Source organism: Procambarus clarkii, chromosome 80 (genome assembly GCF_040958095.1).
Source record: "Procambarus clarkii isolate CNS0578487 chromosome 80, FALCON_Pclarkii_2.0, whole genome shotgun sequence".
Lineage (NCBI taxonomy): Eukaryota > Metazoa > Arthropoda > Malacostraca > Decapoda > Cambaridae > Procambarus > Procambarus clarkii.
In genome coordinates this window covers 16114976-16171570 of record NC_091229.1, presented here as the reverse complement: position 1 = coordinate 16171570, position 56595 = coordinate 16114976, and the positions used below count along the sequence as shown (strand labels likewise).

At 39.6% G+C, this 56595-nt stretch overlaps 1 protein-coding gene across 1 annotated transcript; it reads right to left on the bottom strand.

Moving 5' to 3' along the window:
• Positions 1 to 3184: 3184 nt before the first annotated feature.
• LOC123746401 (rac GTPase-activating protein 1) lies at positions 3185 to 47424 on the bottom strand. The gene is made up of 14 exons (XM_045727915.2): positions 47296 to 47424; positions 43024 to 43127; positions 37419 to 37621; positions 34839 to 35019; positions 30315 to 30469; positions 29076 to 29190; positions 26762 to 26898; positions 21127 to 21266; positions 16852 to 16978; positions 15840 to 15986; positions 11322 to 11572; positions 10421 to 10553; positions 5354 to 5535; positions 3185 to 4170 (listed from the first exon to the last, which is right to left on the bottom strand). The coding sequence occupies exons 2-14, from the start codon at positions 43094 to 43096 to the stop codon at positions 4134 to 4136; spliced, it is 1881 nt and encodes a 626-aa protein (XP_045583871.2). The 5' UTR covers positions 43097 to 43127; positions 47296 to 47424; the 3' UTR covers positions 3185 to 4133.
• Positions 47425 to 56595: the final 9171 nt, after the last annotated feature.

Below are 56595 nucleotides of genomic sequence, written 5' to 3'. Positions count from 1 at the left end.
TAGAGGAGTGGCCCTGCTGATAAGGAAGGAAGGGAGTTATGATGAGATGCAAGTTCCGGACTGTGACAGATTCAGAGATTACATAACAGGAACTATAACAATTCATGGACCTAAGATAATAGTGGCAGTCATTTACAACCCTCCCCTAAATGACAGAAGACCTAAACAGGAATTTGATAGGAACAACATGGCAACCATTAATATGAGAGAGCAGCAGCTTCAGTTGACTGCAAGAATGGCTCAAGACTCTTAATCATGGGCAATTTCAACCCTGGAAAGAGACTGGGAGAATGGGGACCCACATGGTGGTTCAGATACATGGAGAGCTAAACTCTTAGAAGTGGCAACAAGGAACTTTAAGCCAGCGTGTCAAGGAACCCACAAGAGTGAGACAATGATGAACCAGCTAGACTCGACTTGATATTCACCTTGAATGAGTCAGATATAAGGGAAGTCAAAGTTGAAGCCCCCATAGGAATGAGTGACCACAGTGTACCGACTTTTGAGTACTTGGTGGAGGTAGGGATAACCTCTCCAAGGATGGGATCGGAAGGAAAAAAAGACTAAATTACCAAGGAGGAAAATATGATGAGATGAGGAACTTCCTCAGGGGAATACCATGGGAAACAGAACTTAGACAAGAATGTGAAGCACATGATGGATTTTGTCACCCAGAAGTTCCAGGAAGCTGCAGGTAAGTTTATCCCCGTCCAAAAGGAGAAAAACGAAAAACACAAAAACCCATGGTTCAACTAGGAATGCAAGGTAGCGAAGCAACTGAGTAAAAGAACATGGAGAAACTACAGAAATAACAGAACACCGGAGAGCAGGGAGAGATACCAGAGGGCCAGAAATGAGTACCTCAGAGTGAGGAGGGAAGCAGAGAGTGAGTTTGAAAATGACATAGCGAGTAAAGCCAAGATCCAACCAAAGCTGCTCCACAGCCACATCAGGAGGAAAACAGCAGTGAAGGCACAAGTGATGAGACTGAGATAAGGGGAGAACAGATACACAGAATGACAAGGTGTGTGAAGAACTCAAGAGATTCCAGATCTTCACAATAGAACAAGAAGCCCTTGCACTAAATGAGGAGGCGGCAAACCAAGCAACCTTGGAGGAATTTGACCTCACCAGTGATTTTGAGTGACCTCAAAAGGTGTCTGCTGGAGCTGGATGTGACAAAGGCTGTTTGGCCTGACAATCTTAACATGGATACTAAAGGAAGGTGCAGAAGCACTAAGTGTGCCACTCTATGGTGTACAACAGGTCACTGGAAACAGGAGACTTACCAGAAAGTTGAAAGACAGCTAACGTAGTCACAATATACAAGAAGGGTGACAGGCAAGAGGCACTGAACTACAGGCCAGTTTCCCTAACTTGTATACCATGCAAGGTGATGGAGAAGATCGTGAGGAAAAGGCTCGTAGAGCATCTGGAAGGAAATAACTTTGTAATGCACCACCAACATGGGTTCAGGGATGGTAAATCGTGCCTCACAGGTTTAATAGAATTCTATGACCATGTAACAAAAATTAGGCAGGAAAGAGAAGGGTGGGCCAACTGCATTTTCCTGGACTGCCAGAAAGCCTTTGACACAGTACCCCATAAAAGGCTGTTAAAAAAGTTGGAGCAACAGGCAGGAGTAAAAGGGAAGGTGCTCTAGTGGATAAGGAAGTACTTAAGCAACAGGAAACAGCGAGTAACAGTGAGGGGAAAGAGAGTGGCGAGATGTCACCAGCGGAGTCCCACAGGATTCAGTACTTGGACCCATCCTGTTTCTAATATATGTAAACGATCTTCCGGAGGGTATAGACTCGTTCCTCTCAATGTTTGCTGATGCAAAAATTATGAGAAGAATCAAGACAGATGAAGATAGACTACAGGATAACCTGGACAAACTGGAGGAATGGTCTAGAAAATGGCTGCTAAAGTTCAACTCAGAAAAGTGCAAGGTAATGAAATTAGGCAAAGGAAGCAGGAGGCTAAACACAAGGTATCATCTGGGAGGTGAAATCCTGCAAGTCAAATAGAGAGAAAGATCTGGGGGTTGATATCACACCGAACCTGTCCCCAGAGGCCCACATCAAAAGAATATCATCATGTGCTAGACTGGCCAACATAAGAACTGCCTTTAGAAACTTCTGTAAGGAATCGTTCAGGACCTTTTATACCACTTATGTAAGACCAATCCTGGAGTATGTAGCTCAAGCCTGGAGTCCATACCTAGTTAAACACAAGACAAAGTTAGAGAAGATTCAGCGGTATGCCACCAGGCTCGTCCCGGAACTGAGAGGAATGAGCTACGTGGAAAGGCTAAAGGAGCTGAACCTCACATCCCTGGAAAACAGGAGAGTAAGGGGAGACATGATAACCACCTACAAAATTCTCAGGGGAATTGACAGTGGACAAAAACTCTCCAGCACAGGTGGGACAAAAACAAGGGGACACAGGTAGAAACTTAGTACCCAGATGAGCCACAGAGACGTTAGAAAGAATTTTTTCAGTGTCGGTAGTTAATAAATGGAATGCACTAGGAAGTGATGTGGTGGAGGCTGACTCCATACACAGTTTCAAATGTAGATATGATAGAGCCCAGTAGGCTCAGGAATCTGTACACCAGTTGATTGACAGTTGAGAGGCGGGACCAAAAAGTCGCTCAATCCCCACAAAGCACAATTAGGCAAGTACAGACAACTTGTATGGTCAGCATTCAACCCATGATGGTCTAAGTGGTTGGGAAATACTATGCCATAATTCTCTACCCTTTTTTTTTTGAAGTGCTATAATAATAGTGTTCGGAATTTGTGTCATCTTGCCTTCCCTGTGCCTCCATAGAGCCAAAACCATCTTGACTCCAGGATACTCTCTCCTTCCAGATGAAGGGAAATGAGGAATGTACAAATATTCATGCCAAGCAAACATCGGTGAGGAAGCCATTAATGTGATCTATCGCACATTAGGCATAGGGCTTCACTAGCCCCTCTTACCTATATTTTAGATCACAGAAATACACATTTCCCCACCAAAACACCAACCATGAAGGAGGGGGGGGGGGGTAGGGCAAGACAGCCAAGAACACTGTCGTTGTAATGGTCAATATTTGTTTATTCTTCAGATGGTTTTAATTTATTATTATTATTATTATTATTATTTAATCTAAGCAAAAGGAAATACATCAACAAAGTAAACAGATTGTGTTATATTTGATATACAAAATTAAAAATATACACAAGTACAATTTTACAAAATATTTAAGGTAAACAAAAATGTTCCAATATTTTGAATTACAAGCACACAGTCAGGATATACATACAGTATATACACACACTGTAACAGTTCAAACGAGCACAATGTAACATCTGGTGTAATGCTTACTGAATCTTTTCTACAATGTATTATCAAAATGCTAAAGGCATCTTGCTAAATAATTCACAATCCTGACTTCACTTGTTAGAAACGCTTAATACTAAATTATGCACATAATAAAACAATACATGCACATTTTACAACATGCATGCATTCTCTCTCTCACGCTTGCTTGCTGACCTCACAAGCATGCAGTGCACACTTGCTCTCGCATGTATGAATCCACATTTGCTTGCCAACTTACTCCCATGTATGCATGTACATCTGCTTGTTGATTTGCTCTCACATGCACACTTGTTTGTTGACTTTTCTTATACATTCATACACAAGCATACTCGCTTTCTGATCTATTCCAACATGCATGCATGCACGCACACTTCCTTGCAGACTTGACTGACTGACTGACTTGAACATACACAATGTTTGCTTGGTTGCTCTCACAAGTATATATGTATATTTGCTTGTTCACTTACTCTCACATGCACGCAGACAGAACACGCTACATTTGTCAAAATTTGAATAAGTGAGCATGCTACAACAATAATCTATAAGAGGAGAAAAGACATGATATTTGTGAAACAAGTTTTACTCCGTCAACTCTAACCCCATAAGGGTAATGAAGTAATAATTATGCATGTTATGGACCAATCAACCATTAGCCAGTATACTGGATTGATACAAGGCAGATTGCATACAACATCTAAATTTCCCTCACTACTCGGCATATCCTTCAATACGGGAAAAGGGCTGGCCTCCAACCACTATTCTCACTTCCGGAATGGGTTGCGGGCCCTTGGGGTGTCCCTGAAAGATATTCGATACTATAAATGATTTTCAATAATTATTTTTGTAAAGGGTACGTTCACATAGTGGTGAAAAATTTAGTAAGATTATTATCAAGCAAGTATTCACAAGTTTTTACACGTAACCTATGAGCCACTAACATACTTATTCATTACTATACAAAGCCCCCAGTATAAACATTAAGCTTTGGAAGTTTATAAACATTTTAGCTTCAGCTCTAGGACCCCACCTTCCCAGGGCAGATTCCTTTTATCTTTTCAAATTACTTGCCAATATTTGGCAAGTAATATTTTAAAATGGATCAGTACGTAAATTAAAACACAGTATTTGGTACCACTACAGTACTTGCAATTCATCACACGAGTAAGCATCTCCCATCCTACTTCTCGTTAACTGGTTGGCTGAACAAATGTGTTTGTCACTGGGGACGTGTTGAGCCACTACCAACAAACATTGTCATTTTCCCAGAGATACCATTCTCACCTGTTATTTCTCACGATAAACATGTAAAATAGTTCATAGAATGGAGTATTTAACCCATTCTGTTAGTCTAAAATGGGCATGAGAATACTGCCAACTTTGACAGCAGGTCAACCACATGGCACCCTTGGCCATGAGGACATTTCTATAGCAACCAACACAGCTATAAAACCAATACTTGGTGTTATGGTATTACATAGATGACTGAGTTTATATAGAAAACCCAGATGTCAAAGTGAGGACTTCATGCCATTTGTACATCAGTGACACCCTGGACTATGCCTCAACAGTATCTATCTTCCATCAGTGCCATCTTTTTCTATTTGTAATCACGCAACATTTCCTCTTTCCACCCCCCCCCCCCCCACCCCGTCAAATTTCTCCAAGAGCATCATGTCTCTTCCATCACCGCTCTAAAATCTCTTGGACCATTGCTTAATTGTATTGGTTTCAAATAGAAGATTCAAGATTTATGTCCCACATGCTAATTACACTAGTTCTGGAAATTGCAACAAAAATGTATTTAAATTTACTTTAAACACAGTGGCTAACATGCTAAACACATTTTTTAAACATTGCATACAAGGCTCCAGTAATTTTACAGATAAAATGTTAATATCAACAAGCAGTTGATACAATGACATTCCCAATTTTCACTTATATAATAGCAATAATGTAACTAGTATTAATTAATAGTGCTCACCTTGCCTGCAGAGGAGTGCGTGAGAGGAGGGAGCGTCGCCGAGTGTTTGCAGAAGGTAAGCCACCTAGGAGACTACCACCATTATCAGGCGTTGGCTGCATTCCAGAATATATATTCTCATCGGTTACATTGATGAAAGTGTTCCAGTAATCAGAAGAAATTTCCAACAGCTTCTCCATGACCTGAAAGATTTAACTTAGATTTGCTTCGATCTCACGACAGCAATTGATAATGGTATCCCAAAGCTGCCACATCTCTCGACAAAAACAGGGCGGTACATGGGAAAACACAACTATACAACTAAAGGCTGTTTTCATCAGAGACAGTTATATGCTAGGAAATGAGAAGAACAACATCTCGTCTACACAGTTCTATCGTCTAGTCTACACTATTCTGTACCAAGTTCTATCTTTATAGAGAACACAATAGCACAATGATTAGCCGCTACACTCCTGATTACATTACCAGTGGCAAATTTGTGAAACGATGGGCATAGAAATTGACAAATCAGCCTGCTTTGCTAATTAATGAAAGTGTTCCGACTACAATTACTGCAACTACCAGACGTCACACTTCAACTGGACAAGACAACCAACAACCATTACAACTTTGAACTTTACAATATTTTGAGCACACAGTATTAATGCCTGGTCAGAGACCGGACTGCTTGGACATTGTTCCTCAATCACAAGGTAACAACACCACACAAAATTACACATGTATAATTGTGCATGTTTACATACTCTAATACAAAAATATATACAGTACTACAATTTTACGAGTATCAAAATAAGAAATGTGTAATGTAACTTTAAATTTATACTTAATCTTTCAGATCACATGTATACTTCTAAACTGCTTCATCAAATGTGTTGAAGTTTGAGCCACTGAGCATTTTCCAGTCATTTTCTTTGACACCAGAACTCCTCTGTGGTAATGAAGCTATCAAATTTAACCTTCAACCTTCTCCCTTAACCATGATCAGTTTTCAACTTTATAATAAATCCCCATATGAAGACACCACTTCTTTCTTTCATCCTGTTTAGCATGACTTACAGATACATCTCTTCTATGCACAAATGACTAAAAATACAATATATTCTTATATAATGCAGTATGACTACAATATTGCATAAAATTCTGACAATGCCCAGAAATGTCCATCCACCACCACACTCCACTGGCAACCTCCCAACTCTCCTCGATCATTTTTCAACGGGAATAATTTGGCCTTTTTGTAATAACATGCATATTCCTCCTTGGACTTGGTCTAGCCAGAATACTCTTGGTGGCGACACCTTCTCCACTTATCAGTATCAAAGGAAAAATTATAAGAATGTCCTCGAGTAACAAGAGGTCAAGTGCACCAGCGCAAGACAACCTGTTCTCGCACTTGCTTAGTCAATATTGGCTTATTAAATAAGTGCATATGTGACATACTAATTGATTGTGAATATTATAGTTTACCTTAAAAAGCTTCATAGAAAACACCGACCTCACCTAACCTTCTTAGTATGTTAAGATAAGCATCTTATTGCTTCTTATTTACAATTATTACTTAGCCTATCAACGGTATAGGTCAAGTAATAATTGTAATTAACACTTTCACACTTTAGTTTAGAGATAACTCGTCGCCGTTTTCTCTTACGATTCCGCATAACAGCCTACTTATCTCGTCCATCGAAAAAATATTTCTATAAATTCCATTTTTTAACCGAAATGGATGGGGATACTTTTGTTTTGTAGAGAATTTATTTGCGAATGTTTTGGTACCAGAATGAATATTATATCACAAACTTCTATGAGTAAAAAAAAAAATACACAAAGTATGTTTGGGGGTGTGGCGAGCGTGTGGCAGTGGGTTCCCTTTAGCCGTTGATATATCCAACACGTGGGAAATATTTGTGTGTGTTATGTATATGTCTGTGTAGGGAATTTTACTGCGATCACTGTCACAAATTATAAAATGTTTCAACAAGTATAAACATGACAAACATCAAACGAACGAAAACAATGCGTTCGTTTCTGCCGCGAACGCATACTGAGCGATGTGGTTCTATATTTGGCGCTTCTCTTACACATGCTTTGTACAAATGTTATACAGTTCATCTTATAGAAAATTTTATTGCGAACACATTGGTATAAAAAAGAAATACGTACATAGAAAAGTAGGGTCAGGAAACGTATAAACTTTCCAAGCATGATTTCCCCCCTGTGTTTTCGCCAGTGCGCTCGCGGCTAACTACTCTCTACTTCACACACTCTTGCGGGTGGGCAATTACCTATATTAAACATTCATATGCATATGTCCGTGTAGAGAATTTTATTGCGATTCCAATGATACCAAAATTAGCGATGTAGGACAACTGTAGGCTTCGCAACCATTAAGAGAGTGGAAACATTTTGTTGCCGTTTGGCGCTCTCGGCAAGTGATCTGCATAGTTTTTTATTTGGTGTTGATACTCCTTATGCTTGGGCGGCATTTTATAGGTATGCTCTTATAGACAATTTCATTGTGAACACAGTGATACCAAATTTAAATACGTGCGCCTTCAATTATTGTCAGGACAGTCAAAAGAGTGTACACTTTTCGGTCTTACCACGTAGGCGCGCGAAGTGCCGAAAGCATCTGGGGTATTGTTTTTTTTTGAGCGCCGAGAGCGCGAAAGTGTTAAGTAGCAATAAGATGCTTATCTTAACATACTAAGGTGGTTAGGTGAGGTCGGTGTTTTCTATGAAGCTTTTCAAGGTAAACTATAATATTCACAATCAATTAGTATGTCACATATGCACTTATTTAATAAGCCAATATTGACTAAGCAAGTGCGAGAACGGGTTGCGCAGGAAAATGCACACGACTTGGACAAACTCTCACTGTGTGACAGAACTGGTTTAACCACAACAAATGACATACTAGCTATTATATAATTTGTACCAAAGCTTAAGTACAGTAAACCATTTATAAAAAAAAATGTCTACGAGTAATCTTTACTACTACAACAACAACAAAAAAGTATTCAAGTATATAACAATAATTACATTGACAACAATAGAGTTTGCACCTATGTCATCATGAGGTGATTTATTTAGGCATTTTAGGCCTCTGAACAAAACCTCCCTTTTCAAACATACGTATTATAGCTACTTCCCACAAGATTCATATCATTGCTGCTTGTTGAACTTACCCATATCCCAAATAGTATATTTTACTGTATTTTTTGTGAACAAGGCAATTTTATACATGTCGATAGGAGATCTTCACTACAGTAATATTTAACTTATACTAGCTTGTACAATAGAAGAAAACATCCTCTAGTATTAGTCTAGACGAGTCATCTTTGATACCTGACTAATGCCCCAATACCATCAACAGGAACAATACCATCAATAGGTCCTGTCACGCGAGGCAAGCTGTCCTAATTAGAAATAATAATTAATAAGAGATCAAAACAGTGGGTAGGCTCATTGGAGGTAGTTGAAGTGAAAAGTTATTTGAAGGGAAATTCTGGCTTTATGGTCATAACCCTTAATAGCTCATGACCTGCCACACCATTGCCACGTTAAGGAGTGGCCAGCATTTCTACCTCTTGCCTATTGGAAGGGGTCCACAGTAATTCCCCGATTCTGATTGGTGCTCGGGAATAACCGGTAAGAAAACCATATAGACAAGTTTCTAAGAACTGAGGTGCCCATTTAGGCTTTTACCTCGTACTGAAGTTGGCTGCCAAACTGAATACAGTACATGTTTTTAAGTTTCAACGGCCTAGAAGCTAGTGGTGACGACTATGGTTGTTTCAAGTTAAACAACCACAAACCAGTTATGTGACTACTTGCAGATCAACTTGTCATACTACTAATTTGCTATCTAGAGTGCAGCAATGAGAGGTGGGCAAACTCCTGAAGAGGCAACCTTGTCATCCTGTAGAGGTGACCACATGGACCCTGAAGTAGACTGCAGTGTCATTGCTGGAGGAAAGCATCCATGCTACGTATATCACTGCTGCCTGTACGTGTGGAGTAACCATCTGCCACCTCCAGGCATGAGCAGCCAGTTGCCTCATGGGCCAACACATTGGCCTCTAATACCACCTCCACCCAGCCTGCACTCCCTACCCTTGCCTGTTCCCAGGTCACCTGTAACAACCACAACCCCACTGCAAAAGGTACTTTGAAAATTAAACCACATACCAGAAGATGAAGAGACGACATTTCAATCAACTTAATAATGGTCCAAGACGGACCAAAATGACGTCGTCGTCTCATCTTCTGGTGTGGTTTACTTCTCATATCTTCAAGCCACGTCATTGTGACTCATCATCTGCTACTTTGAAGAACAGTATGTCATTAATGTGAGCAAATGTGTGCACAAAAACATTAAGTACTGGAATAATCTTGAGCTTCAGTCCCCAGTGTTGATTAATCTTGTTCTTGAACATATATTGTTCACCCAGCCTATATTCTGTCCCTCACTGCTACAGTGACCAGCTGAGTAGTTCTAATGAGGATTCTAGACCAAGCACCTCACTAGAGAGTGACTCGAGACATTCAAAGGAGACATCTTAACCTTTGCACTACTCCATTCCCAATGTTTTTCCACAGTTCAAGTTGCCAGTAAGTCATGGTAGATGTTTAGTTACACGTCTCATTCCTACATGGCACTGCCAGTCAGTTTCCATATTAGAAGAAAACAAATCTTGAGTGCAGTTTTCTTTCTGGGGTCTACAATAAGCTGACTGGGGCAGAGTTGGTCAGCCATATAGTATCGTTGATAAGACCAGGTGTTGGTTAGTGGGGACTCCTGAAGCGAGATCATTTCCTGACATGAGGACATGTGTATGTAAACATTTTAGCACCATTTGTCTTATTTGAGAAATCACTTTACATCTCACATCACTCCAATGAGCTAACAAAATACAAAACATCACAAAGACTACATGAACCAACAACCATAGAGACTTTTCCTTGCACTACCATACCCAAGTGTTGAAAGTTTCAAGTCAATGCATGAAGGTGTTCTCCAGATATAGCATGGAGACAGAGCAGAAGAAACAGAGGGTAATACTTTACCAATTGTTGCTGACGTGTCTCCAGGACCATCGTGGAGGGGTCTGGCTCAGGAACAGAATATCCGACTAGTGTTGGCCCGAACACTTTTGCCAGGTTGGAGATGGGCATTTTGCATTCAGGGCATTCAGCAACTCTGAAGAATATGTACAATACAAATAGTGAACACACTCCAACATAACAATCTTCAAATCAAAGTTTTAATGATACATCCTTCATTTGAAACTCATGGCAACCTAATTACTAATATTGATTCCACTATTCATTCCACTATTGTTTAAAGTGGTGCAACTTTGTAATTATTGACCAAATAACTTTTTATGCATTGTATACACATGGCAGTGAAAACCAAATTTCCTGCTGCCTCATAGTGTAACATGTATCATGCATACCTCTTCCCAAATGAAGCAATGTATATTGTTAATAACATTGATCTTCACTGCATTCAATTTTGATTTATCTCAAAAACAGTAGTTTTAATCGAGTGTTGGCATCTGTAAACACACTACACTTTGCATACACTGTCTTAATAAACATCAGCCTATGGTTATCAAATTAATCCAGCCACTTTCTACCTAATTAACATTAAACTGTGGCTACCCCGAATTCTATCACCTTGTTTGGTATTGCATTTACTTTCCACATCTTTCACAAACGTGCCAACCTAAAAGTTCTCACAATTGTACTCAAATTATAATTACTTGTACTCATTCTTAAATTGTAATGGTTTCATATCTTAAATTATAACCAAGTCATGGCCGAGTTAAAAATTACTTTAACATGCTCTTATCTCATAATGCCTCAAAGAAAATATACATTAGCCAGGTTGACATTGTACACAATCGAACAAAATGTTTACGTCAAATCATCATTCAGAATGCAAATACAGTCTTAAAACACAAACCTTTGCAGATGCGTGATGATCCAAGACAATGTATCCCGATTTGGCTGAGGCAGTTCTGAAATAGCCTGATACAAAGCAGCTGCAGAATCCTGGGTCTCAGACTTCTCAGCAGCACCAGTGAAGTCCTTCCACAAAAGGTGTGTGACAAGGGGTTCTTTCAATGACCTCATGAAATCCTTCAGAGTTCCACAGATGACATGAACGTCCACTTGTGAAAGATTTGGGAGCCCCTTTCCCCTCAGGAATCGTTCCTAATAAACAAAATGGAGAATACAAAAATTACTTGAAAAGACTGAAAACAAAAAAAGAAGTGCATGGCTGGTCATCTACAAATAAAAAACTGAATCATTTTACTTAGCAAAACTCTTACTGCAATACCTCATGATCTATGACATTGCCTAGATCAGCAATTTTCTCAACCTGTCCTCATTAACAATGCCAAATGCTTGTTAACCCTTTAACTGCACGGCCTATAAACATGACACCCCCCACCCCAGTGCGCAAGAAATGAAACCTCGGGAAAAAATTCTTTTTTCTTCTGAAAGTGTCAAAAACCCCTCCCTGTATATGGGTATAGCAACGGAAGTTCGAAATTGTACTTACTTTGGCTGCTATGGGGTCCGAAAGGTGGGGCGTGACGTCATCATTCCCCGTGCGCCAGAGCAGTATGCGCCCGGGGCCGGTGGGGGGGAACAATGAACAAAAATATATTTTTGTTCATTTTTTGCGCACAGTTCCAAATACATTTTATTTGTTTTTACGTGCTAATCCTATGTATAATGAACACGTACACTATATTATGGCAGTAAAACATCCGTACTGTCCGAAGACACTATTACGTGCATGACACTTGTGTACACATGTTATCTTCTTGAGGTTATCTTGAGATGATTTCGGGGCTTTAGTGTCCCCGCGGCCCGGTCCTCGACCAGGCCTCCACCCCCAGGAAGCAGCCCGTGACAGCTGACTAACACCCAGGTACCTATTTTACTGCTAGGTAACAGGGGCATTCAGAGTGAAAGAAACTTTGCCCATTTGTTTCTGCCTCGTGCGGGAATCGAACCCGCGCCACAGAATTACGAGTCCTGCGCGCTATCCACCAGGCTACAAATATGTTGCACATATTTACCATGTATCATGCTAATTTATGTATATATACAATCTATTTACAGACTATACATTGTCACACACTATATACATTCACCATCAACACATTCAGAACACCGCGAGTGAGAGCTGTCACACCCAGTCAGCCCTCCCTCACTCCTCCAACATTGTATTCACCAACATTACTCCTCCAAATCATACAGTTATTCACACCAATGTTTCATGTTCATTTATGTATATTTACAACATATGTACACACTGTCACACACTATATACATTCACCTTCAATACACTCAGAACACCGCGAGTGTGAGCAGCCACACCCAGCCAGTCCTCCCTCACTCCAACATCTTACTCGCCAACATTGCTCCTCCCACCATTCTGTTATTGTTCTTATTACACATGTTATATATACCTATCTACACGTTTTATTTACCAGAACTATGCAAGTAAGTCGGTATTGTGTCCAAACCAGTACAGTGGCCACCATACACTGCATGACAAATCACACAGCAGACAACGCCACGATTACGACGTCACCTCCCTCACCAAAATAGCTCCTCACAACATACTCCTGGTGCTGTTATTACACTATTCACACACACTGTATATACCCATGTACATGTGTGTTCCCCATAGCGAACCACAAAGCTAGTATGGTGAGCAAATCAAGAGTTACTGCCACACAGTGAGGCTACCTCAATTCTCTCCCTCCCTCCCTCACCAAAATTCCTCCTTCCTACGCACAACGCTAATTATAACCACAATCCTGGTCAGTAATAACTGTAAATGAATAATTGACCACAAGTTTATTTTGAAAAATCTAAAAAGTCGTTTGAAGATTCCTAGATGGACGAAATAATGCTGTGGTGCTGTGGCTAGCGCTGTGAACATCGTGAACAGCATTGAATCACTGATATTTGAACATTGTATCCAGTCATTATCACACTCGGGCTCTTCTATAATACTATCATAGCTAAATAAAACATTATATATATATTTTGACAATATTAGGCGATGCTGTGGTCACACGCTGAATAGCAGTGCTGTGCGCTCATGCTGCGAGCGCCAGCCTTGGTTGCTCACTCACTACCGAGGCTCTGACACCCGGCAATGTGGACCATGATTTTTTTAAAGATGGCGTCTGTTTACAAGAGCCCTGAGGAAGCTGATGTGAACCCCATGTAGCCGATGGGAGTTTTGAATGAAACGTGAAAAATAAAAACACCCAGAGGCGCGTTGCGCACCCGAAGCCTGGGCCTGCAGGCGCGTTGCACAGTTAAAGGGTTAATACAGCCACCAAACACCCTTCATTCACATTACTGCAACTATCAATTATAACCTAACCACCTAACCTTAGTTAGACCTAACTATTCAACATATTCTAATACAAAACATTACCTCATATTTGATAAAAATTTTGAATATGGAATACATTAAAAGCCACACCCATCCCAAAAGTACAAACTCATGTCTAAGTCCAAAGCCATGGCCACAAGTTAAAAGTCACATTCCCTCATGCCTACACCACACAAACCTCACACTAAAGGCAAGACTACCAAAGTTTAATGCCATACCCCTAGTATAAATCCATGCACCCAAAATACCTTTCACACCCTTCCCCAAGTCCAAAGCCCCACTGCACAAGTTGTTTAATGCCATACCCCTAGTATAAATCCATGCACCCAAAATACCTTTCACACCCTTCCCCAAGTCCAAAGCCCCACTGCACAAGTCCTAAGCCAAGCACCCCAAGTCCAAAACTAGCTTTAATACTATTTTATATATAATATGTTCAATGAGTCCATTAAGATTGATAGGATTGCTGACTGGATAGTTTGTCTATGTGGAACAGTGTCTTAAGTGATGTTTCTAGTTTTGCCTCAGTTCTGCCTCTGTTGACCCAGCAGCAAATGGGTACCTGGTTATTAAATGATTTGGCAGGTTGTATTCCAGGGAAAATTTGAATTAACACTTTCGCGCTCTCGGCGTTCAAAAAAAAATCATACCCTATGCGCTTTCGGCGGTTCGCACGCCTACGCGGTAAGACCGAAAAAGTGTACACTCTTTTCACTGTCCTGACAATAATTGAAGGCGCACGTATTTAAATTTGGTATCACTGTGTTCGCAATAAAATTGTCTATAAGAACATACCTATAAAATGCCGCCAAAGCATAAGGACTATCAACACCAAATAAAAAAACTATTCAGATCACTCGCCGAGAGCGCCAAACAGCAACAAAATGTTTCCACTCTCTTAATGGTTGCGAAGCCTACAGTTGTCCTACATCGCTAACTGTGGCATCATTAGAATCGCAATAAAATTCTCTACACGGACATATGCATATAAATATAGATTCAATGTCGTAGACCACCCAAAACAGTGTGGGAAGTGGCCGAAGTGTTACCCGCGGCGGCATATCGGGGAAACTCGCTTTGAAAAGTGTATATTCAATTCACTGTCCTGACTTTATTTGTCGATGTATTTCATTTTTGTACCAATGTGCTCGCAATAGAATGTTCTATAAGAACATAAGTATTAAAGGTCACATAAGGATGCGTTCGACCGGCAACATATATAAAAACTACGTCGATTATACTCATCGTGTCAATAATACAATTGTTTTACCACGATGATTCACTGCCACGACGTTCTCTTTAATAAGCTGTTCGGCTATTAGAGAAAACGTAAATTTCATGGCAAACATTTGTAAACTATTCCCAAGTTGATCGGATAATAAATGGATTTTATACAAATATTTTTTCTCGTGACTCCCGAGAGGGGCACGCGTGCGGTGTGATTAATAATATTGGTGACAACGACGGTCTGCTCGGAAGCGTGAAAGTGTTAAGAACCTGCCCGAATCGCTATGCTTGCTAGTGGCTTTACAAGAATGTAACAACTCTTGTATATATAAATACAAAAAATAAAGTAAATTTCATACATTATCTGATGCCCATTTTCTCATGCCACCTCCTGACATAACAGATTGACACCAGCAAATATATAGCAGTACCTCTTACTTCAGTCCACCTCACAATCATTTTATCTAAACTACATCCAATTGACCGACACCCGTGTGAACGCGCACCAAATGCTCTCGTCACATTTGCTCACTCTGTTCTTGGAAACAGTGCAGTAAGCAAAGTACCCCTCCTCTCACACTCAAATATGCATCTTTTCACCAACTACCAATTATTTGTCCAGCATGACCAATGCCATCTAGTCAATCCACATCTTTAAAGTAGATGATAATAAAGTCAAAGGAAAAATTAACAGTATTCCACCTGCTACCAGAAAGTGAACAGGCATCCCCAAGAGCTTATCTTACCTACCTGAAAGTACGTCCAAGCAAAAACAAACTAGGATAATTTACCAATACAATACATTAGGTCATGAAAGCAACTAACCTTCAGTTCCTTAACATCTTTCTCAGCACCAGGTACACGGTAAATCCCAACTTCACTCAGCCCACGGTTCTCTACCTCAATGGTACAATGGACAACCAGAGCAGGAACCATGGGAGGAACATGTGGTGTATAATCTGCAATTATGCCCTGAAAATATAACATTGAATTATTATAACACAAATAACCTTTGCTTAAACATTTCAGTAGAGTTGGAATTTATATGGACTAGGTCCAAAAAGGGAGACGTTACCCACTATTAGCAAAAAATTGGACAAGTATTTCTAAAGCTACCCATTCATCCAAGTATCACTAAATGCCTCAGACCAAATGAGACACGTAGGTATATTCCTTACTCGGCTGAATATATGCGAACCAACTGGGTCTTTACGACAATCTAGTGGAAACACTTATGCTCCAGGAGCTAGCGTGGCCATGTCGTGGCCTGGTTGTCTAAGGCGTGTGCCTGGGAATGCATAGGTTCGAATCCTCATCATGGCTCCTATAGATTTCCTCATTGATACATCACGTTAGTGTGATTGCTCTATTTTACAATTTCATAAAAAAATGCAGTTTTGACCACAGGTGACAAAAAAATAAAAATCCTGTCAAAATTACCATCTTCACATAATTTACAATGGCATCCATTCGACCCCACACTGCCCAACCACTTGGGCTGGACGGTAGAGCGATGGTCTCATTTCATGCAGGTCGGCATTCAATTCCCGACCGTCCAGGTGGTTGGGCACCATTCCGTCCCCCCGTCCCATCCCAAATCCTTATCCTGACCCCTTCCCAAGTGCTATATAGTCGTAATGGATTGGTGCTTTCCCCTGATAATTCCCTATTCTTCAACCCCACACTTAGTGTTTATGTTTTTATAAATAACTGATGCACCACAGATGCCAAACATTAACCAATAATGCCATTAAAACAACAATACAGTACTGAGCTTCACAATGTAGCCAACTCTACTGGTGGTACTACGCAAACATTTGAAATTCCATTTACTCACAAGCTGGCCTTTAGCAGTTGGAGTGTTTGCAGTAGGAACACATGGAAGGGGAACAGACTCACGACACTCGGGATGGCACGTAGCTCGACAGTCTCGGCACTTCAGTGCAACTTTTCCAAACCTAATTCTGTGAATAAAAATGTGTAATGTTAAGGAGATTCACATTTTGAACAGGTGGCTTCAATGTATTCTACTTATATGTGGCATACAAAACAAACCTTTATTGGTTTATTTAGTTAACAGTGCATTTTGCAAGTCTGTGTGCAGATGTAAATTCTTTTTATAAACAATACTTCAATAACTATCATGGATTCCTATAAATGCTCAAATGTTGAATTTCATTGAGACTTAAAAAAATATTGTGGCAATTCATCTGTGTAGGCAATTTACAACAAAACTGTGCTGTAATGTTCAATGTTAATCCTCAAGCTTTTATAGTAAGAATAACATTAATTTATTTACGTGCAGTAATGTTTAGAAACCTCAACGTTTCACTTTACACCTTTACATAATTTGTTATAAATATAGTGCCCCTAGAACATTACTACAAATACATCATTCACAATGTATTACATATTTTCTAAATGTTTACAAAATTAGGGCATCGGAAGGATCAATATGCTTTTATGAGCGGCCCTCTGGATGCTGCCAATCATTTCACATGCAATGGAACCTAGTGCCAGGTCACAAATCTACAGAGTAAAATAACTTACTGGAGTGAACGATATGGAAGAAAATGCAGAATAAAACCAGTTAAGAGCAGAGGTGCCATAAGCACAATCAGAGAACACCCTATAAACATCGGAACAAATCCACAAGGGCTGTGACAAGGATTCGATTTTAAGTCCGAGATCATCCCAGACGCTGCCTTAATCGACTGAACTACGACATGGTCAAAAGAGTTGAAACCAGAAGTTGTACCTAACTTACTTGGATCCTGCGACCTTTTCGAGAGACAAACCACGGTTTTACACAACTCCCCCCGTGCACCCGAGCTATGTCAATAGGCCGTTCTACCTCTTCACCCTTACTTCATTACACACACAAATCACAATAGCGTGATGCATCAATGAACATATCCACAAGGGCCGTGATGAGGATTCGAACGAACGTCCGAGAATCCAAGTTAGTTAGGTACAACTTCTGATTTCAACTCTTTTGACCATGTCGTAGCTCAGTCGATTAAGGCAGCATCTGGGATGATCTCGGACGTAGGTTCACATCCTCATCACGGCCCTTGTGGATTTGTTCATTGATGCATCACGCTATTGTGATTTGTGTGTGTAACATCAGAGGTCCACAATTTTTCAACATCCTTTCCGCGAGTGTAAGACATATTGCCGAAACCACCGTGGACATCAAGGGAAACCTAGATAATTTTCTTCAAGAAGTGCTAGACCAACCAGGCTGTGGTGGATATGTTGGCCTCTCCAAGTAACAGCCTGTTCGACCAAGCTCTCAAGTTAAGCCTGGCCTCAGGCCAGGTATGGGAAGAAGAACACTCCCAGAACCCCATCAAGCAGGTATCAAGTAGGTAGTGCAGTAGTCACATGTCAATAACACTAATGCCCAGGGGCACATGTTAATGCCTAAAACCAAACAGGTAACGTCTGAGGAAAAAGGCCAGAGGGTAATACCAAAGTAATGATATGCTCCTTTAAGTGGCTCACACCATGTGCCATGGAAAAACAGGACCAGCCATAGGCCCTGTATAACAACCAGTGCAGACACCAGAGGACAAGTCATTAAAGCCAAGTACACAGAGCACACAACTTATGTAGATGGGGGGGGGGGGAACACCCCCACACACAAAATGACAACCAAGAAAGAGGGAACAAAGATGCAATAACAAATTAGGTTACCATATGCCCCATAGCATATAACAGGCCATATGTAGACCTGTGGGATAAATATACTGAACTCAAATGTTAAGAGCAGTGCATATTCAAAGTTATTGATTATGAAAGATCGAGAGCCAGAAATTCAGGTTTTGCATCTGTCCCATTTCAGAACGGTCAAAACCCAGATTTGTAATAAAGATCAGTTGAGGCAATTTTTACCAGTGGCCAAGGAAACCAATTCTAAAATTCTTGTTTTATTTCATGGCAAAATACAGCACGACAGGACACCAAGGAAGCACTTGGGAAGTCTAAAATTCATAAAACAAACCAAACTGCACAGATAACTTTAAGCTGGGCCAGACCCGAAGAATGGAGGCACGCACGCCCAATGGTGCAATCAAGAGACCAAATACTGAGAAACAACCTTGAGGGATGCACTCAAACAAACAAACAACCCCACTGAACCACCCCATACTCCAGAACACTTACAGAACATATTCAGCAGCCAGGCACTTAACTGAACAGGAGAGCATGCAGAGTATCCAGAATACACTAAAAAATACAAAGCGCCCAAATATCACGTTCCGGAAAATCGTTGCCGGAAAACCATGGCAAATACTCGTGCCAAAATGTGAGAAAACCAAAATCCAGCTCCTACAGTACATGTGTTTCAGGGCTGTACATCTACACAAGCCATATATGTACAAGCCAAACATAACCCTGTACACCCAGCAAAGAATAGAGAAACCACGCACAGCCAATATACATGCCAAGAGGGGGGGGGGGGGGAAAAACCACCCAGGCCTTTATGCAAATGAAACTAGGAAAGGTTCTCAGAGAGCCAAGGCCGACAACCAGGGAACTAGGATTCTCTGGGAATGCAGGTAAACACCACCAATGGATACCTGAGCAATCAGGCTCAGATTTATACATTGGCAGAATCCAACAGTTTGTCCAATCAGACTCAACCAAGAAACTCAGTCACGTAAAAAGCCACGGGATCCATTAAACCATCTGATACACTGGCAGCCAGGAACCTGGGGCATCTACCTGGACAACAGGTAAACACTGGAGGATCCAAAACCAAAATGGGAGGGAGGGGGGATATTGGGGGGGATGGGGAGGGAAGGGAGGGGGGTACTAGTGAACACCTTGGCAGGTAAGGAAGGGGGGGGGGGGAGAAGGAAGTCTCATGGCAACCCGCATATCACACCTGACTAGGTGGGGTGCTTCATCTAGGAATTTGAATCCTTCACCCAGGTATTCAGAGCACTGTCACCCAAGTGCACAGGATGACTAGGAACATGGAGCGGGGGAGAATGGACTAGGAACCTGGTATCAATTCCCAATAATCCAGATCACAGCAAGCAGAGCAAAACATGACAACCATGATAGTGCCTGTGTTTTGCATGTATTAAAAGTTCAAAAGTTAGGAGCCTGCTCTTTTTATTCTATTATTCAATGCCAAAATGAACTGTACATGGCTTACTCAGGCTAACACCAGCTTGGAAAGCCTTATGCCCCCAACCAGTGAAAATGTGACAAGAAATCTTTGAAACAAGGAAACTGTGCCAAACAGCTGAGACAAAACCTGAAGCAGAAGCCCCAGAACCAAGAGAGGGGAAGGGGTATAGTTGAGGTTATCTTGGAGGTTATCTCGTGATGATTTCGGGGCTTTTAGTGTCCCCGCAGCCCGGTCCTCGACCAGGCCTCCACCCCCAGGAAGCAGCCCGTGACAGCTGACTAACACCCAGGTACCTATTTTACTGCTAGGTAACAGGGGCATAGGGTGAAAAACTCTGCCCATTGTTTCTCGCTGGCGCCCGGGATCGAACCCGGGACCACAGGATCATAAGTCCAGAGTGCTGTCCACTCGGCCGACCGGCTCCAAACTCGCCGAACCTTTTATAACGATCTACAGGGAAGGACAAAGGCAACCAGAGCCTAAACAAAAATGTAAATGAAACAAAACCAATTACGTTAAGTGTAAATCGTACCCTCTCAGAAGATCCTAAACCAAATAAACAAAATCTTAAATAACCTTTACTTCTAGATTTCATTATAAAGTATTTTATTGAAGCCAAAGGCAACCATACATGTACAATGTAATAAAAATACAAATGAAGGAAAAGATAATACAGTAATAAAAAAAGTGAAGAAAGGGAAATCTGAGTAAGTGGACACAAATGGAGAGAGCTGTGTGTAGGCATGAGCAGTTTCCAAGACAGCCACAGACAGAGCCAGAACTCAACCCCTGCAAGCACAACTAGTCGAGTACAGACAACGCATGACAACAACGTAAAGGAAAATCTGACAAGATTATGAACTATATCATAACAATCATTGATTACTATAATAAAATACATGGAATGAAAACTACAGTAAATTTGCCATTTTTTTTCCCCTAACAATTTATGAAAGTAACAAAACCTACCTTTTTCCACATGGCTGGCAGTGTTCAGTTTTATAAATGGTTTTCGTATAAAAAGCATGCACTCTTGTGTTCATTTTGCTTGCGGAAGAGTAGTTGCGCATCACGGGTGTGTGTATCGGAGTTGTATATGGTATACCTTGCTGCAACGAAGAAAAAGCAGAATGACTAAAGAATCCTGCAAAGTTTTACAAATAAACATTCAATACTGTGATGCTGAAAATGATAAACTAAAGCAATAAATGTCAATCCTACTTTTAACACTTTTGCTCACTGGGCGCACTAGCCCCGCACTACCCCAGGTGGGTTTCAGCGTTTCACAGGGAGTGCGCGGTAATTCTGAAAAGTGTATACTCTTTTCAACTTTGTTACCTCAATTCTCATCCAAGGTTTTTCAATTTGGTATTGTGTTCGCAATAGAATCCTCTACAGGACTAAAGGCATATAAAGCCCAAAAGCCCGGCGTACCATCTACAACAAACAGAAAAAGTGAGAGCGCGTTACCCGGGAGCGCGCAAGAGCGATAAAATGTGTACACTCTTTTCACTTTGGTCACCTCAATTTTTGTCCTAGGTCTTTCATTTTGGTATCATTGTGTCTGCATTAGAATTCCCAACAGGAGTATATGCATATGTCAAAAACTACAGCGCACTCCACCCGCCAACAAGATGAAAGTGGATCAGAAAGAGCGCTGCGCCACCCCAGGGCGCCTCATTACATTAGAGAGCACGGTCTTGAAAAACATAAATTAATAATTGAGTCGCAACATGGTTTTATAAATGGCCGTTCATGTTTAACAAATTTGTTATCTTTTTATTCTAGCATTGTTGAGGCAGTTGATAGTGGTAAGGATTGCGATGTTGTATACCTTGACTTTAGCAAAGCTTTTGATACAGTGCCACATGAAAGACTGATTAAAAAAATAGAGTCTCATGGTATTGGGGGTGCTATATTAAGCTGGATTAGGGCATGGCTATACCAAAGGAAACAGAGAATTAGTATAAATGGAATCAAGTCAGAGTGGGAAAATGTTGTAAGTGGAGTGCCTCAAGGCTCTGTCCTGGGACCTCTGTTGTTTATAATATATATAAATGATTTAGATTCAGGTTTGAGTAGCAACATTTGCAAATTTGCCGATGATACGAAAATCGGTAGGGAAATTAATTCGGAGGAGGACTCACTATCACTTCAAGTTGATCTAGATAGGGTTTTGAAATGGTCAAAGGATTGGCAGATGCAGTTTAATGCTGATAAATGTAAAGTTCTGAGGTTAGGTAATGATGATAGAGTTACAAGATACGAGCTAGATGGTGTTGAGATTGCGAAGTCGGATTGCGAAAGGGATCTGGGAGTTATGATTAGTAAGAATTTAAAACAAAAGGATCAATGCATAAATGTTCGTAATAAGGCAAATCGGACACTTGGATTTATTAATCGCAGCGTTAGTAACAAGACACCTGGTGTGGTTCTCAAGCTATATCTTGCTCTAGTTAGGCCCCATTTAGATTATGCAGTTCAGTTTTGGTCGCCATATTATAGAATGGATATAAATTCACTTGAACGTGTCCAGCGTAGGATGACTAAGTTAATTCCCCAAATTAGAAATCTTTCATATGAAGAAAGATTAACAAAGCTTAAGTTGCATTCACTGGAAAGGCGAAGAGTTAGGGGTGACATGATAGAGGTTTACAAGTGGGTAATACTGAAAAGTGTATACTCTTTTCAACTTTGTTACCTCAATTCTTGTCCTAAGTTTTTCAATTTGGTATCAATGTGTTCGCAATACAATTCTCTACAAGACTAAATGCACATAAAGCCCAAAAGCCCAGCGAGAAAGTAAGAGCGTATTACCCAGAAGCGCACAAAAGCAATAAAATGTGCACACACTGCACTTTGGACATCTTAATTCTCGTCCTAGGTCTTTCATTTTGGTATCATTGTGTTCACAATAGAATTCCTTACAGGAGTATATGCAAATATAAAGTCCAAAAGCCCGGCGTCCCACCCACAGCAAACAGAAAAAATGACGGAGCGTTACCCCAGTGAGCACTAATAAAGAGCAATAAAATGAGTATACTCTTTTCAACTTCATTACCTCAATTCTGGTCCTAGGTCTTTCATTTATGGTATCAATGTATTCACAATGAAATTCCCTACAGGAGTATATGCATATAAAGTAAAAAACCGCGGCAAGACCTTCCCGAAGGAGCCGCTACTTTACCGCACCGTTGCCACCCCGGCGACGCAATGCCGAGTCGTTACTGAAAGTCCATCTACTAAACGGACGACTCAATGCCGAGTCGTTACCGAGCGATAGTGTAATAACCTATAAAAATTAAGCACATTTAATCTTTGATTAAAAACAAATTCAACTTTTAAAGGAAAGAATGAAAAATGCAAACTACTATAATTATTAATTATATTAGTTTACAATTTTCACTTTCATATTTATTCATTCATCTTATTCATATTTACCTCATTTCAAAATGACAAAATACTGAAGGTAAAACAATCAAGGTAAAAAAGTTCCACACTTCCAATAATATTAATATGGTCACATATTCAACTTAAATGGCAATACATTATACATGGTGAGGTATGATACAACACATAATGGGTACATATGTATTTATAAAGAGTGGAGCGATACTAATTTTAAAAACTAGACGTTTCTCATACCCAACATTATCTCTACAACCTGGACTGGTTACAGTGGCGGTCTCGTTTCTTGCAGGTCGGAGTTTGATTCCAGATGGTCCAAGTGTTTTTCTACCGAGCACTGAACTTTCATTTCCAAATACGGATTTTAATACCAATATCAATGTTTCAACTTCGCAAATATGTTTGCAAATTAAGTACAGTATACTGTACAGGTACTCTACAAAAATAAAATCGGAATGCTGAAGTATTAATACAATCTAAGAAAAATTCTAAAACAAGTTTTCTTTCCATTCCTTCCTTCAATTCTGCACAGGTCTTGCAACACTACAGTACATATACTGTACCAGGGCATCCCATGCATTTCACCCAACTTGTTGCAGATAACTTTTTCTAGCATATTACAAACAGCCAGATGGACAAACACTGCTCGGTAACAACTCACAGGAAGGAGAAGTCTCTCTTGACACTCCAAGATTAAATTCAGGGAAACATGAACACCACATCACTAGTTGGTATATCTTCTAGTGCACTTGCTGCTTGCAGCTGCTTGTTACCTGCTGCATCTTGAAGATGTCCACGGTTGTTCCGGCAATATTTCCGATAGTCGCTGGGAGGACGTTGAACAACCGCGGACCTCTGATGTTTATACAGTGTTCTGTGCCTATGGCACCTCTGCTTTTCACTAGTTCTTTTCTGCCTTTTCTTCCGTATCGTTCACTCCAGTACCTTGTTATTTTACTGTGTAGATTAGGGACTTGGCCCTCCAGTATTTTTCATGTGTATATTATTTGGTATCTCTCTCATCTCTTTTCTAGAGAGTACATCTGGAGAGCTTTGAGACTATCCCAATAATTTAGGTGCTTTATCGCGTCTATGTGTGCCGTATATGTTATCTGTATTCCCTCTATTTCAGCAATCTCCTGCTCTGAAGGGGGGAAGTGAGTACTGAGCAGTACTCAAGATGGGACAACACAAGTGACATGAGTATAACCATTGTGATTGGATCCCTGGATTTGAAAGTTCTCGTAATCCATCCTATTATTTTCCTGGCTAACGCAATATTTGCTTGGTTATGCTCCCTAAACGTTAGATTGTCGGACATCATCATTCCCAAATCCTTGACATGCCGTTTTCTTACTATGGGCAGATTCGATTGTGTTTTGTACCCTGTATTATGTTTCAGATCCTCATTTTTGCCGTACCTGAGTACCTGGAATTTATCACTTAAACATGTTATTTTCTGCTGCCCAATCAAAAAATTTGTTAATATCTGCTTGTAACCTTCAATGTCTTCGGCAGAGGTAATTTTCATGCTGATTTTTGTGTCATCTGCAAAGGATGACACAAAGCTGTGACTTGTATTTTTTGTCTATATCTAATCTTAGCTCTAAGCTCTAGCTTAGATCTTTTGTCTGTATCTCACTTAGCATGAGATACATCCCATAGACATTCTTAAGGAAGGTGCGGTTAAAATAAATTTAGAGGGCGGCATTCAACCAAATACAGTACCGTATACACCAAAAATTTTGGAAAAATTTGATTGGTAAAATGTCATCAGTTCATCTATCTGTCAGTCCGTGTCCAGCTATATATTCTTCCAACTACAATATCTACCCATCCATCTATCCATCCAACCTCTCCATCCATCCAACCTACCTATCCATCCATCCAACCTTTCCATCCATCCACCCACCTATCCCTCCATCCACCCACCCACCTATCCATCCATCCACCCACCCACCTATCCATCCATCCATCCATCCATCTAACCATCCATCCACCCACCCACCTATCCATCCATCCACCTATCCATCCATCCATCTAACCATCCATCTAACCATCCATCCACCCACCCACCTATCCATCCACCCACCCATCCATCCACCCATCCATCCATCCATCCACCCACCTATCCATCCATCCATCCACCTATCCATCCATCCACCCACCCATCCATCCACCTATCCATCCATCCATCCACCCACCCATCCATCCACCTATCCATCCATCCATCCATCCACCCACCCATCCATCCATCCACCTATCCATCCATCCATCCACCTATCCATCCATCCACCTATCCATCCATTCATCCATCCATCTACCCACCCATCCATCCACCTATCCATCCACCCACCCATCCATCCACCCACCCATCCATCCATCCATCCATCCATCCATCCACCCACCCATCCATCCACCCACCCATCCACCCATCCATCCACCCACCCATCCATCCACCTATCCATCCACCTATCCATCCATCCACCCATCTATCCATCCATCCATCCACCTATCCATCTATCCATCCATCCACCCACCCACCTATCCATCCACCCACCCACCTATCCACCCACCTATCCATCCATCCATCCACCTATCCATCCATCCATCCATCCACCTATCCATCCATCCATCTCTCTCTCACACCTGACGGCTGAGTGGACAGCACTCAGGATTCGTAGTCTTAGAGTCCGGGGATCGATCCCCGGAAGAGGCGGAAACAAATTGGCAGTTTCTTTCACCCTGATGCCCCTGTTTACCTAGCAGCAAACATGTACCTGGGAGTTATACAGCTGCTACAGGCTGCTTCCTGGGAAGGAGGGAGGGTTTGTGGAGAAAAATAAAGTTGATTGACAGATGATAGACGGGCCCAAAGAGTCAGAGCTCAATCCCCGCAAGCACAACTAGGCAAGTCTCGCACGTGTGACACCCCCCCCCCCCCCACACACACACACACACACCAACCACTGGTTGGAATATGAAGTCAACATATTCATGACTACTTCACGAATATGTCGACTCCACACAACATAACACTACAGGAGCTCTCCAAGTTGAGAGCACCTGTAGTTTTATTCCAGGTGCTCTTAACATATTCAGCCCCTAAAAATATTCAGAGAGAATTGAATACTTTGTGACATTACATTACAAGTATCAATACTTACAGATTTTTTGGCAAAAATATAACATTTACCTGTGGTGAGATGATGTTGGGGAGTAGATGAGGAGAGTACACAGAATGTGCACGGTTACTGAGTGGAGTTGTCGGTGGCAGAGGTGCAGGACCCCTTTGGGGTCTCTTAGCAGGGCTCTCTTCTGCTGATGACTCGTCTGAAATTTAATGATTTCCAAGATAAACATTTTGTATTTGTAACTTACTTTCTGTTGTTGCATATATTTATAGTCCCAGAATCTAACTAAATTATGGTAGGATAAAGGCAGGTCATCAAACATGACAAATGTGTAAGGGATGCAAGAGGGAATGAACAAAATGCTACCGGGATAAATTAATAGTGTGCAAAGTACAGCCCTGGAAACAAACCGAAATTGTCTCTATTTTCCGCTTGTTACAACTTTTAATAAAGTTGTTACATCTTGGCTTAACGTGTTTATCACGTATTAGAACGTTGTTACAACTTGCTATATTGGTTGTTATAATGGGTTAGGTTAAAACTTGTTCGAACATTGTGCCAATGTCGTAGTTTCGGTGTGTGTTTGGCGGGAGAAATAAAATGCCGAATTAAAAAAAAAAAGCTAATTTCCAGCATCAAATAAGTTTTTTAAAAACTTGCACATTCTGCCACCCCCATCCCCACCACCCTAACCAAGAATAAAATGGAAAACATTAACTTTCCTGGAAAGACTTCACCCAACCACCACAAAATGAAAAGCAAACCACAAAACTGGTAAAGATGCATGTAGTTAAGAACCCTTGCACTACACAGTATCTGTACATTTATATATTGTAAGGATGTTTACGAAAGCTTGTCAACAATAACATTTTCATTATTGTAAAGCTAAACCACCAAAAAAATACAATGATGCTGTTTGTTTAAAGTAGGATTTTCATGCTACAGTAGATCCATGTTCACCTTAGGTTATGCAGGTCTCCATAAAACCTGCATGATTTTACTATAATCTGACGTTAGTACGAAAGGTCAGTATTTCGTCTGCTACCTCCCTTGTGGAGTGGGGCTACATCTGCTGATGTAAGTGCCATTGGAATCTGACCTGTCTTTTAAGCTTTCCCTCTATTACAGTTATCTTGAGGTTATCTTGAGATGATTTCGGGGCTTTAGTGTCCCCGCGGCCCGGTCCTCGACCAGACCTCCACCCCCAGGAAGCAGCCCGTGACAGCTGACTAACTCCCAGGTACCTATTTACTGCTTGGTAACGGGCATTTAGGGTGAAAGAAACTTTGCCCATTTGTTTCTGCCTCGTGCGGGAATCTAACCCGCGCCACAGAATTACGAGTCCTGCGCGCTATCCACCAGGCTACGAGGCACAGTGAGTGCTCGTGCTACTGATACTTTACATTTACGTATAAATTTAGACTCTAAGGAGTCAGGAAACATGGCTGAGTACATGTTGTCAATTTCTTTTTCAAATTTTGCTACACTTGTGTTAATATTAGTTATATTGTCTGAATTGTCTACATCATTTATGAAGAAGCTGTCTGGAGCTTGAACCTTCAAATTGTCTATCAGAGTCCTATGCATCACTTCAGACTTTTCTATCAGGATTTCACAGATTTCTTTGTTAAGCTCTGTATTGTTGAGAGCATAACTGTATTGTTCATTGTTCAGACCCTTTTCTTGTAAGTACAATATAGGTTCAATATTAGTAGACATTTTTTGTTTTTACTTTGATTTTGCATGAAGTTCTTTTGGAATTTGTTTCCCATTTTATATAGTTTTGTTCTAATCTGGCATGAATGCTTTAGCACAAGTTCTTAGTCTAAACAGGGAAATTGAAGAAACATTTTTCTTTTGTAGTGTCTTGTATTCTCTATCCAAGACAGTCCTCATTTTGGCCTTCTGCTATGGAGCATATTTCAAACAGATACTGTATGCTTTGGTGGCCAACTGTTCTACTCCTAGAGTGGGAGTTTTGGTACTTATCATGGTTCCCCATGGGATGGTTGAGAGTTCCCTCCATATTTTTTTCAACAATGCCTTTATTGCTGAAACTGTTTTTACAAGAAAATCCTTCCTGCTTGTTACTACTTTTGACCATATAATAATAATAATAATAATAACAAATTTGAACTAAATATGAGCTATTGATTAGAGTACTGTGTAGCATATATAAGATAATGTTTCCGATTATTTCTTTAATGTTCGGAAGAGCAGATAAAATGTATCTTCACTTCTAGTTGACTCCTATCTGTTTGAACTAAACATTCATGCATTGTTTATCTGAAATCAACTTGGGTTTCCAAATTCTCAACCTAAAATTTCCTTGTAAGTTAGTCGAGATACAGATCCGAGACAAGAAAAGTCACTAACCTGTTGAATGTGGTGGAGCAGATGGTTTAACTTGAACTTCAGTGTGAACCTTCTTTAATTCCTCACCAGTAGTATAATATGTCACCTGTGTCTTCACCTCATGACTACACCTTTCCTGAGTTCAGGAAAAAAATAATATATTCAGTGCATATATTTTCATACTGTAGATAAACTACAAGTTTCATGCAGAAGTTCTAAAAATTCAAATAAGCTATGAATATATGGTTCAATCACATGAGGGTGAGCAAGACATGTATCCCAGAGTGTCAACATTTCATAAGTGTAACAAACTGGTGGATGAATGGGAGATAGTGTTAGGATAACTGGAAGGGGTGACCGGGGGGGGGGGGGGGGGGTATGTGGTCATAGTGATGATAATGTGATGTGTGGTGTACTGTACTGTACTACTCGCCTATTTGTTTGCAGGGGTTGAGCTCTGGCTCTCTGATCCCGCCTCTCAACTGTCAATCAACTGGTGTATAGGTTCCTGAGCCTACTGGACTCAATGGCTTGTGCATTTGATGGCATGGAGGGGGTTAGCTAACAATGTCTACAGGAAGTCTGATTTAGTTCTACATTCCCCCCCCCCCCAAACCTAGCTATTTTCATCCCGTGCATTCTAATTTGCTTGACATTTTAACTTAGTATACAGGTAGTACTAAGTCAATTGGCTGCTTGCAGTCTTGCTGCTCGAGCTGCATTTATAGTTTAAAATTTTTGCAGCAGGACGACAGGATCGAACCAGCATCCTGGGTTCCATCCCGCCATCCTGCTCCAAAGATTTTCTCTAATATATCACGCTTTTGTGATTTCATTGTGTATTATATTTAATTGAATAGTTTTGATTGTTAGGAACTGGATATAAAATGTATTAGTCAAATCTATGGATTCATTTATAAGAATCTCAATTTTTCAACAGATTAGTGGAAAATGTTCCATATTAGGTTTTCCCTACATGCAATACACGTCACAATAACGTGGCTGAAAAAGTAACCCAACCCCCACATCTGAAATCAGATGAAAACGAACATTTCAGTCCTTCCTGGATCCTCATCACGCCCAGATACTTTTCCAAGATGGAGTGAAATTGTCACTTTCATGTGTGGGGTTGGTTTATTTCTCCCAATGTATGTCATTTGATTCTCCATGACTTCTAATCAATTAACTTGACAACAGAACAAGTAAAACTTTATAAATAAATTTTGAGTCTAAATAAAAAACATACAATACAGTACTTACATTTTCACTCCTCCTGGCTGAGGATCTCTTGTTACCCGACCTTTCATGGCGCTCTGGTGACGACTTGCGCTTATAATTCCGTCCAGATCTGAGGCGCGATTCATCCAAATCATCATCTTCCGTTATGTCCATTTGTGACACATCCATAATGGTATCTGGAATGAAGATTATTGTACTGCCTCACCTGTCAAAGTACTAAACTTCTGAGGTCCTATGCTTCATCACATCAAATGTAGCACAACACCTTCACGGTTAAATTATACGAGGCAATCATGAATTGCATCCTTGGGCAGGATATCTTAGAATAATTAGCTGCAAGTGTAAGTACGCAGTGTTTTAACAGGTTGCAATATCTCGCATGCAGATGACAGGTATATGTACATCTCTAATATATACAAGACATACAAATGCCATTTGCTTGAATAAAAAAGGCTTCCCCTGACACACAAGGGCTGGAAACCAGGAACAAATCCTTGGCATTTATATTTGTGAGGTAGGTAATAGAATAAATTGGAGATAATAAATAGAAGATATTTATCAATACAGAATCTGGAGAGGAATAAACAAAGTGGACAAAGGAATCCTATTTAAATTAAAGAGGTGGGACAAGGGGACAGCGGTGAAATCTGAACAAGCAAGTCATAGATATGGAAGGAAGTTTTTGTTCTCTAATGGTGGTCAGGAAGTGTAAAGCACTGAAGGAAGAGATTTTTAAAGTTAATTCCATCCATAACTTTCAAGAAAAATTACGAAAATGTTAATGCTGAACGAGGTATTTAGCTTGCCAGGTATAAAATGCTAGGAAACAGGGCACTTCAAGCATGAACAGTTCAAGGTGGACAGTTAATCATAGTCCACACAAGTGAGATGAACACACGTGTATAGAGCAACTTGACTGATAGGGGCCAGTTAAATGGCCCCTACTGGACAAAGAACTGTGTAGAATGGCCAACACTAACCTGAAGAACACTAAGTGCATTGTGGCAGGAATGGGGTACGCAACTGCTAAGTCCTGATTCCTCATGCCAGACAAAATGATTGACAAACAAGGCTAGTGGATCGAGGAGGAAGGTGCACAGGTGGAATTATCGAGTGAACTGCTCGACTACCAGGCGGTTCATTTGTTCCAAGCGTCTTTTCATTTTCATGCTGCGTTACTTTGCAGATTGTTTTAGTTCGCCCACCTTTCTCTTGGTCTGTTTTTGGCTCGGTTCATCTAGTATCCCCTTGCCTTTTGCACTTTTATATAGGGGAGGGGGGGGGGGCAGGATTTTGGCCTCTTGGTCCTCAGCAGGCTTACAATGACCCACAAGTGTCTAGTGTGGATTGAACTAGGTGGAGCTTTCCAGATGGCAAGCACCAAAAAAAATACACCAAATGAGCCCTCTCAGAAAGAATGTAGGTATATAAATGGCAAAGTTACCAGTCTACAAACACTAAAGGAAATTTATTTTCTCAATTAGAAAAAAAAAGCTAAATCCAGACTTCCATCACACATCCAAATCCTCAATATACCCTAGAATCTTGAAGATCCAAAAATATCCTTACATATGGGGGTTATGCAAGACATATCCCCATTCATAAGGATATTTTTTTGTTAATTTTAAATTGTCAACTCTATTTAGATATACTATATAATTTTCTTTTTCCTATTCTGTTATGATATTGATACATTAGGAAAAGTTGGAGCATTTACCATGTAGATTATGCACAAACAATTTGAGTGTGTTTGAGGAAGGTTGATATATTGCACTCCTGGCTTCTTAATTGAGCAACGTTCTTGAATAACAATGGTCCATAAAACTATGAAATGCAAGTTGTGTGCTTTGCAACCTACTGAAATATACAGGTCACAACACACAAGTGGATACATAGACCTAATCAACTATGCTTGGAGAAGATGCCTAGAAGACAACGTTGGCACAGGAACAACGAATTAAAAGAGGGGAACCACTGAGTATTATTGTGTTTCACTATGCTCAACACCCTATTTCTGAGCTGGGGCCTCTTAGATGCTCCCTCAGCCAGCTCTCAACATCGAGTGAAATGGAAAAACCAAAGCAAATTTCATAGAGCACTTACCAGAACTAGAGACAATAGAGTAGGAACGTGTGAAATGAAGACAATTTAATGACTACAAGCTCTTATTAGGCACCCTGCAGGACTAGGTTTTGTCCTCTGGGCAAGTTAGTTCGGCTTCAGGCATTGCCTCCATTCATGACAAAGAATGAGGGGTCCTGCCTTTCGGCACAGGCCATTGTGCAATTTTAGACCGGTTCTGTCCCCCCGTGTAATTCAACATACACCCTCTATCCATTCGAGCCATAGTGTCAGTATTTCCAGGAGTCTCATGCAGTCACGCTGTTCCTCAACCCAGTCAATGACATTTTTATTCAAAGGCACATCAGATGCCACTTCATGGATGGTTGACTCAAGTCACGAACAGAATGTGGGGCCTCAAAGGCATGTGACCTCAAAGCAAGCCAACTTCAATTGCTTTTTTTTTTTATTGCTAAACCAAACTTGATTGCAAAGAGCTGCCCTTTGCCACTTCTGTTTTACGATTGTGCGGCACTAGGGTAAGTAGAGAAGTAGTTATCCTTCATTATTCTTCAGTTCACTTTGATCCAACGCTATAGGCAGTACCCCATCATAAATCTACTTTGGTCTTTTGGTTTAACATGAAGAGCTGACTCAGCACTGAGCATAGTGACTGCTTTCTGAGCAGTTATCCTGGATACTCCCATTTCCACCCTTTTGGTCCACACATCCTCGAGCTGGATTGAGTGGTCTAGACTTAGTGGGGTGCTTGTTACCTTCAACACTTTACTTGTGCAAGTAGTGCTGCTACACAGTGGCAGCATGTACCTTTAGTTGGCAATGGTAATTCCCAGAGTATTAAATAGCTATCCTTCTGTTGCTTATTAGCACATGCAAAAGGGGGGTGTTGAGGGGTATTCCTCCCTACTGTGTCAGTGGGCTGGTCCCTCAGTGATGCCTTCTTTTATTTACTCAACATATGCTCTTTTGCCCACCATCTGAGATCCATGATTGAACAATTTGCATAAACCCTGATCAGGCTTGGGGTGGGACAAGTCATGAGAGCCTAGCATAGTGACATTACCTAACCGTCCAGTTGGCTCCTGTTCCACGGAGAATCTGACAGACTGCTCAGAAAGTAGGACTTCTCTGCTCAGCACACTTTTATTGATTTTAAGTATATATATATATATATATATATATATATATATATATATATATATATATATATATATATATATATATATATAATATATATATATATATATATAATATATATATATATATATATATATATATATATATAATATATATATATATATATATATATATATATATATATATATATATATATATATATATATATATTATATATATATATATATATATATATATATATATATATATATATATATATATATATATATATATATATATATATATATATATATATATATATATTATATATATATATATATATATATATATATATATATATATATATATATATATATATATATATATATATATATATATATATATATATATATATATATATATATATATATATATATATATATATATTATATATATATATATATATATATATATATATATATATATATATATATATATATATATATATATATATATATATATATATATATATATATATATATATATATATATATATATATATATATATATATATATATATATATATATATATATATATATATATATATATATATATATATATATATATATATATATATATATATATATATATATATATATATATATATATATCAGCCTACTATTCAAGGCCCGATTTGCCTAATAAGCCAGTTTTCCTGAATTAATATATTTACTATAATTTTTTTCTTATGAAATGATAAAGCAACCCTTTTCTCTATGTATGAGGTCAATTTTTTTTATTGGAGTTAAAATTAACGTAGATATATGACCGAACCTAACCAACCCTACCTAACCTAACCTAACCTATATTTATAGGCAAGGTTAGGTTAGGTAGCCAAAAAAGCTAGGTTAGGTTAGGTTAGGTAGGTTAGGTAGACGAAAAAACATTAATTCATGAAAACTTGGCTTATTAGGCAAATCGGGCCTTGAATGTAGGCTGAGAAGTGCGTTCTGGCTATTATATATATCCTATTATATAATATCTATATATATTTCATATATATATTATATATATATATATATATATATATATATATATATAGATATATATACTATATATATATATATATATGCATGCTAAGATAATTATGAGGAGAGCACACAAGCCAGTATCATCACATAGCACTTGGAAGGGATATAAGGACAAGGAGCTATGTTCTCAGCCACTTGGACTATCTGGGATCGAATGTCAACTCTGCACGAAGCAAGCTTGCAAGGTTGAAGCTTGCAACCCTGCACAAATATTATAAAATGACAAATGGATTTCATTAATGTGAGCTTGCTTACCTACAGAATCATGATCTTCTGTGATGGTGGACAAGGGAACTGGCGAGTGGTCTTTCACGCTGCGACGTTGGTCGGTCCCTCCGATGAAAGTGAAAGAATTCTGCAACTGCTGCAACTTCTCCTTTGTCTCATTGACCTGACCTCTTCCAAGAAGGTCCATTACCATGCCAATCTGTACTGCCTAATAAAAATGGCAATTACTCACATGAACTAAAGACAATGGTACAGTACACAATTATCAAAGAACAGTGAAAGATCATCTTTTATATATTGAAATAAAATATCTTCCACAATGGAATGCAACTAAATCAGTGAGAACATTGCACAGACTATGTTTTGATCATGTAATGACTTATGTAATTTTTAGTTGCATTATATTAATCTAAGTGTTTTGTTTTTATTTCATTCGTCAGTGTTTGCGTGCATTTTAAATTGTATTAGAGAATGTTTACGTCAGTGTAAAATAGATTTCCATGTAATTTTTTTTTTTTTTTTGAGGGTAGCATTCCTGCACCTCCACCATACTCAGAGGGGATCCCAACTCTCACGACTGAGGGTGTGTGGAGGGAGTGTGCGAGGTGCTTGCCTCATTTATGAGGTTGTTTACCTCATTTTTCCTCATTGTTATTTGAGAACGTTCAGTTAATCTGGGTGAATGAGAAATGATTTACATGCTCTATTGTTCCCATTCCCTGTGCCTTTAATAAAATGTACCACACTCTGCGGTACTTTGCTGGTTTGTTTTAGTCCTGCGAATTCAAAATCGTGCCAACCACTTTGTTCTCGTATTTTAAGTGCATCTTTATATTACAAATGTTCTGTATTTCCATTTTTAATTAACGTACATGTACTGTAAGGAAAAGGAAGCGAGACCTCACAATTATAGTACTGAAGACATTTTTAAGCACGATTTTTGTAAAGTTTTTGTTAATGAGGCATTGTGTTTAGCACAGATGTGACTTTTGGTACATCAGGCAGTAATCATGCAGTGTGAACATACTGGACATTATTAGACAACCTGAAGCACTATGGAATAAATCTTTAAAATTCTTATGTACTCTTGAAATCTTGGGTTCAAAGTGATGCAGCCACAAACTCAGTTGTTAGTAGCAACTTCATTGCTACTTGTGGCTATGTATGTTGTTACGAAAATCTCTTGCTTAAGCAAGGAGATCCTGCCTATCCCTTTACCACCTATTCAACAACACATCTGCATACTCGAGTATATGAATTCAACAACGATAATATGTGCTCAGAAGCCTGTGTCTATACAAGACACCCCCCCCCTTCCCTCCATCCTCAAGCATCCGAGACAGCTGTCTGGGGCCAACTCCACTCGACCAGCTAAACCGCTAGTTTAAGACTGCCAGCAATAGTTACATGCACATCAGCGCCATCTTCATCAGGTCTGACCGCATATATAAGCAGCTCACCACCAGCCAGACCTCAGAACACTCTTCGTGCTCCAAGCTGCAAGATCTACTCTCGCTCCCCTGGGTGTCGGTAGACTCGAACAGCTCTTGTATAAAGTATATAATTTGCACCTTTCTTTTGCCATTTGCACCTTTCTTTTTTTGCACAGCTGGTTTGCGATGCAAACCAGCTGTGCCACAAACCCAGTCCAAAACACTACCAGATACAAGGCCAAGAAGTGGCAAATTAAAGGGGGAAATAAAGAAATACCACTTAAAGTGATGACCAAACCACACATCAGAAGATGTAGAAACAACGACATTTTGACTTTATAATGGTTCAGGACAGATCGAAACATCATCGTTTCTCCATCTTCTTTGTGGTTTGGTCATAACAGCTTCACCCACGTTATTGTGACTCATGGTCTGCATACCACTTCAAGTACCCATCTAGTCAGATGCGAGAGTACATGACTAACAATGGATAATAAGAAAATTATAGAAGTGTCAAAGACTTTGCAAAGGTAGGTATAATATAAATGTACATGTTTAGACTGCTGAAACGTCTTTTAAAGTTATTTAACTACCTGGCCAACGAATGGTGTCAAGATTGCCGATTTCTTGGCTTGAGTTAAAACACTGTCCACTTAACTTTTAAAGATAATTGTTCTCATTTAATAAATAAACTTCAGTTCAGACCATAAGGTTTTCCCAATATTTGTAAAAGAAAAAAAAAAAGTTGCTCAAGTGGCATGTTTGAGTACTGAGATTTTTCCAAGTGAATTTAAATTTTTATACTTTTACAAATTAAATAAGCTTTGATGTTACCGTTTTATAGTATACAATACAAAGTTTATGACGCTTATCTAACCCTTATGCATGCTCCAGTTACTACTGGATTCTGTTTCAGGGTCTCTGATACAGTGGTGGCCATCAACAGTTCGTGTGTGTAGTTGTTAAGTATTAAAAAATAAAAACTATACACTGCTGTCAAGGACAGCAGTGTATATTGCACATCCACAAGCTTCCTTTTCTAATACTGCCTGTCTTATTAGTTTCTTGGAAATGAGTCGCATTGCATTAACTTCTTTAATTAAATGTCAATATAACATATGATAAAGTCAAGAATATAGCCAAGTACTGGATAGCATCAAGATGGGCTACTTACCAAGTCATTCTTTTCGGTCTCGACAGAGATTCGTTTCACCTTCTCAACATCAAATAAGTGTCGTGCATTTTTAAGCTTCATCTCCAAAGCCTTTACTTCTTTCTGCTGTTGCATCGTTTGTTTTTGCAACCGCATTACTTCAACTTCTAAGCTATGGATGTGATTATGATACCGTTCTTCACTCTCCACAAATTCCAGGAACTCTACAGAAACAAAAAGTATTTTTATTAACACACGCCCAGACAAAACACTTAAAAATATCTGCTGTGCTAGAGGGCCATTATTAACACTTTCCGGCTCCAGGCGAATGTAAAAAAAACAACCGTAAGTGCTCCCGGCGATTTGCTGCGTAAGCGTAAAAACAAAAATGTGTATACTCTTTTTACTCTCCTGACCTTAGTTCTTGAGCTACGTATTTCATTTTGGTACCAACGTGTTCGCAATAAAATTCTCTAGAAGAACATCAGTAAAAAAAGTCACGAAACGTATAGGGATACCAGCACCAAATAAATAACTACGAACGTGACTCGCCGTGAGCGCTCAACAGCAACAAAATATTTTTACTCTTGGGATTGTTATCACCTCCACACTTGTCCTACAGTGTTAATTTTGGTATCAAAGGACTCGCAATGAAATTCCCAACACGGTGATATGAATATAAGTGTAGAATAATGATTGCGGCCCGCCCGCAAGAGTGTGGGAAGTGGTGAAATTGTTACCCGGTGTCGGTGACGGGACGACGCACGGCGCTTTGAAAGTTTATACTTATTTCATTCTCATGACATTATTATTCTATGTACGTCATTCATTTTTGTGTCAATGTGTTCGCAATAGAATGTTCTATGAGCCCGTAGGTAAAAAAGATCAACAAAGCGTAAGATAGAATAGCGCCAAATATAAAACAACGCTGGAACATATCAGTGAGTCAAACACACACGAAATGTTTTTACTTTTGTTATGTTTGTGAACCTTTCATGAACTTATTGTACCATGCAGCCTATTGGTGAGAAAGAGAGCCTCATGGCGCGCAGTTTGAAACAAACCCAAAGTAAATCGGATAAAAATTGAATTTTATACAAATATTTTAAAAGAGGACATAAGTTTATGTCCACATAGCGGAAGCGGGTAGGCGAAACAGGACGCCGGGATGAGTCCTCATAGCCGGAAAGTGTTAAGTTACCATGTTTATGATGTACTATATTTAGTAAATACAGTATATTATTCCCTAGTCTGGCCCCCTTTAACTTTGTGAACCACCAAAGTTCTTACAAATATTACTATGAACCTAGTTCTTTGGGCTAATGTATTTTGTAGCCTACATAGAAGTTGATAATAGATTATTCAAATTAAAAGAATGCATATCTACTGCCTGTTTATTATAAAAATATTAAAAATTATGAAATTAACAATTACATATACCATAAATAAATTACAAAATCTTATCAGTTCCAATAAGAGCAACTTAGATGTTTGGAGGCAATAAAAGTACTGCACTGTAGTTTAACCCTTAACATGCTCAGGGTTTAATATCCTGTCATCCCCACAGGCGCATGTCATTTTGAAAAAAAAAAAAAAAAAAAAATTCTTCCTAACCTGTTAATTTGTGTTCACTGATCACGGGAAAAATAATAAAAAAATCGTAAGTGGCATATATTGCCCGCTATAGGGCGGGGAAGTGTGACAAATTATAGGCGCTGACTCAGCATGCGTCCCAGGCGGTCTGTTGATCGCCAGCTGTCAGGCCGGAGTTGCCACAAAGAGATAATTACCTAATTATTTCAATGTCTGATTTTTCATAGTTTTTTTTTGCTGTAATATTATTCAATAGTGTGTAGTTTGATATATTTATATAATAAAATGAGTGAATCATTGCTGTACTCAAAAATATGGTGTGCATATTGTTGATTCAATTATGTTCATCAATCAGTGAACAAATACTTTGTCGGTTATTACACTATAAGCACAGGTTATATATAAGTATCTGCATGTTTTGTTCACTATAACGAACCGCTAAGTAGCTATTACGAGTCAAAAAGTAACGAGGAGTGACCGCCGTGTACAAGCCAGCCACTCCTACCCTCCCTCCAGTCATCTGACTCACCCACATTCTCCTCCCACAATACTGTTTTTGCTATAATTCACCATATACAGACGTTATATATAAGTATCTACACGTTTTGTTCACCATAACTGTACATCTAAGCTTGTATGGTGAGTAAAGGCACAAAGACGTAGGACCTCACACAGTCAGCTGATGGCTGCCGCCCTCAAGGCCAGACGCACTAATATTTCTCCTCCAATACTGTGTGGTGTTATTACGCTATACACACACATTACATATAAATATCTACCCGTTTTATTCACCATACTTGTACAAATAAACTGGTACATCGTGGTAACCAGTAAACAACACCGTCGTCTGCACGGTGTCGTCGTGCAGATGAGGCCACTGCCCTCACCAAAATGGCGGCTCCAAACCTTCTCTTGCTGTTTATACACTCTATACACACGTTATATATAGGTATCTACATTTGTGGTCACCATAGCGAACCACTAAGCTGGTATGCTGAGTGCAGTTAATAAAAGGTGGCCACACACAGTCAGAAGACATCGCCTCCATCCTCCCTCCCACAGCATTACTCCTCCCTCCATGGCGCACAGCGCTAAATATCACCACAATCCTGCTATTATCAGAACCCTGGTCAGTTTTACCACAGTCAGGGGTCTTCTGTAATAATATCATCGCTACATAATAGCATGAACAAGTATATTTTGGCATTTTTAGGCGATGCTGTGGTCACAAGCTGAACAGCAGTGCTGTTAGCTCATGCTGCGTGCGTCAGGCTTGGTTGCTCACTCAATACCGAGGCCAATAACACCCGGGAGTTTGGCCCACGATTTTTTTTTTAAATGGCGTCTGTTTACAAGAACCCTGATGAAGGTGTGGTGAACCCCGTGTATCCGCGGGCCGTTTAAATCTTGCGTAGTACTCCAACACATCATATGACGTGATGCGCAGTTGACTGGAACAACGTCCAACACGTCATATGACGTGATGCGCACTTTAAGAGTCAAGTGCTTAATTTGATTTAAGAAGTGCTATACACTAGTTGTGTATATTTTCCAGTGTAAATATGTATCTTCCTTAGTTTAAAGGAAATACAGGACTGAACAGTATTCCATACGACTAATATTTAGACAAGAACAATGATGATAGTGCATCCTGTTTTGAAGGGTTCAATACCCACCCAATCACATCACTCCTTGTGTGATTTTCCACACAAATGTTATGGTAGTTTTTATTTTAACCTTTGAGCGTTAGGTCAGATATCATAATTCTGAGATCTTTCCTTTGGTCATTCAGTTTTATGAAGAGATCTAATAAGAGTCTTGTACCGCATCCTGTCTTCACTTTACTAGACCCATTACCTCTCTCATTGTCCCTTCCAGCCAATTGCATCTATAGTATCTCTTCTTTCCTCCCAAATTTCATTCTTATTTTCCTTCTCATTTCTTGTCACTTAAGATCTTAGTTCTTCCACACCAAATTCCTGCAAGTTATCACCACTGAACATGGTGTTTTTTATTATCATCCATTCAATAATAATATGTTATTAATATACATTTGCACTGGAAGACTTTGTTGACATTAGATTAAAATTTTTGTCTTCCACCAAATCAATTTTCACGCCGAGTTTTTATTTTATGTAAAATACACTATCTTTAAGCCAATACTGTTTGATCTTCTGCCCATACTAATGGAATTTTGCACTTAGTTTAAACCTTCGGCTGTGACACTATCCTGCTAAGGGTGTAAAAATAAAGTTATATATGTAGCAAGAGAAAAACCATGCCATTTCCAACTGTCATTAACCCTTAAACGGCACAAAACACACACACACATGATTGGGCATAACTTCAGTTTTTAAAACTTGTAAAAACAATTTCCAATTTTTTGTGGACAATCAACTCGGCAAATGCTCCAACCTTGTCACTTTATCAACTTGAAAAACCAGAAAGTCAAAAATAATTTAAAAATTTAAAATTGAAAACTTCAGATTTTAAAAGATCAAAAAATATGAACTATCACCAGTTATTCATTTGGCGTTATTATGCTCTCAGAATAGCATATGATCATTTTCATAAAATTACAATACAGGTTTCCAGTATACTGTACTTAACTATAAAAAAAAAAAAAATCGTCAATATGGCATTTGAAATGTGCGGTAATTTTAGACAAAAAATGCACAACTCCAAACGTTTAGAGTTTATGAAAAATCCATTCTCAAGGGATTGTAGAACAGACGGCTAAGCATACAATGTCAAAATGGTAAGAATCGGTCAGAAACAGGACTTTTAGAAGCCACTCAAAGTTGAAACTCTAGTTTTAGAGATACTGTAATTGAAGTTGAAATTATCGACATTGAATAAAGGTACTGTAGTTTGAATTCGTTAATTTACTTGTATGTTTTAATAAACATTGCTTGGAATTCATACTTGAATATGTGAAAGTTGTAGATCAGTGTGTGTTGAAATGAAGTCAAGAAAAAAATCCCTCAAAAGAAAAAAAAAATTACAGGAATAATTATAATGATTTAGGAGATATATTTAGGGTATACTTTATATAAGTAAAAAACCCTAATTTGGTCCCTATTTAAAACAACTTGGAGAAAGAAAATAAAGTTTGAAATCTCTGAAAAATATCAGCCAAAAAAAAATTCAAAGTCCCAAGTTCTGCGAGTTGTGACCGATTTATTTTATTGACCAATTTCATTCTATCTTCACAGGGATGAAGTTAGGGGAAGTTAGAGACCTGTCCCTAGTTAGGGACAGGTATGCATTCTCTAGGATTTAAAGGTTACAACAAAATCAGATTAAAAAAAAAAAAAAATTCCCCATAAAAAAAAAATTTGGACATTAATAAAAGTAACATTAACATTGGGCAATGTATATATATGATATATAACAAAAAGCATAATAACACATTCACTATTACTTGTGATATCATATTACTCGGCAATGCCATAAAGGCACCAGCTGCATATCCACTTTGTAGACACTTCTTACTACTACTGTATTCTTCTCTGTGCCTTGGACAGGTGCTGACATCTCTATTACTGCATTATCTCTTAGTTCCAGTTAATAGGAGCTGCTGTTCTTAATAAAATGTTCTTTTTAAAAAAAAATTATAAAATCAATTTCTGAAAATATTTTGAGGAAAGTTTCACAATGCTGAAGCCAATAAGTTGGAGATTTGCTTAACATTTTCAAGTAATTTTTACACAATTCTAAATATTTTTAGCTTCTCGACCCCTTAATCCGTGCTGTTTAAGGGTTAAAAATAATGGGAGGGGGGGGGATACTGTATCTATTTTCTAATACAGGGCATATAAAATATTATCCAATTAACTTGAAACTCAAGGTGTGTGTTCCAGACATGTTATAAATATACTGTTCCCTAATTAATCATAACTGACTTTGATTTTTTTTCCATTCTGCAGACTGCACAACACACATTTTGGAAAAAAAATCTGAAAACTATGGCACTATCATTATTGGGAGACCTTACCAGATATGGACAAGTTACTTCCAAAAGTCCACTTACTCTCCTCTGCTGGGTCAGCAAGGACCTGCATACATCGGATGAGGTCATCGAACTGTGCTGTTAACGACTCCATAGTGCTCGACTTTTAATTCACCAATACTTCTCTGAAATCATAACGAAGGTAAAAAATAGTCCTGCAGTCTGTTAGTACAGCAGCTCATAACATTCCAACATCAAATACAACTATTTTTACTTACTGTAACTGACCCCAAAATTGATTGTTCCAATCTGCTTTAAATATTATTGACAAAATTCCATATTAATCAAAGTACAGTAGTATAGTTTAACAATGATAAGCCTAAAGTAGCTATTCATGCAATGAAATGCACGAATTGTCTGCCACCTGCAGCAAAACAAAATAAAACTAGCAACAAGGGGTACAGTACATCGTTAGATAAAGCTAAACACCAAAAATGTCTAGAACTCTTCAAATATACTAGTCTAACACATTCACCTGGCATTTATAAATAAAATAATTTATTTAGGTAAAAGTACATACTGTATGTACATAGAAAATAAGTTACAAGCAGAATGTTGGATTTCTAGATAGAGTTAGTATATACTATTCCTAAAGCCACTAACACACTGTTTTGGACAAGATGTGGGGAAAAAAATTGTCTGTGATACAGCCTGCAAAATTCTTCTCCAATGAATCCCATGTTACTGAAATTCCAGGTAATGACATCACAGACTGGGTTGCCCTTCATGCTCATGAGCCGAATATCTGAGCCCCTAATTACGTAAGCATCTTATTCTCAAGAGCAAGACGTCAAGACACGGAATGAGTACCTCATTAGTCTCAGGACCAAGGCCCTCAGTAGGCTTCTGTTGAATTCCACCCCAAGTTTGGGCATGCTACCTAAACCGGTAGAGTAATTGGAGAAGCTTGAACCATGTGTTATTACTCCTCAAGCACACCTACCCCAAACTAATCACATCCAACTTAACCCATCACTGACAAATGGCTGCAGTTACTAGACCCAAACTTCTTCTGAAGGCCACAGGTCTTGGAAACCCCCAAATATTCTAATATTTATCTGTACAATTTCGTACATTTGTAGTTAGTGGCATTATGATTTTAGTCTTTCCATTAGTACAGTCTGTACAGGACTTTACAGCTCTGGTGCTAGGATACTAACAGCTGGACAGATACCAGTGACTTTAATCTATACTATACTAACATTTCAAAAACATTAAATGGATAAATCACTGGTGTGCAAAAAAAATAATATAGCCCACTGCATTAAAACCTACCAAATGTTTGCATCATTTAGGATACAGCATCAATTTCAACTCAAAACATATTTAGTGGATCTGTAGAAAAGAACCTAAATAGGACAATAGTGGGTCTTCAAGATTATCTCAATCATCTTATGAGTTAACCCTTAATAAGCCAGAAAAGTTTGGATATGTTGGATCATGGTTCCATGTAGTTTTTTCCCATAACATTGGTTACAATCTTATAAATTACTCAATTCATTAAAGTTTACAATTCAAATCCAGTAAAACTGAATTCAGCACAAAAAAAAGGAGGATACCAACAATAAAAATGTAAACCACAATCTGAAAAAATTTAAGTCTCTTAATATAAGAATTCGACAAGCTTATATACTGCAGTCAATTAAAATAAAATGTTACTGTACTTATAAAACTACCAAAGCAGTACAGTACTCCTACTAGTAAAGGTTTCACCACCAATTTTAATACAAATTTCTTGTTTGTATCAAGGGAGAAAAAAAGCAGCAGCAAATAAGCCATTACACAAAGGATTACCATGATAGTGAAATATGGAGACGAGTACAAAAAAAAATTCAGAGACGACAGGAAAGATTACTGGGTGGGGGGGGGGGGGGGGTGGGGGGGGGGGGTCAGCTTGTTCATTACACTCACTCATCTGCACTGAGCTGCTAAACACCATAATGTGGTGGAAGTGCTGCTAATCAAAAAGATCATAAATGTTGTTATTGTCATGGCATACAAGTGACCAGAGACGAATCTTAGCAGTTTAATAACCAACTAATGAAAATGGAATATTTTTTTTTTTTTTTTTTTTTTTAAATATATACAAGAGTTGTTACATTCTTGTAGAGCCACTAGTACGCGTAGCGTTTCGGGCAGGTCCCTGGAATATGATCCCCTGCCGCGAAGAATCGTTTAAATCGTTACTGCTTACAAATCCAGCCCCAATCATCAATTGCTTGGGAACCTCAACCTATGGCACCTAAAATGGAAAGATGTGGCAACTACTGTACAGTTATATTCGAGACAATCTCGGGGAGTAGTTTAAATGTCACACACAAATGACCACTTGCAGATGCGAGGCAGATTTGCCTTAAATCAGCAAAAAAAATAGAACCAACTAGAAAACACAATCTTATTTTAATAGATAACCAACTTGATCAGGAACAATGATTGCAAATACAGTACTCATTACTCGGATTACAACCTAATTCAAGTTGTCAAAAATGGGCAATAGACCTGCACAGCCAGTTCTAAATCCTAGGAGGAGGAGGAGGATTCAGCAAATTCATTTAATAAGAACACATTGACTGGGAATTAATAAACCTAGACTTCACAGAAATAAGGAGGTTAGATCAGCTAGAAAATACAAACGCAAATCAATGCCTCAAAACAAAACAAAAAAATAGACTTAGTATCTCTAGAAATATGATCAAGCCACATAATACAACAGAAAATCTGCAAACTGGAGCTAGAACGACATTCCCTCTAGAGGCGATGATAACTTGAACCCCCTATCCTAGCCCAAGAATGGCAAAGGAGGCTATGTGGAGGGACAAACAATTAAGCTAAAGCTACAAGAATCATACAAAAGTTAGGAGTAGCAAAAAGTCATTGGTGAAAGGGAGGAATCCAAAATATTTGGCTGCTCAAAATGCTGTGTTAGTGGCATTGCAGGAATAAAAACATCACTAATGGATCCTTGTAATCTCACCAACCTATTGTACCTTACTGTAAATACAATATTATTATTACACACAGAAATCATAATAGCGTGATGCATCATATGAACAAATACACAAGGGCAATGATGAAGGTTCGAACTTGTGTCATGCCGCAGCCTACTAAGGAACTTCTGGGATCATCCCAAACGAAGGTTCAAACCCTCGAACAAATCCACAAGGGCCCGTGATTATTTTTACTTTTTTTCATATACAAAATCTAAAACTACATCAATCATTGGCCCCATGCACATGATATAGAACTTTTTCACAGACGACAACAAATAAATAAGCAAAATACAGGTACTGTACTATACTAGGTGTACAGTACGATTCTGTTTTACTAAACTCACCGCGTACGCATTACATCAGGCCTAATGTCAAAACAGGAGACACTATTTATTCACCAATGTCTTGCCTAGGATATAGCAATATAAAAACCACCCAGTGCGTAAAAAGTGACATTTCGATTCTATTTTAAAAATTGGAGAAGGGGACCCGAAACAAATCAATGTTTTCATTTTACCACCTACTGGAATGGTATGGGGTGCATAATAAATGAACTATGTGTGTGGGGTTTGGATTATTTGTTAAAGTCACGTTTATTTGGTCAATACAATATTTTTCTCACTGGGAAGACCCGAGTGACGTGACCTGCCGGAGGCCGCTAGTGTGACCTGGCCGCAATACTTGCTTATTGTAGTCTTAACCAGATATGAGGGGAGGGGGGGACCCTCGACAAGCCGACGGCTTCCTGTCCTCGTCGAGGCCACTAGGGTTAGTGGCCCCTCAGGTAACTCTGGTAAAAATCAGGTTATTGACGAGTATCCTGGCCGGGGAGGATTTACTGGGCGCAATTCCTTAACTGTAGCCTCTGTTTAACGCAACAGTAAAATGTGTACTTGGATGAAAAAACGATTCTTCGCGGCAGGGGATCGTATTCCAGGGACCATAGGATTAAGGACTTGCCCGAAACGCTACGCGTACTAGTGGCTGTACAAGAATGTAACAACTCTTGTATATATCTCAAAAAAAAAAAAAAAAAAAAAAAATACAGCCTTCCTGGCTCAAAGTCCATAACCAGATATTGACAAAAGTACATAGACAAATATTACTACAATACAATGTAAGAGTTGTCTTGTCCCTCCAGGAATACATTTAGGCCAAATGATACAACTGACACTGGATAAACCCCCACACAACCTCACCCAAGTGGGTGGACATAGTAATTCACTCTTTACTTAACTCAAAGTCAATCTTAGGTGTATATATAAGAGTAAGGCGCTCGGCACCAGAGAGCACACCAACATACCAGGAGCAGCGCCGCCCCGCCGACCGGTCACACCAAGCCACCAGTGTTTAATATCCCGGCATCACACTCGTTCCTTCCTCCACCAACACAAACTCGTAACTTGCCGCCTACCGATACCCACCTATAAGATATTGGAACCCTCTTGCAGACACGGCAATATAAAACAAGGGAGCATAATACGTACAGAAATAGGAAGCTTCAAATATAGATTCAGAACTCAAGACGCGGGTAACAACGCTTCTGATCCCGTTTACCCAATGCTCTATGGACGTTACGTTCAAATAGTATATACGCAGCGAAATTTAAAACGCCAGAATCTCCTTAGTAAAGAATGTGGTACAAAAAATTGGATTAATATCTACATATGATAATTTAAAATTCGCACAAGCCTGTCAGTTACCATTTGAAGATCATTCGCACATCTGTATGATTAATGACTAACTATAAATAGCTGTTATACTGTACATAAATATATAGTGTTACATTGTAATTGCCCGAATTAGGCTGGGATATCGATATCTATGGCAGATGGCTGCAGGTAATGAATCCCCCCAATGGTGAACATTCCAATTGTAAACTATGTGAACAAGAGCCAAGACATACTCTCTAACACGGTATCTGTGATTGCCCTGTTATAAATGACTTCAGACCAAATGGTATGAGGTACTTTGAACACTGTAATTACTTCATAAATTCAGGAATATTGGAAGATATTCTTGTGCTGTACCAATATTTTGCTACTGGAGGCTAATAGATCAGCCTTACATTTTATGTTTTAGTCAGAGTTTGTTTTTGTATTGAGGCTGGTATTTTCTTCCCTGATTCCATGTATGGCTATACCATCCTGTGAGATGGGAATATTAGATGAACTTATACTAAGTTTTTGAGCAACACTGTGTAACCTTTCATATAGAATAGGGTAGTAGCACATTGCTCTGTATTCCTAAGCTTGTTAATACAAAAAATAATAAAAATAAATACCGTATATATGAAAGGCGATTAGAATACAACTCAAAATATTTATTTATTTATTTATTTATTTATTTATTTATTTATTTATTTATTTATTTATATACAAGAAGGTATATTGGGTTGTGAGAGTACATAGTACAAGAGAAGGTAGTGATTCAACTATATAAAATCTCTGGTGCGCCCCATTTGGATTACTGTATCTAAGCATGGAGACCTCTCATCTTACGGACATAGCTGCTATGGAGAAAGTACAGCACCGGGCAACAAAAATCATTCCAGAGCTAAGTCATCTCTCGTATCAAGAACAGTGGCCACGTGGCTAACAACACTGTAAACCAGGCATGACAGGGCGAATCTTGTTGAAACTTAAAATACTGAACAACTTTTAGGATGTTGATCCGGATCCTTTTTTCAAAAGGTCAGATGTAACACAAACAAGGAGCAACGGTTGCAAGCTTAACATGTCACAATGTAGGACTGAGAACAGGAGATGCTTTTTCATCCACAGGGTTATAAACACATGGAACCGCCTACCCGCTGAAGCCGTAAATGCCAACTCTCTTGAATTTCAAAATCCAACTGGAAAAGATTATCAAGGCAAATGGGGGGGGGGGACCTTCGACAAGCCACCGACTTCCTGTCCTCGTCGAGGCTACTAGTGTCAGTGTCCCTCAGGTAAACAGGTAAATACAGGTATAAGGAAACTTGAACAAACATTATCCGACTTACCAGCCGACCATGTAGGTGACGGCTGGTGGTGCGCGCTGCGTCTCTCCTCCAACGTTCTAGATACCTTTGAGGGTTTTCAGACCCCACTGTTACGTGGCACGCATTCTCATCACGACGTTCTCCCGGTCTTAGAGGAAGGATCTGGGGGAAAGTTTTCCTGAACAATACACATCACAGTAAGGTGAACAGATTGGAGGTGAAACGCCGCCAGTTTCCTAAGGTACCTTGTGATCTACACGGCCTCAGTATCAAGATCCTCAGCTCACTCAGGATAGGATGAGTTCTCCTGGTTTAACAAAGGTTCATCATTGCCTTTGATGATGATAGGCGCCGTTGATAGTGTTTTTGGAAATAGCAAGGCACAGTGTCCTTTATCATGTCATTCCCAAGTTCTTTAAGATCAAAGTGCTCGATATCAGACCGAATATATATTGTATGTACTAGCTCTACCTATAAGTCAACCAATCCTTGTAAAAATTTATTGTATGTATGTACCTTACCTAAATAAAATTGTATTGTATAAAATTGTATTGTATTGTATTGAATAAACGTAGGAACTTAATTGCAGTATACCACAATCGCATATACCTGTTGCTTTCAAGCATTACTGACATCTGTGGTTACAAAGTCAGATGCTACAAGCCCCTGGGTGACCGTTTAGCCAGGTATGTGGTCTAACATGTTGTTGACATTGATGCAGACGACATCGAAGCGCAACTTTAGGCTGTGGACATTCCAGTCTTCGGTGTCAGGAAATTTATGCGTAGGACTAATGGTGAACTGTGTGATACCGGCACTGCCCTACTTACTTTTCTCAACTTCTTTCCCCCCTGATCGGATTTGAATTAACGGCTTCCTCCATAAACTGGAGGTGAACGTTAGCCCCGTCCCACTCAGTGCTTTCGGTGTAAAGGTTTTCATCATACCTCGAAAGGCTGCACCAATCTCAAATGTGGGAAATGCTCTGGTTCCCATTACACACGTGACTGTGTGTCAGATATATTCTGCTGCTCCAACTGTGGTATTCATCATGAAATTACTCTCAAACAACGTCCTTCATACGCAGCGGCGCAAACTAAGGCTCTCCCCGTCGTCAACCTGCATTACAGTCGTGCTCTGCAACATCCTAACTCAGTCCGTCATCAACCTCTGCTTTCCACTTCGCCGCTACCTTTGCTTGTGCCTGATCTGTCTGTCACTGACATTCCTGTAATCACAGAGTCCAAGTCTCTCCCACACACTGTACAACTGACTCCCGATCTTGTTGACACACTTGTCACTCGCATTGCAGATGCACTTGAGAAGACGCTGGACCGCCTCCTAACTAAATTCTTTCCGCAATTCTTCCAACCCATTTCTGAGGCTGCCCCAACGCACCCTTCCTCCGCATCTCCTATAATTGACATCCAACCTCCGCGGCTATCCTTGCTGTCTACAAAACGTTTGAACTGCTGATGCTGGAAAACGTCCTCAATAACTCCTTCGCGTGCCTTACCCGAGTCCCTTCCTTGGCTGACTTGCCACAAACCCCAACCCCTGGCACTAAAAGGAAGCAATCCTCAGCTGTCCCAACTTCCAAGCGTCCTGCCACTTTGCCTGACAAACCACATAAACTATACTCTCCGCGACTTATCCTCACTCCACTCCCAGCTCTTCCTCACGCTGTCTTACTGGCCCGTCTAAAAAGATCAGTGCGATTGCGTTCCAGGTTGGTTGGTTGGTAAAGATTAAGCCACCCAAAAGGTGGCACGGGCATGAATAGCCCGTAAGTGGTGGCCCTTTTGAGCCATTACCAGTATCAAGAGCTGATACTGGAGATCTCTGGAGGTGCGACTGCACCCTGCGTGACGGGAGATGTCTCCCGTGTTTATTGATTGCGTTCCAGACGTAAAGATGATTAATAAAGATTAAGCCACCCAAGAGGTGGTATGGGCATGAATTGCCCGTAAAGACGGTAAGTTGTTGTTATAGATTCAGCTACTCGGAACAAGTTGCAAGTAGCACGGGCTATGGTGAGCCCGTAGTGGACTTACCTGGCACAGGAGCGGTGCTGTCTCCGAAAGACGGTAAGCTTCGGAACCCGTTTTTTTTTTTTTTTTTTTTTTTTTTTTTTTTTTTTTTTTGAGATATATACAAGAGTTGTTACATTCTTGTACAGCCACTAGTACGCGTAGCGTTTCGGGCAAGTCCTTAATCCTATGGTCCCTGGAATACGATCCCCTGCCGCGAAGAATCGTTTTTTCATCCAAGTACACATTTTACTGTTGCTTAAACAGAGGCTACAGTTAAGAATTTGCGCCCAGTAAATCCTCCCCGGCCAGGATACGAACCCATGACATAGCGCTCGCGGAACGCCAGGCGAGTGTCTTACCACTACACCACGGAGACTGCGGAGTTTATGTAACTTACCCTACCCTCACTTAACCTGTCCCAACCTGACTTACCCCAAACCTTATACACATTCACCTCATTTCTTTACTTACATATATGAGTTCTTACATTCTTGTTCAACTACTAGCACGCATAGCGTTTCATATTTCTAAATGTGTTCGCACTTCTCTTCCTTTCTCATATCTACTGCCTCCCAAATATCCTTCGCCTCCCCACCACCGTCTCTTGCATTCATCCCACAATTTCCATAGTAGGTCGACGCTTTGCTCTCATCATTACTGCAACTTCTCCTCTTTCCCATCTTGAGTCCCTTTCCACTCATATGTTTATTTTGTCTTTATCAAGTTCAAGTTCAAGTATGTTTATTGAGCCAAGAAAAAATACATCTCAAAGAGATAGAGTAGCTTAGGCTATTTTTACCCCCCCCCCCCCCCCTCTACTTCAAGTCCCTCAAGGGGCGCACAGATTCAGTGAGTACAACACAAATCACAATACAAGAATCTCATTTAACATTGCACTATCTTTATCCTCACCCACATAGAAGACGTCGTTATCTTCCCGTCTCTGCCACATCCTGTCCATTGATGCGCCACTGTGAGTGCCGCATCTTTCTACATTACCACTCGTGTAGTCATTGGGAGGAAGAACCTTCATACAATCTGCACGTATTGCGAAGAAGAAACATCATCCTGCTCTCGGAATTGAACGTTGGACCTTACGACTGTGAACTGAATGATCTGACTACTCCTCTACAAGACCTATTTAGTCTCATTTCTTCTATATTTCACTACTTTTCTGTCACTAATGTGCTAGTTGACGTATTTATATGGTGAAATTTGTAATTTATCCCCTAATTTACACTTTATAGCATACTGTTAACTTGTTAGCCGGTGTTAAATAGTGTTAGTGGATGGTTGTAATGTTGGTGGCACTAGTAATGGTAGCGCAGTGGTGATGGGAGTGCTTATCACTATACTCCCATCAGTGGTGATGGGAGTATAGCGGGACCAAAGAGGCAGAGCTCTGCCCCGCAAGAACAACTAGGTAAGTACACTCACACACACACACAGCTAACATTAGAACTGCCTTCAGAAACCTGTATAAGGATGATGATTGATTGATGAAGATTAAGCTACCCAAAAGGTGGCACGGGCATGAATAGCCCGTAAGTGGTGGCCCTCTTGAGCCATTACCAGTATCAATAGATGATACTGGAGATCTGTGGAGGTGCGACTGCACCCTGCATGACGGAAGATGTCTCCCGTCCTGTGTAAGGAATCTTTCAGAACCTTGTATACCACGTATGTAAGGCCAATCCTGAGTATGCAGCTCCAGGATGGAGCCCGTACCTTGTCAACCACAAGACGAACCTGTAAAAAGTTCAGAGGTATGCCACTAGGCTAGTCCCAGAACTAAGAGGCATGAGTTACGATGAAAGGTTGAGTGAACTGCACCTCACGTCGCTGGAAGACAGAAGAGCCCGGGGTGATATGATCACCACATACAAAATTCTTAGGGCAATTGACAGAGTAGAAAAGGATGGATGGTGGCACAGGTGGCACACGCACAAAGAAGGGACAGATGGAACTTGAGTCCCCAATCGAGCCAGAGGCATTAGAAAGAACGTTTTCAATGTCAGAGTAGTTAGTAAATGGAATGCACTAGGCAGTAATGTGGTGGGGGACTGACTTCATTCACAGTTTCAAATGTAGGTATGATGGAGCTTTGAGCTCAGGAACCTGTACACCAGTAGATTGAGGAGATACCAACCTTGAGGATACCTTGAGGATAGATACCTTGAGGAGATACCAACTTTAATCTACAAAAAAGCCTCCAGATCTTTAGCCCCTGCTATTGCTTTGCTCTTCAACAAGTCACTTGAACTCCAAACCTTTCCAGATATTCTAAAAAAAGCGAGAGTAACGCCTGTCCACAAATGTGGTGATCTCACAGATGTTAACAACTACAGACCTATATCAATCCTGCCAAACTTGTCAAAAATTTTGAAAAACTAATCTATAAGCAGCTTTACTCATATCTAGCCAAACTCAATATACTTAGCCCTTGCCAATATGGCTTCAGGCCCAAAAAAAGCACTAACGATGCACTTATTAGTATGCTTAACTCGATTCATACAGCTCTTGATAAAAATGAGTTCCCTGTTGGGTTATTTGTGGACCTGCGTAAAGCTTTCGATACTGTCAACCACCAAAACCTTCTTCTTAAATTACATCATTATGGTGTCAGAGGACACTCCCTACAATACCTCAAATCCTACCTTACTGACAGGCTCCAATGTGTTTCTGTGAATAATACAATTTCTCCCACCCTACCCATCAACATTGGTGTTCCCCAGGGCAGCATACTTGGCCCTCTCCTCTTTCTCATCTACATTAATGACCTTCCAAATGCCTCCCAACACCTCAAACCAATTCTATTTGCTGACGACACAACCTTCATTTACTTCAGTCCTGATCCCCTTGATCTAAATGACACAGTAAATACTGAGCTAAATAAAGTCCATCTGTGGCTAACTGCCAACAAACTCACCCTTAACATTGACAAAACTTTCTATATTCTGTTTGGCAATAAATCCTCTAATCAAATAAATCTCAAATTAAACAATACCCAAATTTGTAACAAATTAGATGGCAAATTCCTTGACATTCTCATTGACCACAAGCTGAATTTCCAGGGACACATTCTAAACATATCAAAAAAAGTTTCAAAAACTGTGGGCATTCTTTCTAAGATCAGATATTATGTACCACGCCCTGCCCTGGTGACTCTCTATTACTCCCTTATCTATCCATATCTCAACTATGGTATTTGTGCTTGAGGCTCTACTACCCAAAATCACTTACGTCCTCTAATTACTCAACACAAAGCTGCTATTAGGACAATATCCAATTCTGGCCCCAGACATCATTCGGTACCCCTACTCAAATCTCTGAATATGTTAGACATTAAGTCACTGCACATTCTCTCATGTGTATTATACATATATAAAACGCTAAACTATAATGCCAATCCTGATCTCAAAAGCTTCATAGAAGGTTGTAACAGAACCCATGAGCACCACACCAGAAATAAATACAGTTTTGATATTCCTAGAGTACGACTTAATCAAACCAGAAATGCTCTACAAATCAAGGGGCCCAGAATGTGGAATGACCTTCCCAACCATGTTAAAGACTGTACCTCTCTCAACCAGTTTAAGTTAAAAACGAAGCTATACCTAATAAATTCCCTGTAACCTACCTTACCCCTCTGTTGTCAACCCATGTATGTTTTTTTTTTTTTTTCAAATCAACGCTGTTTGAATGTAATTTTCTGAAATAATTTGTAATTGTATTTGTGCTGCTTTTTCAACAATGTTCCCCCCCCTCTTTTACCTCTATTTTTATTTGTACTCAACACATCTTATTCTTTTTACCCATTAGTTTTAAGCTTTAGTCATTAATGTTTTTCCTGCCCGAAACGCTTTGCGTAATAGTGGCTTTAGGCATTGTATGTACTAGCTCTATCTATAAAGCCAACAAACTTTGTAAAATCTCTTTATGTATGTACCTTACCTAAATAAAAATTATTATTATTATTATTATTGACGGTTGAGAGGCGGGACCAAAGCGCCAAAGCTCAACCCCTGCAAGCACAACTAGGCGAGTACACAAATACGGTTAACAGTGTCCACGGGAGACGGAGGTCTAGCTCCTTGTCTTATGTCCCACCATTACAACTTAACAGTTTTGACGTTCAAATTATTGTAGAATCTGGCCTTAAAAGTTGTGGATGGAGGTGGCTTCCACATTATCTTTCAGTGCATTCCATTTGTTGACCACCTGTACATACCTGGTTCTGGGAGTTCTTCTACTCCCCAAGCCCGGCCCGAGGCCAGACTTTGACTTGTGAGGGTTTGGTCCACCAGGCTGTTGCTTGGAGCGGCCCGCAGGCCCACATACCCACCACAGCCCGGTTGGTCCGGCACTCCTTGGAGGAAACAATCTAGTTTCCTCTTGAAGATGTCCACGGTTGTTCCTGTAATATTTCTGATGCTCGCTGGGAGGACGTTGAACAACCGTGGACCTCTGATGTTCATACAGTGTTCTCAGATTGTGCCCATGGCACCTCTGTTCTTCACTGGTTCTATTCTGCATTTTCTTCCATGTCGTTCACTCCAGTACGTTGTTATTTTAGTGTAGATTTGGGACCTGTCCCATTTACTCTTACAGGGTTCGAATGTTTCCCAACATTCCTCCGGTTCATTTGCATTCCCAGCGTCTATCTGTGTCCTCTTATGCTACTATATCTCCGTTTGAAGTGGCTATCCTTATCCACCTTATCTATTCCCCTCAGTATCCTATATACTGTGAATCATATCCCTATCTAGGATTGAGAGATTACATTCAACTAGCCTATTCTCATAGCTTAACCCTCTTAGCTCTGGTACCATTCTGCAGATTCCATGCCAGTGCTGCATATTTCAGCATTGATCTAATGAATGTTGTGTAGATTGCCTTGAAGAAGTCCTGATTTTGGTTTCTAAACGATGTTCTAGTATTTGCCAGCTTCCCATATGTTGCTGATGTTATCCTGTTTGTGTGCCTATGGTGACAGTGTTGGAACTATAGCCACTCCCAGATCTCTTTCAGATTCCTGTAGTTGCCATCTCCTTATGGTGTAGATGCAATCTAGTCTCCTCTTTCCTATCTTCATTGCTTATACCACATATGTTGGGATTGAAATCCTAGTATTGTCTTTGTCCTTGCTCATGAACTCTCTGATACCAAACAAAACACATGAAAGACTAATGCCGCCTACGCCTTCACATGCCCATTTGGGGACTATGGGCCCTAACGATCTTGGTATATAGGTAAACCAACATATTTTTTTCAAGTTGTCTGAAATGCACAAACAGTAGGATCCCACAGATTAAAGGAGCATGGTCCCTTCACACAACCAGACCATCAGAGATATCCTGATGGTCTGGATAAAATAGCTAATATATTAAGTTATTGAGAAAATTTAAAGTATATTTTAGTAATGTCTGGCATACATTCTATATCCTTTAATGAAACTACACTAAAATAACTGACACACAATATACAGAATATTAACGAGGCACTGCACATCATGGATATTGAGTAGGCACTGTACATCATGCACATTCAGCCAGCCAGCAAACACTTATTCGCTGCCATCTTTAAG

What these genes read in the sequence shown, in the direction of transcription:
- LOC123746401 (XM_045727915.2), bottom strand. Translation starts at nt 43,096, where the DNA reads ATGGAGTCGTTAACAGCACAGTTCGATGACCTCATCCGATGTATGCAG. An exon ending in AGAAGATCATGATTCTGTAG is followed by an intron (nt 30,470 to 34,838) that starts GTAAGCAAGCTC and finishes TCTTCATTCCAG; the next exon opens with ATACCATTATGGATGTGTCA. An exon ending in TGCCAGCCATGTGGAAAAAG is followed by an intron (nt 16,979 to 21,126) that starts GTAGGTTTTGTT and finishes TTTTATTCACAG; the next exon opens with AATTAGGTTTGGAAAAGTTG.